General features: G+C 38.9%; 3 protein-coding genes across 3 annotated transcripts in view; all 3 read right to left on the minus strand.

The window, feature by feature from the left end:
• Nucleotides 1–11,555: 11,555 nt before the first annotated feature.
• Nucleotides 11,556–58,537, minus strand: LOC145768492 (uncharacterized). Its single transcript, XM_082579999.1, has 8 exons — nt 58,524–58,537; nt 58,314–58,405; nt 50,969–51,109; nt 32,514–32,570; nt 28,339–28,458; nt 16,257–16,353; nt 12,154–12,366; nt 11,556–11,790 (listed from the first exon to the last, which is right to left on the minus strand). The coding sequence occupies exons 2-7, from the start codon at nt 58,401–58,403 to the stop codon at nt 12,155–12,157; spliced, it is 717 nt and encodes a 238-aa protein (XP_082436125.1). The 5' UTR covers nt 58,404–58,405; nt 58,524–58,537; the 3' UTR covers nt 11,556–11,790; nt 12,154.
• Nucleotides 58,538–69,544: 11,007 nt separating this feature from the next.
• Nucleotides 69,545–71,709, minus strand: LOC145776124 (uncharacterized). The gene is made up of 3 exons (XM_082587528.1): nt 70,048–71,709; nt 69,794–69,867; nt 69,545–69,693 (listed from the first exon to the last, which is right to left on the minus strand). The coding sequence occupies exon 1, from the start codon at nt 71,691–71,693 to the stop codon at nt 70,755–70,757; it is 939 nt and encodes a 312-aa protein (XP_082443654.1). The 5' UTR covers nt 71,694–71,709; the 3' UTR covers nt 69,545–69,693; nt 69,794–69,867; nt 70,048–70,754.
• Nucleotides 71,710–71,854: 145 nt separating this feature from the next.
• Nucleotides 71,855–72,089, minus strand: part of LOC145764942 (uncharacterized) — a 4,786-nt gene continuing 4,551 nt past the window's right edge. Inside the window, exons 1-2 of the mRNA XM_082576652.1 lie at nt 71,946–72,089; nt 71,855–71,863 (exon numbers count right to left, since the gene is read on the minus strand). The exon at nt 71,946–72,089 is cut by the window's right edge and continues 4,551 nt beyond it. Of these exons, the coding sequence (XP_082432778.1) occupies nt 71,855–71,863; nt 71,946–72,089 (153 nt within the window). The remainder of the gene's footprint in view (nt 71,864–71,945) is intronic.

The following is a 72,089-nucleotide window of genomic DNA, read 5'->3' on the forward strand; positions in this document are numbered from 1 at the left end:
CAGCCTGTTTCTTTTGGTCAAAATGGCTTCTTTTCAGCCAAATTTCCTTCTCAGACCCTTTCAACCTCCCAATCTGTTTTATTTGACAATGACAGCTCCTTTTCTGGTAATGTTGCTTCTCAGACCTATCCAGCCTCCCAATGTGTTTCATTTGATAATGATGGCTCCTTTTCTGGAAATTTTGCTCCTCACCCCCAATCTGGGTCTCAGTACCTTACTGTTCCTCAAGTGCAACCAGTTTCGATTAGTCGTGATGGATTCCCTTCGACGGATGAAATGGCATCTGCTTCAAGGTAATGATTATTGCATTTCAGTTGTCTGCTGAGCCTTTGACGTCTCTCGTACTGGCGTTATTTCCAAATAATCGCAAGATACATTTTGACTGTGATATTTGATATGAACATTCTATCAGCTTCCATTTGCAGTTTGCTCAATTCCAAAGAATAGCTTTAAAAATTCAAACATGCTGATATTTCACTCACACACAAGTCTGGCCAGTTCGCATGGCAACAGCTGCTACTGAACAAAGTAAACTTTTTGCTTTTTCCAAACTTTTCTGAGACAATCACAAAATAAGGCTAGTTTTGCTTCCGAAAGTTATTAACTACACGGGTGGGTCATTCCACGTCAAAAAAAAAATGTTTGAAAAAGCTTCCACCCGACAAATTTTGATTTGGCTATAACTATGTCTAAACGTCAAAAAGATTTAAACGTTGTTTGAGGTAAATGATGAATAATAGTTTGAACATTTTTGCATTTGGTTGCAATTTTTTTTTTTTTTACTTTTTTGACTTACAAAGCTACCGTAAATCAATATCCGGCCCACCACCCTGCAATGTATGATTAAACACCTTAACCTCACCTCTTTTTGCCTCATGCTTTAATACGCAGATCATTGTTGCCTCACATAATAACAATATATCTTTCAAGCATTGTCAAACCTATATTACTCAGATCTAACAAACAGTGAACGACATGTGTCTAGGTTGTGTAACTTGCAAGAGCTGTTTAAGTCAGACTTAAACTAAACAATAGGCAGACTAAAAAAAAGTTAACTGACCTCCTACGTGGTCGACTCCTGGGAAGTCAGCACGACTTCCACTGACAGATAGGTGGCTAGCACAGCCACCAACACTGTAGCCAAGCAAACACTCAACATGCAAGCTATATGGCTCAGAGCTGGGTACAGAGCTGGATTTCTGGCTTCATAGCTTTCATCAATATTACTCAACCTTGCTGGGGTTGGTCTAATAACCGAGGTTATAAATGACCAAAACGTTGTCAGATTTTTTTTTTTGCGAACAAATGTAACATCGGTGGACTCTTGTACTACAGTCAGCAACCATATAAATTGCCATTTGCAATACAATCTTCCATTCCCGTGTGACCACGGCAACAAACAAAGTTAATTGACGTCCTACGTGGTCGACTCTTGGGAAGTCGGCACATAATCTCGGTTATAAGACCAACCCCAGCAAGGTTGAGTGCTGTTGATGAAAGCTATAAAGCCGAAAATAGGTAGACTGTTTGACCTCATCGGAAATTGTGCTTGGCTTGCCATTTCAAGGCCAAAATACTTTTACGCATTGAAACAGAAACGAGCTGACAACTTTTCAAGTTTAAACAAAAACGTCCATTTTCACATATTCCAATTGAAAAACCTGTAATTTTCTATGTTTCATAGATTGTTGATGAGCTGTATACATACATAATGTTGTATTAATACCTGATTTATATTTCAGTGAAAAATTGCTCTATCTTGCGTCCGAATATCAACCTGGTGCATCAAAACGTGGAGCTGCTGCTTCTTCAGAAAGTGAGTTAATGTTGTCTTAAGAATTACAAATGTTGAAATCAATTTTAGCCACGCAAAGTTATTCTATCGTATAACATTTTATAAATGTCTTACAGATGCAATGGAAAGACTGCTGTTCACTGCAGTTGAGGACATGAGAGAGGAGCGGAAAACTGTGAGGAGGACACAGTCCACCATTTTGTTTCTTTTAAAGAAACAAGTTGATTGTGCGCCCTCAGATCCCATTCTCCCAGAAAGCATTGTTTTGCCTTTGGCAAACAAACGCTCACTTTATAATCTGAAAAAAAAGTTAGAAGATGCGGATGTTTTGGCAGCTATTGTAAGTAACTGTACTCATTTGTTATACGCTTTTAAGCCACAAGCTACATGTTTGGTATTCCGACATGGCTACACCAGCCTTATGTCATGCAACAACCGATCAGTTTAATTCTAACATGACGTGTTGACAAAACATTTGTTGTTGCACCTATAGTTTAAACCAAGTGTTGTCATATTAGTTGCATGTTTTTTTTTTTCGCTTTGCAGGTGGTAACTACAGTAAATCATACTAAAAAAAGATTAGAACCTTCTAATTCAGTGGTTCCCAAACTGAGGGTCGCGACCCCCAAGAGGGTCGCAGAGCATTTTATAAGGGGTCGCGAAGCTGTTGCTCATGCAACAACAAAAGTGAATGTAGGACGAGGTACCGGTCCGCTAGCCATTTCATTCGGATTGCTTGTAGCGCATTATTGCATCAGTATGCGTCCACTGTGATGTAATAAGCGTGACTGTATAGGTCCTACAGTCACGTTTATTACATCACAGTTGACGCATACTGTGTTGGACTATTTGCTGTAAAAGTGTAAATTGAAACTCTATTAACGAAGTAGCCTTGTATATTAGCCAACAGAGATCAGTCAATACTCGAGATTGCTAAAAAATAGTTAAAGGGAGCATCATTCCATGGAGAAAATACGTTGAAGAGTACATTAACCTTGGCTTTACTTCTATTGACCAATGGTGTTGAGAAGCTCCAGTGTGTTCTCTGCAACGTTGTTCTTAGCGCAGAATCATTGAAACCATCAAAATTGAAACGCCATTTAGAAACCAAACACCCTCAACATGCTAAAAAGGATGCAGCATTCTTTAAACGCCACGAAGCTGGTCTCAAGCGGCAACGACTTGACGCTACTGGAAACTTTCATCAGGCAAATGTGGCTGTAATTCAGGCGTCCTATGAAGTCGCACTGGAAATTGCCAAAGGAAAGAAACCTCACACTATTGGGGAAACACTTGTGAGGCCATGCTTGTTAAAAACGGTAAAGCTGGTTCTCGGGGATGCCAGTGCGGCGAAAGTTAAACGTTTTAAGTGCTGCCTCTTGTATTAGGCTATTTGTTAATAGTATACTTGCATTTAGGAAAGAATATAAGTGGGGGTCGCGGTATCTACGAATTTTTTTTAAAGGGGGTCACCAAGACAAAAAGGTTGGGAACCACTGTTCTAATTATTCAACTGCTCAGTTTCAATTTTTAAAACTTTTTTGTTTTTCTAAACGCTTCTACATATATTTTGTGTGCAAAAATCATGTTTATTAAACCAATTTATGATGATTTTTAAAAAATAACCTAACAATTAACCAATAGTTGTTTGGTTTGAGTTCACGATTTAGACTTCGCTTGTTACCTTGTTCAGTTTTAAACTGACTATTGATTAACGTGTGGATGTGGATGTTCATTTAACAGCGATGGAAAATAACAACGTTTGGGGGAAATGATTGTGCGGAAGCTGTGTGGAGAGTTATGCGACTTTTAATGAATGACGATCTGGCCTTCAGTTTAATTGGACTGAAAAAAACGAAAAACTGCCTTTCTTGATCTGAAAATAAAAAAAGTGTTATTTGGTAAGTTAGTATTTATATAATTGTATATTTAAGCAGTTTTACGAGCTGCCGTCAGTAATAAGTGCTGCCAATGCCAACACCATGCATACTACAGTGCGATGGTGGAAAATGCCAGGCCTCTTTGTTTTTATGAATGTAAGTTAAATATAAATTAAATCAATTGAGGAGTGGACAAAGTGGAAGTTTTCTCAAGGAATGGAATATTTTTCTGTAATATAAACGTTAAAATGTGACAACGTCCTGTAATAGATCAGTTTCTACTATTTAGCCATGCCTTTCCAATATCACATGCGTGGTTGTTGTTGCCGGATAAAACACGGATTTCAGCAGCACCTTATCACAAAAAAAATGTTTCAATAATGCTGAGTATTATCACTGATGATTCATCAGCCGCCTCTTACGACACACTTTATGGGCGGCTTCACTATTCTGTCCCGGTAAAGCACGGGGTGGTGGCCAATTCGTCCCACTATAAAAAAATTGGATCCCAAACACCAAAGGTGGCCACCATTGCGGGGATTCAAGCAGTTGTCTCTTACGACACGTTTGCAAAAAGTGTGTACACTGTACAGTAAGGGAACGTTCAAATACTATGTAACGCTTTTTTTCCGAATTTTTGACTCCCTCCCCCATGTAACGCCCCCACGTAACGCTTTTTTGACGTAGTTTTTTTATAGGCTATTACTACCCGTCTTGCTACGTCATTGGGGGATTTATACAGTACATTTAATTGTAGTGAACCCCGCTCATGTCCTCATGCAGGTTAAGGACACTTGCCATCGGTTCGATCCCTAATAATGAGTTAGTAGTGTAATTAAGTTGTTGTTGTGAGCGAAATAGTTTTCACAAAGAGCTGATTTTGTATACAGATGTGATTCGAAGGCAAGCCAAGGCGATGGACAAAGATATCGAATCTGCAGTGAAGCAGTATTTGAAGGCGGCTGGTGACAGAAACGAAAAAAAAGAACCGGGCAGACAAAACTTCCGGCGCAGATAAAAATTCCGACAATACAATACTATCCGACAATACCGACAACACTATCTGTTTTTTGTGGTGTTTGTTGACCTGTTAGTGTTCTCTTTTAACATCTTGCTGCAAATTATTGTGCTTGCGTGCCTCTTAATTCGGTTTGCTTCCTTTGTAGTTGCATTTGGGGACAATTTTATTCCGACAAGCTATGGCCAAACACTGTTGTGCCGTCTATTCTCTAATATTGATTCTTGTAGTAAAGTGGAGTTTACTGTTATTAATCATTTAATTAATAGGCCTATGTTTAATGTTGTTATTCAAACATGTTTTCGGAGGGGTGTTTTGCTGCCAGTCCTAATCCCTAACATTACCCCGAACCCAAGCTCTTTGGCGTCAAAACGACTTGTTCCCAGTTTTTTATTTTTTTTATTTACCTAAAGGATGTCGGAACGCAATAATCACTCATGATTGTTGGTATACTGCATGTATCCTACATGGATTTACGTTTTTTTTCATGCAATGGTATGCTATGAGGGTTTGAAGGTTGCCAGCATGACAGCCACAACAAATGTGCAAACGAAACTGCGTTGTGGTCGTTGGTCGGGCGGCCCTTCCCTATAATCTATGCATGGTGATATTATAAACAGTCTGCATAGTGATATTATAGACAGTATGATATCACTATGCATAGACAGTCATTAATTTTGTATTCATTGATTAGTTAATTGTTTTATTGTTATTTGCCTGCGTAATTGTTTTAGAGCATCCATAAATTTTGTCAATTTCTTGAATATCGAATGTACAGTGTAGAAACTTATTAGTTATCTTTTACTTCATTTCATAAAAGTTGTAGACTCTTTTGGTTTTCATGCTATTTAATTTTACATGTTACGTTTCTTCATTAGTAATTACGTAGTAATAGATCATATAATTTGTTTCATTGTTTCCATGGTGGCGCAACATGCATTGTTACGTCATAATATCTAAACTTTTAACCTTTGAAGAACTTTTTATTATTATTTTGCTCTTGACAATATCAAACTGAAGATGCTTTAAAAGCGAAATCGATATTTGATTACAAAAACGAGGCTGGTACACTGTTGTGTTGAGCAACATGACGAGCTTCAAGTGGACAGTTTGCTGGGTGGTTCACTAAAAACAGAAAAGTTTTATTAGTCAATAAGTAAAAATATTCCTCTTTCTGCTGTAAAATTTCAATACTGTGACAAAAAATGGCGTTGTTTCGACCGACGGCATGGTTTAAGATAATAAGTAAGATCATTTTTTGGATTCAGCACATCATTTCGCTTAAATAGAACTCGGCTCTCTAAAATTTTCAGATTTGCCCTATCCTACTTTTATATGATTTGTGTAGTGTTTTGCAGGAACCTAGTTTGAAAACTGATTAGTAATGGAAGCAATCAAACAAAACCTATCAACAACTTTACCCGATTTATCTCCGGAAGTTCTTGGTGTGTTGCTTGACAAGCTAAAGCAGGTTGGTGTTCAGTCGGTGGCTGATCTTATATTTGTTGAAAATGATGACCTAAAAGATGTGCTACTTCCCATACAAGCCAGAAAGCTGCTAAAAGCTTGGAAACGAAGTAAGTTGTACAGTAATAACAAGCACTGGTTGTTATCTCACAATAGTCTGCTGTGGAAAGTTTGTGTAATGTTTTGGTGTATGCTATATGGTATTTTAAGCTTTTTAGATGTGTGAGCACAAGATCACTAAAAAATGAAGGCTGACGCAAACACAGATATCAGATTCAAAATCAGCACCCCAAAATTAGCCAAGGGGCTCACTTTCAGCTTTGTTTCAAAAAAATTGTTTAGACCAGTTTAATTTTGTGACTGACCGAACTTGGCTTCGGTGCCAATCACAGAAACATCAAACTAACTTTGATCCAGTATGAAGCCTAATTACAGAAACCCGAACTGTTGTTTTTCTTATTTTATATGCTTATTATTATTGCTAGTTTTTGTTTAGGTGAAACAACCCTGGAAAATCTATCAAGAAGGTCATCTGGGAGTGGATCTTCTAATACAGAACTTGTCACTTCGGACACGGACTCCAGTTCTCAATCATCTCCCACTAGTAGGGTTGAATGGCTGCTTCAGTTCGACATACCTTGGACTCATTTCCCCAAAGGTGTAACAGTGGCATGTAAGGAAGGAAAGCAACCAGATCCACTGCTTCAGAACGAAATGAAGCGGGTCTTGGTGGACGAGATACTTCAAGTGGCAAAACATACACCAACCAAGAGAGAAATGGAGTCCATAGCCTTTAAAATGGTTTCAAAATATCTTAAATCTTTTCAGGATTCAGTTGGGGGACAACATCTCGGCAGAGGGTATGAATCCTTGGCTAATGTACTTTACAACAGATCAAACTAGTAGTGGTGTTTGGAAACCCACTTCTGAGTTTTACAATATTGGCGTTTTGTGCTGAGAGTGTTTGCTGAGATCGCTTATACAGATACCAGAAGAGTATTTCTGAGTGACCACTACCACGATCAATGTGAATAGTTCAAAAAGATTGTATCAAGTCTTTTTATGAAGCACGTGTAGTGTCACCTTGGTCTGTTCCAGCTGTTTGCAACAATGGTCACAGCATATTGGAAGGGCTTGCATCACGTTTTTTCAATTGTATGTGCAAAAATTTTATTACAAGTTTCCATAAAAAATCGAACAAAAGCAGTTCAAAAAATTCAAAAGCTTTCAGGCAAGAAAAATAATCTGCGTTCGCTTTTCAGCTCAGCAAAGTTACGAAGTGTCATATGATTTTTATTTCCTAAGATTGCAAAAGTATTGTGTGTGCTGGAATTAAACTGAGTTCACTGTTTTTATTAAAAACGGAATGACACATATCTTTCTGTAATTGCATTGTTTGCGTTTATTTGCTTTCTACCTGCAGTTTGCACTTAAAACGCCTGAAGTATGAACATGCAGTTTTGCCATGAACCTTATTGAATTTGATGCAAACCTATCTTTTGGGAAATATCTATGTGCAGCCTATTTCCCAAACCTATTTGAAGTACGTATTTGTATCAGTCAAACACTTTTATGTCATCCAAAACTTGTTGAAAGAACAGAGCAATACTACGTATTTTTTTTCCCACAACCTGAGACATCCTTCAAAAATTTTGTTTGTATTGCATTTACCGTAAATTTGTATGAGTAAGGTTACGTTCGATAAGCACAAGCTAGGTTGATAGGAGTATTCAACATGTTGTGAGTGAGTCTTTGCTTCCACGATTACTGAAACAGGTTATACATTTTCAAAAGTTAACTTTATGCATTATTAGCTCTGAAGATGCACATTATCATTGTGTGCAAAACGTTAGTAAAGTAATGGTGTGTTGTATTTTTCTGCTTGCACTTTGAACATCATTCGTAAAAAATATAATAATCTTCATATGAAACAAAAGTTTTGCTACGATTGGAACCACAACCAATGAAACAGTAATCACATACCGTATGTTCTGTTGTATAATTAAGTGTGTCAGTAGGACTACAGTTATTACTTTTTTGTTACATTGGGGCAGTGGTTTTATCATGTAGCAATTGTAATTCACCAAGCTGTCTTTATTAATTGGAAGAGATTTTGAAATTAAACAATTAGACAAATGTGCCAAAAATAGTCTTGCCTTTACTTGGGCACCTACAAGATTTTGCTTCCAGGCCATCTGTATAAACCAGTCTATGATCTGGCCGTTTTTTTTTTTTAAATAAAACCCGTTTTATAAAAAAAACAACCCACCCGGGCAGTTACTCGGGTACCTACCACTAAAATCCTGGTTGTTTATACAGTTGTTTTTGCAGTAATTGTTTGGCTACCATATTAGTGTTGCATGTCTGTTCATTCTACTACAATAAAAGGTTGCGAGCACCCAAGATCCATATCAGATAACCTTTATTGCTATGAAATGCATACGCACAATAATTAATGCTGTTGACGTAGACAATTTGCAAAGGAAGTTCACAACATCACTAATAAAATAATTTCAGAATTTTTCGCGAACTTTAGTTACACGAATAGCGTTTCTGCCCATGTGAGCCAGTGAAAGCAATTGATGTGGTGATTTATTAGATTTAACTAATTTGAACAAGCAAAGTGCCAATAAAAATCACATATTCGATTGCCAAACATGTTCAAATAACAAACCATCCTTGGAGTCGTTTAGAACTATGCGTAAATGTTCCACCAAATTCGACACTAAAATCCACGAGGCTTTGCTAATAAAATCATACAATCCTCGCCTCAATACACAATTGTTTGCCTCAGGCGATTCTTATTTACTCAACATCTTTTCTTGATGCGTCAAATGATGCGTCTTTGTCTCGCGTAATTTAAACGCCATGTGATGTGCCTTTCTCCTATGCTCTGCCGTTTCATTTTGCATTTCGTTTTTCAATTTCAGTGTAGATTAGTTATTCATTTTCATTGTAGATATGATAAGCAGTTATTTTTTTGTTGCTTGATATGGGCTAACGACTAACGTGTGTATCGCCAAAAACGTTTGTAGGAATTGTAGCTTATAGTTTATGTTCAATTTTAATGGATTATGTTAAACGCCGTGTAGTTGCTTGGTTGTATATGTCTGTGGTTGAAGAAAGTGACCTCTTTACCAAAATTGTATTATTTAGTAACAGCAGCAATAAATGCTTCGTACAAATGGGGGAGTTTTTATTCATTTCGATTTGAAAAGCATTTTGAACGTAGAATTTGTGAAGCAATGTAGATAGATTTGGCTTGTGCATTGGCAACAGCTACCAAGACGCTGTTAAATTTCCTGAAACCTAATCAAAAAAATTGTACAATGTACACTTTTCTATTTTTTTCTAGTCACTCTAACATAGCCTGTCACGTTAAGATATAAAATGAGATGATAAAGTGCTTAGCTTACACCTGACTGTGTTTCAACAGCAGTACTCCTTTTAGGCCTAATCCCAACAAGATATAGTGATATACAGTAGTGATGCAAGCCGCGCCGCGTACGCGGCCGCTTTTGACTTTTTCGCCGCGTGCCGCGCCGCGTGGAAGGTTGAAATGACAAAGCCGCGTGCCGCGCCGCTTGCCGCATAAACTGTCAAGAAATTAAACTTTCGTAAAAGTAAACTTTCAAGAGATTAAACTTTCATAAACGTAAACTTTCAACTTTTCAAGAAAATCGGTTATGAAACTTTAAATTTAAATTGGAAACACGGATCCGTTTTTTTTCTTTCGGAAACCCTAAGCTGGACAGCTATGCAAATTGCAAATGGCTTGCAGTTGACAGGGTTTTGGGGCTGGCTTGTCAGGGAAGCTGTACGAATGTTTTGGGTTAATAGCCTAGCTGATAAGCTCAGTTACCAGGCTATAGGCCTAGCGCAACTACCGCATTAGTTACTATAACAGTTAGCCCAGTGAGTTCAGGCTATAAGTTTTACTCTTGTGTGTGTAGTTCATATAGCCACTGACATTAAAATTGCATTATTGCTTATAAAAAGTGTTTAAAAGTCCTGATACTGGATCCAGGAACATTCTATTTGTCTTGGTTTGTATTATTATATGTCTTAGAACTTAGATGCATTGCTGATAAGAGAATATGATCTGGTTAGCCTAGCCAATTAGTGCACAACTGTACTGGTACGGTAGGTTACCAGTTATATGCCAAGAGTGCTTTTTGCTATAATTGACTTTCTAAACAATAACGCGTTAAAATATTTTTTAAAATTTTTGTAATTTGCGGTGCGGTGCAGTGTCAAAGTTCCAGATAAATTGCGGCGTGCGGATTGATGAGTCAGTTGCGGTGTGCGGATAAAAATTTTGGGTTCGCTACATCTCTAATATACAGTATCTAAAACAAGATCAATGGACCCCAACCTCATTCAAAGAAACAAACTCTGATGAAGGAAAAGCGTTAGACTTAAAATTTATCACAATCACATGCCTAAATTTTCTTCAAAACCAACATAAACATCTTAAAAATAGATCAAAAATCTAGTTGCCGTATTTTGGTATTATTTATGCATAAACACTGAACCGTCCCAGAAGGCTACTCAATACCTAGGGATTTAGGGAAAAGTAGGGTAATGGAGAACTCTCAAATTTTATGTATCCAATTTTAAAGTCAAAAAAGATTTCAATATCACATATGATATAGCATGGTTAAAACTACCGAATCACCATAAAAAGCCCGTATAAGCAAAAGTTCAATATGTTTTACTTCGTATTGCATTACTCAGAAAGATCCACATTCCACAATATATATATTATATATTTATATAAGTGCTAATTGCACTTGAGTTGCATACTTGCAAAGCATATTTGAGTGGCTGTGTACAAACTTTTTGGGAAACATTATGTCACATTTGTTTAAGGAAGAAGTTGAAAACTTGCTTGAAGCTTACAAAGAGATGGGTGCTCGTATGTCTTTCAAGATACATGGTAAATTTGTTCATGCTAATATTGGGGAAAACTCGAACATTTACATTTCTGCATAATTCTTAACGATGTATCAAATATCCTATTAAAATTTTGTAAAGATGCACGAGATTGACCTATCTGAAACATCGTTGTACAATGTACATCGACCAATGATACCTTACAAATAGATCAACGTTTTAGTTACAAGCTTTTTAGTCCCAATGTTTTAGTTAGTTACAGCATTATCAATACTCCAGTATTTTTACCATACAAGGTTCGTATTTTACAGACTTTCCCCTGTGTATTTGTTAAATTGTGCCCAACTAAATTTCACTATCCACAATTGGAGGAACAGAGTGTAAGGGCTTGACATTCATGTGCAATGTGTATATGATTTTGCAAACAGTTATATGCCAATGACAAGTGGCTACTATTGCATGAAAAAAAAAACGAGAAAAGTTTCATAATCATGGCAAGCAAAAAATAAAGTTTGTAGGTTAAACAATGCAATATTATGTAACTTTTCCTCCAGCAAGTACAATCATCATATTTTTTAACAGATGCTATGTTAATGTAGTCATTTCTGAAAAAGAATGATATTTAAAACAACGCTAAAGATCAACACCATAAGGCTTAGCTGTGGATGGCAGAGCAAGAAGAGTTGGAGACATCAATCAGCTGTTATATGGTCGGGATATTTCTTGAACAAAAACTGGAACAAAAAGTTTACTCGTATAAAACCTGCTTAATCCAAAAGACAACATGGGATGATTTTAGTTACATTAGGGTTCACCAAACTTTATCGAAAAAGGACCAAAAGATGACTGAGAAGGAATGATTGAATCTAGATTGATGTATCAACTAGAAAGTTAAACCTTTATCAAATTCTCAACCTAACATAAATCAAAACGTAAATATAAGAGACACTTTGGATTGGTTTGTGAACAACAGGACACTTTTCAAGCTTAAAACATACCAATCAAGGTAACTAAACACTATTGTAAAATAACAAAGAATACAGCACCTTCATGTTGCATCACATAAAAAAATAATATGTCATTCACCAATCACCAACCTTAAACTACATTCTGACTTGCTGCAGTTGTTTGCTCTTGGTTGGAAATAGTTTGTTGGGAAGAGGAGGTGAATTGAGTGGGCTGAGATGGAAAGTTACTGTTGTGGTACTGGGCTGGGACAAACTGATTTATTGGCATCAATACAAGGGGTTGCATCTCTCCTTTGGCAGTTTCTTCATATCCTTGAGGCGGTGTGGTGTAGTAAGTTTGTCCTTTTTGAAGTTAAAGAATGTAGAAAACACAATTAGTTTAGTAATATGCAGTGTGCACCGGAATACAGTGCAGTCAATCTTCGATTTAACGAAAAAATGCGGACAAGCAGCAATCTTGTTCCAAAATACCATAAGCTCTTAGCCTACCCTTTCGCACAGTTATGTTATGTACTGTAGTAGTAGTAGGCAGTTGTAATTTTTCAAATATATACAGTACTGTTGCTGCCAACTTAAGCTATATCAGTCACCGACACGCTAATAACACAACATCTTTGATGATTATAATTTTGTGTATTAAACGGCATTGGTCATTGGTCATACCATGCCACCACGCTGCAACACATCTTTGAGCCGTGGCGGCGACTCAGTCTAGTTCAGGGGTGCTTAAAGTTTTTTTAGCCATGGACCACATTATCCTATTTGTGAGTCTTGGCGTTACATTTTTCACTCATTTTTGTCCTTAAAGTCCGGCCTTAGCTTCAAGACTGTATATTGTAGGGAAGGCAGTCATGAAACGTTTTCACTTATACAATCAACCTCGCTTAATTGGCCACGTTTATTCGGACTACCTGCTTAATTGGACCATTTTTTGCTGGTCACGAATCTAAATTGATTTTTCCGTGCAATTTTCCTCACTTAATCGGACTATTACTTTACTTAAACAGATCACCCCCCCACTAAAAGTAGGCTTTGTAGTTAACGTGTTTTCTTTTCTACGTGTTTGGTGAGATTACATTTCAAAATTGTCATTTGAAATTGTCTATACAGTCACTTGCTAATTTTCATTTCTTGGGTGCAAGCATTTCTGTTGACTCGCGGTAAAAGATTTTCTTTGCTTAATTTTGTTTAGTCGCGGTAACAGTAGCGAGGCACTGTTTCTATGGCTGGCTCTATCTAGTGCTGAAACTGAGACGTGCAACAGAATTGAGCTCAAGCTTCTTGTGCGAGCCATATTCAATTATATTTTCAAAATTTGCCGTGGGCAAATAAAAACTGGACCGCAGGCCAAGGTTGACTCGTAGTTGGGTCATTCCATGGCTACTGGTACAGTCGTGGAACCATACGTCGTAGATTTTTATAAAATTTAATATGTACAATCTCCGTGCAATTTTAAGAAGAGGGATACCAATTTTACCGAAATCGGCCCAGTACTTTTTGAGATATTGGCGATTGAAAATTGGCCGTTTTCAGGCATTTTCATGATCACTCATGCGTAAAAATTAACTGCAAATTTTGATTGACCTATTATGAAGCTGTTTCAAATGGTAACTTGAAAATTCCAATGCATATAAGTTATCCAAAGTAAGGAGATTCTGAAAAGATATATTGTTTGTTTGTTTTATATCACTACAGGCCACCAAGTGGCTAGTTTCACACATGACTATTTGTGATCAGTCATGCATGACGAAACTTTGATCGCTTATAGCAAAAAACACTCTACTTCGATTTTTCTGCAACTTGGCTTAAATGAAAGGTAATTTTCTTGGCTTTCTAGCTTCCAAATATGAAGTGGGATATTTGAGTAGAAATGAGGTAGTTTGCTGTAGGTTCATTCCATGGCTACTGGTACAGTCGTGGAACCATATGTCGTAGATTTTTATGAAATTTAATATGTACAATCTCCTTGCAATTCTAAGAAAAGTGATACCAATTTTACCGAAATCAGCCCAGTACTTTTTGAGATAATGACGATTGAAAATTGGCCCTCATTTCTACTCAAATATCCCACTTCATATTTGGAAGCTAGAAAGCCAAGAAAATTACCTTTCATTTAAGCCAAATTGCAGAAAAATCGAAGTAGAGTGTTTTTTGCTATAAGCGATCAAAGTTTCGTCATGCATGACTGATCACAAATAGTCATGTGTGAAACTAGCCACTTGGTGGCCTGTAGTGATATAAAACAAACAAACAATATATATTTTCAGAATATCCTTACTTTGGATAACTCATATGCATTGGAATTTTCAAGTTACCATTTGAAACACCTTCATAATAGGTCAATCAAAATTTGCAGTTAATCTTTACGCATGAGCGATCACGAAAATGCCTGAAAACGGCCAATTTTCAATCGCCGATATCTCAAAAAGTACTGGGTCGATTTCGGTAAAATTGGTATCACTTTTCTTAAAATTGCACGGAGATTGTACAGATGAAATTTCATAAAAATCTATGACATATGGTTCCACGACTGTACCAGTAGCCATGGAATGACCCAGTTTGTACACCACTGGTCCAGATGTTTGGCAAATGTCGAGCAACCACTGAATTGATTTGTCATCCAGTTCACGCAGACCAAGTACACCATTTGTGTACCAATAGCATTGGACCCGACCAGAACCGACAGCCTTTCTATGCTTGACTTCTTTCTCTTGGAGTTTTCCTCAGCTCGACGAACTTGGGTATTCTTAGGAATAGAATGCCAAAACCAAGCCTTAAAGCAGCCGGCGGCCATGGTCGCTAAGTAGTGCTTGAATGACCGCCGGTGCTACCTCCTCATCGGCCAAGTTTGGCCGCCGTTTTTTTTTAGCCAATTATTTAATTTTGCAATAGAATGAGCGTGGATTAACTGTCGAAAATATGTAGTATTGTAGTAGCAAAGAGTGACGCAGAATTAGGTCAGCGCGTCATAATCACCAGTCCACTGTTGTAAAGCGCGGGAACATTTTCTGTTGTATATATAGAATATATCCAGCTGCGATAACCAGCTGTACCGCGCATTCGCAAATGCGTGAGCACATTAGGCCTATGCGCAACGCGCATTCATCCATTGTGCGCGAGTAATAACATTAATTACCGTGATGCGAAACCACAAGTCACAGGCTTGCGATTTTTTGCACGATTATAGAGCAGTACTAGACGAACATAATTGAACAAAAACAAGACGAATTTTCCGCTTATTAAATGATCTAGAATAAAAAATTAAAAAAACCTTTGCGCATTTGCCTGTTTGTAATTCCCGACGTATATTTTAACAAAGTGTTAATCCGAAGTGATAATTTACACCGGCGGGCAATATTGCCGTTTTTATGTCGATGCAATGTTGTCGGACATTGAATCATTGTTGAAAAAGAGAACTAGGTAACTAGGTTAGTTGACATCCAACGGGAAAACACGTGTCTTCATAGTTGAGAAATGTTCCCGCTGTGGGTTAGTGACTTCACACCCTCAATGGTGATGTCATAACGGTATAAATGGTCAGATTTTATGAAAAGGCGGTATTCGGTAATGCAGTTGAAACAATTTAGTGTCTTTAGATGGTCCCGCATTACAAAAAGCAAAAATACGACATGTTGCAAACAAAACTGTCATCTTAAAGAACCAACAACTTACACAATTAATAATATTAAATAAACTCATATCATTAAACTTACACATCATTAGGTAAGATCTGATCACCCAATTAGGCTTCATATCTCAAAATAATGCATTTACCTAATAGGCCACGTCATGCTAATTGTAGAACTACGCTTGAATATGGTCATACATTATGGTTTGATGCAGAAAACTTGAAAATAACAAAATAAATCTTGAGCAAATGGTCCAAGACTGTAATTGTAGATTGTTGATTTGGATTGAGAAAGAACTTTCGAAAGCTTAAACCAACCACTCAGCAGTTTCGTCTCCTTGCAGAGACTTTTAACTACTAACTTAGGTCCAGCCACCAATGTTAACATTTGGTTTAGTCACCACCAAATATTGCATGTGAGCTATTACATCCACATCCACTGTATGCTCATGCAAGAAAATCTCTCCTGATTTGCAGTCATCAGTGCGTTTCTTTATTAATAAAAAAACAAACAAAAAACAAGACTTGAGCTATCAAGTAAACTTTGATAGCCTATAGGAGTACAGTATGGAAGTATGATACATAGATTACCATTGATTTCTACCTGGATTCGTATACGGCATTTGGGGTGATATCTGCATTGGTTGAGGATAATTTGTCGAAGGAGTGCGCACAGGCTCATATATATTGACCCGAAGATACTGCAATTACACAAATATGGAAAGGCTGGATGAATTTAACACTGAAAAGAAGCATATAAATAACAAAACTGAATCAACTGTATTTTTTGCAATAAATCGATATTTCATCATCATCAACCAATTTTGATTATACACTATACAGGCCATGAATTAATCCTCATGTCGAGGGTGTGGCCTGTCTGTCTGTCGAGAACGAAGTCTTCCCCTCCACACCTCGCGATTTATTAGGTTGGCAGAGTCCATGTTCAGGGCTACAAGGTCACGTTTTACAAGTTCTTCTCAAGAAAATGTTGGTCTACCTAGACCCGCTGTGCTGCGATGTTGACACATCTGACCTGTGAGATCCAGCTTGAGCTGCGCTCAACGTGACCAAGCCATCTCAGTCTGCCTAATTGGAGGACTTCACCGATGTCTTTTAATTTAAGCTTTGATAGCAGAGTCTTAACCCTTAGAAGGTTGGGCTTTCTGGAGTCTTGCTCAGTTTGGGGGTGGGCTGTCGATTCTTCTTATGCTTTAGGAGTGATATCTCTGTTATTTTTTTAAAGCACGGTTTCAAAACTTGGGATTCACTTTGTAAAATTATTCACGCTGAGCATATCCGAAAATTAAAACTATGTGAGTTTTAGAACTGCTCATATACGTTGAAATGTTGAGGTGACTTATGACGTTTGGGTTATTTGGTATTTTTTGATAGAGTAATGAAAAACATGCATTGCAATGTTGTGATTAAATTTTTTTTACATAATCTCAATTTGAATCATTTGATTAACGAATCATTTGATTAACGAGGCCAAATTAATTACTTTCATCCAGTTGGTGGGAAAATTTTGATCAATAGAATATGAAATATTTCAGAGGATGTGCTGAGAAATGCCTTATATCTCTCAATTTATAACTTTTATTCGCTCAAAATTTCAGCTCAATAAAGGTGAATAAAAGTTAGGAAAAGTCAAGAAGTCTCATAGTCGCAGCCTCAGTGGTTTTAGAGATACAAATGTTGATACAAAAAAGTTGAATTGACAGCCCCCCCCCAACCTTCAAAGGGTTAAACTGGATGTTGTATTTCAATTAATATAAAGCCTACTGTTAATTGAATAGGCTACCACAAGGCATTCTAAACTTTTTTGTTCATGACCCTTATTAATCTTCTGAAACTTTCCAGGACCCCTCACTCATGGTTAAAATGATAAACAGTGCGAAATATATAGATTTGTGATATTTTTTGAAAGGCCGAATTCGAACAAAAAGTAAAAACAAGCTACCGCCTACTACTTACAACTACAAAGCCTACTTCTTACTTCGCCAGCACTTTGACACGTGCCCAGCTGGGAGAATTGAATCTTTTATAGAAATATCACCATATTATTTGCATTGATTTAACGCCAGTATACGTCAAATTATTGTAAGCATCTACTCCTTATAGCGCCTCGCTTTCCGTAACTCGTCCAGCTGATACAGCATAATGATGATACCGATTCTGACTAGTTCTTTATCAAACAGACTTTGTGTTGCTAGCAGTGTCCTAATTGTGTCGAAATTATGTTAGCTTATACGTAAACCGAGGCAATCTTCTCGCAGGGACCTATTAATTTGTTACCGGTACCTGGTTGAGCAATTAACGTTGATTTATGATAATTCAACATCTCTAGATGTCGAATTAATGTAAAACAAACGTAATTTTCTTATTGGGCATTGTTGTTATGCAATATAACCCGTGGGGAAAATTAAATCGATTTGTGCTGACTCAAATGTTGAATCAACCTAAAATTAACTTATCCCCCCCCCTGAGTTATTCTTCTTTTTTTGTATGAGAGGTTGTTTTTTTGGACTACATTTCATTGGGGTCAAATGTCCGGGCATTCTTTGAGCAGCCACTTGATTGTTGAGTCCTCCAGCGTTGACAGGACAACTGCCCTTGGAGGAGTAAATGTCGGGCAGTGGTAGAGGATGTGATCTGCTGTCTGTTCCTCTGCACCACAGCTGCATGCCGCAGATGTTGATAGGCCTCATTTGTGCATCAAAGAAGCAAAGCGCCCAACACCCGTGGGGAGACGATTCAACTGTACCCAGGCAGGTCGTCTGAGCTCCTTTCCTGGTGGCATGGGTCCAGCGTCGGGGACAAACGTGTGGAGTCTGGAGGTGTTGTTTGTCCACTCCTCTTGCCAGGTATTGGTGATCCAGGATGAGGCACTGGTATTGTGGGCCAGGAAGGATTGTGCTTGAGCGACAAAGGGGGTTCTCGATTTAAGGAGTTTCTATATTACCGATCTGGTGATATAGCTGTGAAGCGCGTGGTGTGGCTCCAGTCGAGCTAGGGAGAGTGTGGCAGCTCTGCGGCAAAGCTCAGCAGGAGCGATGCCTGAAATAACGGTAAGAACCCAGTAGTCAGTAGGTGCAGGTTTCAGCTATCTCGATACAATACGCAAGGCATTGTTGATGGATTTGTCTAGCAAGTGAGTATGAGGACTACGACACCATACATAGGCGCAGTATTCCGCGGTGGAATGGACAAAAGCCAGGGTAGTGGTTCGCAGAGTTGTTGCTGTCGCACCCCAACTCTTACCTGCCAGTCGACGAATAAGGGCAACGCGTGATGTTACTTTCTTGTGAAGTGATTCCAAGTGGTGTCGGTACGTGAGAGTCCTGTCCAAACTAACACCAAGATAGACTGGTGTGGGGTTAAAGGGCAGAATGTTTCCATCGATGTTGATGGCCAGCTCACGCTTTGCTTCCTTGTTGTTTAGATGGAAAGTGGTCGACATTGTTTTAGATTTACTGAGCTTGAGTCTCCACTTGTGGAGGTAGTCTGACATCTTAGCCATATCTTGAGTTAGGGTCCTTTTCAGTGGAGACCATTCCAAAGCATTATGCACCATCGCCAGGTCGTTGGCATAGGCATACAGCTTAGATGTTGTTGGAAGGTCATGGATGTAAACATTAAAAAGGAGTGGAGCCAGGACAGATCCATGGGGAACACCGTTCTTGAGGCGTTTGGCCTGCTTCTTTGTCCGCGTTCGGTGGTGAGGATAAAACTGCGGTTGTAGACAAGCTCCATAATCATTCTGATTATGTGCCGGTCGGGAAGAAGGTGAAGAAGTTTGCAGGCGAGGCCGCGGTGCCACACTGTGTCATATGGTGCAGTGAGATCAATGAATACAGCACCAGCTCAGATGGGATGGGATGATGACAGGGATATCTAGAACAACGGGATTGCTGACTCTGTTTTGAAGTGGACAATAGGAAGGTTACTGCATCATTACTGCACCAACTAAAATGTGGATTTCTCAACATACAACCCATTTCTTGTTTTTAAAATGATTCACTTGAAGATGAAATAATTTAAAAAAAGCAAAAAAAAAATTGAAAATGTGGCCGTTTTTTCCCAAACCGCCACCAAGTGGTGAAAAATACACAAATTTTAAACACAAATATTTTTAATACCACTCACTGGATTTGAATCAAATTTTAACAGAATGTTTATAAGTATCAAGACTGAAGCTCTATGGAAGGAAATGAAGATATTTTGAGAAAATAATTCGAATTGTTGCATTTTTTCAAAAATTTTTGATCCTCGGACATGAAACAAATGGGTGCCGACAGCATCATGGACAAAATTTCCAAAATTCTTTGACCAGAAGCTTGCATGTTTACTCTGTCAGATGTGATAAAAATTTGAAAGCGATTGGCAAATAAATGAAAGAGATATTTGGGATTAAAATTTGGTACTTGGTCAAAAATCACATTTTACGAAAAACAACAATAAACATTTCCAACACCTTAAAGCCTCCTTTATCATAAGTAGACCCTTTTTTGCCTCTGCTTGGGTTTGTAATTTTTTCTTAAGTGCTTTTAATGTTTTCTCCTGGCCTTGGATGTGTCAAAGCTTCTTTTTCTTGATTTGTCAAGTCAAAACTTGTCGAGTATTTGGCAGATTTCTGAATATGCAGAGATTTTGCTACTGCCTTGTTTTCCTAATTTTTTTTGCTGAAGTAGGAGGTTGGCAAAAAGGGCTTTGATCTTCTGTTGTTGGATGACTTTCTGGTGTTACAGGAAAGGTTACACTTGTGTTACAGTAACAGTTCATCAAGTCTACCACCATTGTTAGACTTACAACCAACCTTCTCCAACTTTCTTTGTTTAGCAATACCCACGAAATTGAATTTTCTTACTTCTTTTCATGTTTTTTTTATTTCCTATTTTTGATGACTAAAACTTGCCCAAAAGTGATGCAATAATCAATTAAATATGAAAACTAAAGCTGTGTGCAATACTTAATAGTCTTGGATGACTAACAGCAAAAGTTTGCTTTAAAATGATGATCTTAAGTTATAGACAAGGCCAGCCATTAGTTGTTGCTATGGGCGTTGCTAGGGAAGATGCCTAGGAGTGCCCACTTTCAAGACCTTATTTTAGCTTCACAGCATGGATATCTAGAAAAGGCGACTCCTCAACAGCGTAATTGACACGCGCTTTCGCCTTTTTCATTTTCGGGCGTTAACAGCGCTGACCCTTCTAGTGTCCATCGCTTTATCGAAATTTGCAAAGTCAGCAATCCGTTGTTCTAGATATACCTGGATGATTAGCACCTTTACGTGGTCCCTCCTGTGAGTAGCCGAGTTCAACTACAAATGAAAAGGCGAAACGTAGCTCATCAAAAAGTCAGAGAAAAAGCCTACTACGTGAGTTATTTAACGTGAATTACCGTAACAGCGTGTGTATCACGTTGCTCGCTTTATCGCTACTTTTGGTATTATTACATCACAACAAATTAAACAATGCGGTCGTGATAGACTATAGTATATTTTTTGCTTCTCGTTTTACATGTTTTGATACAATCTTTTCTTAATAAATGTTCACAACAATTAACGAGGCAATTTCAACTTTTGCCGTTTGGCCTTGGCAACGTTTTTGCTGAAGTAAAAATATGCTAATTTCGAAGACTGAGGATACGTTCTCTTTTTGGTATGACTAGCCTCGGTTTGCTTATTGCATTGCTGCATCAACAACATCTGCATTGCATTGCTGCAGTAGACAATAGACATAGTTATCACCAGTATATATGATCGGTATCGTTAGATTTTTTTTTAAACCGGAGTGACAAAACAAAAAGTTTCGCATCCAGCTGTGCCAGGTGATTCGAATAAAAAGACGTTTATCCGCTATTAATTAATGAAGTCTTACTATTAAGGCTAGGTCTATTTACGGAGAATCTATAGCTCAGTTAAGAATAATGCACCAGTTTTAACAACTGCGTTTCGAATTAAATGTCTGAAAAGTAGAACATGTGGTACTTTGTGTAAAATTGCTATACTCTCTGCGACCCTGAAGTTCGTTACATGACCCCTTGTGGGATCGTGAACCCCAGTTTGAGAAGCCCTGGCTACCATATACTGTACAACAAAAAACAGCACCACTCCTTTCAAAATTGCACAAAATTTCTTAGAAATATCCACATTTCATGCACAGCTAATCGTTGCCAATGAAACAATTTCCTAAAAATAAATCTGTACGATAAGTCTGAAAAAGCACAATCTCTAACTAGCTGTACAGTGACTGTACAGTGTACAATTGTACATAAATTAGTTTTTTACTGGTTTTTTCAGTCAGATATCTTTGGCCGAGTATTTATATATTTTCCCCAAAAAAATGAAAAGGCGATTAAGGACTTCAGGGGTTTTCAACCCTTTTTTACCTAAAGTGTCAAGTTTTGAAACAATTAGCTCAAACTCCTGTAAGCTGACACCATATGAACTGACAATTAGGGGTGTTCAATTTCGATTTTCGATTTCGATTAAGGTGATATTCGAAATTCGTTTTTCGTATCGGACATATTCGAAATTATAGCCGCCCTTTCGGCTGAACACGGTTGAAAGTAACGCGAGTGGCGGGAAATCTGTCTTGTCGCATTTTGCAAGCGAAAAAAGACTTCGACGCATGCGCATCGTCGATCACGTGACTATCACACGCTCTCGCGGGTCCAACGGCCGGTCCTGCACCAGGGATGCCAGGTTGGTATTTTTAATGCCAAATTTCACAAATTTCTCTCAAGGATGAAGATAACTAGGTTGTGCAATAGCAGAAAGTGTAGGCTGAGCTTTGTCGCATTTTTATCCATTTTTTACCGAATTTATACGCGCCTAAGCCGTGGGGGCAGGGCTGTAGCCATACCGCAGAGCAAGGGGGGGGGCAACTTTTTTTAGGGGGTGGGGGCAAAAAAATTTAAATGGGCAAAATCATTATAATTGTAGCTGTTGCTCGAGAATGTTGAGATTTTGCCAAGGGGAGGGGCAAAATTTTGTTCAGGGGGGCGAGGCCCCCGGCTGGCTATGGGCCTGCGACCTGCGTGGGGGCCAGGCCTCCACGCATATTTCTGTGTAGGGGCAACTTTTTATGCTGTAATGATACATAAAACAATAGATGAACTAGCGATCGGCAGCAGGAAAACACTTTTTGAATGCAAACCGCAACAGCTTCGCGATAAATAATCACGAGAACGAGTTGCGATGCTACAATCCAACACCAGACAACAAAATCTGTCATTTTTACATTGATTTAATGTCTGCAGATGTTGAATATAACAAATAATAAAGTTAATGACTTTATATAGCAAGATCACGAATTATAACTAGCACTGAATAACAGTATTTATTTTAGCTGTACGTAGGCTACTGAACTTTAGTGTGAAGGCATGTTTGTTGCAAATAAGTTTCTCAACGAGTGGTATTAGGATAAGTCATGCTCCACATCAACATTTTTGTTTTGTGTTTAATGAACAGGACATCTGATACGGAAAGAAGTGTGATACAATCAATTCAACACCGGCTATTTTAATTCAGTCTATTTCAGACCACTGAGGCAATAAATAGTAAGAGTCTAATGAAAAGTAAGTGTCAAAAAGCGAACTTTGACAATATCATGACAACATGACTCGCACCACCTAGAAACTTAAATAACATCGTACTGTAAGCGATAGCTCTAAACAGCGCAACCTCAACCACAGACACAAGAAATAACCAAGTCGCGAGTTCGGGTCTTGCCGTATCACATCATTCAGACGGTGTCATAACGACGTGTACCAGTGACTTTTCTAAGACCATACGTGCAGTCGTGCACCATAATTAAACCATGACATTCAGTATTTTTCATGCTTTTTTACTAAACAAAAGCAAGCAAAAGTATTTATTTTGAACAAAAGCCTAAGTATTTCTATTTTTACATTTCTACTCAAAAATAGCAACATGGCATAAAATTTCTGAAAATATATACTTGTGCTCAAGCTATTATTACTTTATAATTGAATGAGGTCTAGCGATGTATGCAATGTTGCAATACATTGGGTTCAATCACTAAATAATCAATATTTTATACTTACATTAGGTTGAGATTGACAGCAAGTGGCAAAAGATAAATACACGACCGTAGTGCAGAGAATAATCACCATAAAGAATCCCAATAATGTCAACAACAAGTTGAAAAGAAATGGTACTATAGGAATCTAACAAAACATCAATGTAATCACAACACACGATTTGTTCTGATGTGATAGAAAATATTTGAAACCAATAAATGGATGGCGAAACTACATTACGCTTTTATAGCCTAAATATAGAAAACGATCGAAGTAATTGAAAACAGCAAATATATGCCAGTACTGGTACATAGACGTTGATGACGCAGGGGCGAGGGTGGCACCCTTTCAGGTCTGAGACAGAGGGGGAGCGAGTTATGCCTGGCCACCTCATTTTTTTGTTAATATTGTTTAAAAAGGCATAAACAACTTTGTCAGAAAACTGCCGGTTTTGCGGTGTGTTGCACAAAATCTACCTTTGTTCAAATCCAAAATGTCGGCAGGCTTCGCCATTTATTTTTTAGACCGTGCTTTGGTAATTTTAGTTGTCTGTTTAACGTTGAGGCACGAGCTTGTGTGGAATGTCTGTTTCAACTTTTGGCAATATGTAGTCTAACAGTATATAGCGAACTTGAGTTGCAACTGTGGCCACATACTTTTTATGCTTCACAATAACACACAATAAATAAAAGTACAAAAGTAAAAAAGTATTTAAAGATTGATAAAAAAAAAAGTGCGCCACTATTGCTCATTAGGTTAAGCGACCGATTGTGAAGAAAAGGCAAAATTAAACAAAAGAAAAGAAAAGGCAAAAACATGTTTCAACTTTCTGTTTGTGCGTTTGAACAATGAATGCCGCGGACGTCTGTGCGTTCAGCAGATCCAAGTGGGTGGAATAAAAAACAGACAACAACACCTCAACAGGGCTGCAATTTTTGCCTTTTTCGGTGACGAGGTCACTCGACACGCGCCATCACTATTCGACAAACGCCCTGTCTTACAAAAAAAAAAAAGGAAAATAAAAAGGAAAAAAAAATTGAGAGAAGACTAAACGTCGTCAGGTCGAGGAACAATCGGGGGGGGGGGAGCATCACGTGATGCAATCATAAGAGTGCTGACTTACGTAAACTTTCTTGCACCAGGTACTTCAAAGCAAGGTCTAAAAGCGACGCTTCACACGAGAAACTCCCAAGGCGTCAACGCCGCCATTTTGAACACTGCGGGAGAATGCTTTGATCGAAGTTCCAACGCCTGGCATCAAACATTTCACCACACACGTTTTGTGCTATTCGACACAACGGGTTTCTTTTATAGATAAAATAACCGAAGTAGGCTACTTTAATTGTCAACGTGTTTGTAAGTTTGGATTTATGTCTGACTTATGCACTTGTTGTTCCAAGATTGCAGAAATGTTTTGCAATGTGAATAAAGAATAGTAGACAGATAAACACGGTTGCAACTTGACTTCCATCCACTAAAAGGGTTTCTGTGATTACGTAATGGGCGATTTTGCATTTGCATTCACAAAAGCACACAACCCAGCTGGCAAAACCCGTCGTTTTTACATTGATTCAACGTCTGCAGACGTTGAATTGAAAAAACGAGAAGCGAAAAATATACTAGAGTAGTCTATCACGAGTCACGACCGCACTGTTTGATTTGTAGTTGATGTAACAGGCCTCGAAATTCGTTTTTGTTGACGGCGGACAAACGTGTCCGGTCTGAGCAGCTATCTCGGCGGACAAATTAAGTAACACGGCGGACACACCAGTTTTAGCGTCGATCGTCACGCTTAATCACTTTATCTTGATAATTCTTCGCCATTTGAGAACTATAGCTACGGTTGAGAAGTCTTTTTAAAATTTCAGCGAAGTCACTTTGAAAGGCTTTCATCAGACCAACGACGTGCGCTTGAAGAGTCAAAGCGCCGCGTAGCTGCTTAATACGCCACATAACTAATTAACTTCCACCGAACGAGGTCGTGTGGCTTCTTGCGTCACAATGCTCTGGACACGAGTTGAAAAACTTCTACACTAACGCTACTATTTTCTGTTGTGCAAAGTTTCACTAGGCTTTTTTCTTTAGGTTTATTTTTGCGAGTCATATGAGTGAAAGTGAATTTTCCCTGGGCCTTTTCTTTCTTACTGTAATACCAAAACTAAACAAATTTTGCTGCATCTTGCTGTAATAGCCTACTCGTATAATCTAATTTTGTAACCAACCTTGCCTTATCAATATTACTCGGAGATCAAGGCCAGACATTGTAACGTAAAACTTGAACTAAGTTGCGCGTGATTAGTGTGAAAGTACCGGTACTCCCATCGGTTCTTAGCGAATAATTCACCTTTGTTACGCTGATTCAATGTCACCAATCGTTGAAGCAACGTAAAAATCGAAAGTTTTCCTGCTTGAATGAAAGCTAAAGGATACAGTATTAACATTTTCTAGATGCGCGCTAGAGTACGCGGGAAATTATATATTCGCAACAATTGTTCGTGCTATGCAATGACGATTTCTACCGCTATTTCTCGGCGGACAAATATGACCGATCTAGATGGTACTTCCCGCGGACATCACATGCTGTGACGGCGGACATGACCGCCGTGTCCGCCGTGAATTTCGAGGCCTGATGTAATAATACCAAAAGTAGCGATACGCACGCTGTTACGTTAAATCACGTTAAATAACTCAGGGGGAAAAGTAAGTTAATTTTGGGTTGATTCAACGTTCGAGTCAGCACAAATCTATTTAATTTTCCTGGCGAGTTACATTGCGTAACCAGACAGCAAAAATCATCATTTTTACATTGATTCAACGTCTACAGACGTGAAGTCAATGCAAAAATAACGAAATTTTGCTGCCTGCGTAACAATGCCCAAGAAGAAATTTACGTTTGTTTTACATTAATTCGACATCTAGCGAACTTTGAATTATCATAAAATAACGTTAATAACCACGTACCGGTAACAAATTAATATCTCACTGCGAGAAGATTGCCTCGATTTACGTTTACGCTAACATAATTTCGGCACAATTGAGATACTGCGAGCAAACACGAGTCTGTTTGATAAAGAACTGGCTGTCAGAATAGGAATCATAAGACGCTGTATGGGAGGATGAAGCTGTCGCATCGTCACTGGAATACTTGAAGACGCAAAACTGCCCATTCATGAACGCGCAATGCCATATGATCAGAAGCATTATTTTTCTTTTCTGCTGAAGAACCGTTTTGTACTTATCCAATTTTGTACTACTTTTTTAACTTGACCCCGTAGCTTTTCTAATTCCGATTTGTTTCCGTCATAAAATTCTTTAGAAATTTTGCAAAACACCACACTAACTTTTCCTTCTGTTTGATAAAATCTATAGCAGGTAAATTCCACTTTTTAACTGTATCTTCTTTTACGATGATTTATATTCGCAACGACACCGGTAAACAATAAGCATTCGATGAAAGAATAACTTTTGCGTAACAATAAGCCGGTATTTATAAGGTTGCAAACTTTTTACAGTTCACAAGAGCATTGTCAGTGCTGCGTGATGCTCTGGGCGACCGCCGTGTGACACGCGATGAAGAAGCGCATAAAATTTCGTTTGATTAAACATTAAAGCATACGGCAATTGTCGCAGCAATCCGAGGTGTGTTGATTTGGCGACGGCAATGTTTTTGCCGTCGTAGATGGAATCACTCAACCAGCGTTCGATTAAAAACTTAAAGTAAGTGACTCTGATACCACACAACTTGTGCGGTAACTCGCCGCCAAACGCTTATAATCTGACTCTTGTGACGTCATATTACTATTCGACAAACAAGCGTAGAATTTTTGGTCGTTCGACAAGAAAGAAAAAATCGCAGCCCTGCACCTCAAGAACAAGTGGAAACGATGGTTGAACTCTTTGGGTGTGCGGCTGTACCGTGGAACGACGCAGTTCAAAGACAGAAGTCAAATTTGTCTCAAGTCAAGTCAAAGTCAAACTAAAATGAAACCGAGAATAGGAGTGAAAGCAAAAAATCGGCCACTTCCACTAGTGGGGACAAAACCGTTTTTGGATGAAAATGATGTTGAACTACTCAAACTAGCCTATAACTTGTACTAGCGCTTTTGGTTCTTTTTGGCTACTGATACGACAATTATTAGCTAGTTGTTTTTAACACATTTGTGTAACAATGGAAAACAGTGCTGAAATACCTTGATGGATTATGTACTGGTTCGGTTTCTTATCGATCTAATACTGCATACATTTATTTTTAGACTGAGTGAACATTATAAGTGAAATATATATAACTTAATTTAATCAAATATAGTTATTACTATCTGAATCCTTAACAGCATGTTTCACCTACACGGATCATCAGAAGGTTCTTATTCAAATAGAAAATTCAAATGATGATCCGTGTACGACAGGTGAAACAGGCTGTTAAGGATTCAGATAGTAATAACTATAGTTGATTTAATTCGCTCTGCTTTGCTCTTTTGCTTAGCATTGAGCACTGTTTGTAGTGTTAATAGTTTTCATTGTTTTATTACTTCATTTATGTGGTTTCGTTTATGAAGTATAAATACTAATTTTAGTACACATGAAACATAAAAACTTATTTGTATGTGAAGCAAAAAACAAACAAAAAGTAAGCTTACAGAATCCTCGTGATAACGATTGTCTTGATGTCTGTCTCCTATCATGGCACATATGCTGATTGTCATTTGTAAAACAGCAAATAAAAAGGTAGACATTGCGAGTGCCATTAAGGCAACAATCTAAAAAAGTAAATAATTATGACATGAACAAAAAGGATGTTACTTATAACACTGTTGTCAATTACATTAGATATTGAAAATAAAAACTACAATAAAAGCAAAAACGAATGTATGATAATGATAAAACACACATACGTACAATAAACAAAAACACAATGTGTCTTTTTAACAAAAAAAGTTTTACTATATTGAAATAAGTGTTTTAAATTCCATGAGCGGTGGTTCTTAAAATGGGAGGTGCGCTCCCCTGGGGGGCGTGAAGATTCTCTAAGGGGGCAAGAACGTGGTATGCTGTTGTACTAGTACTGATGATGATGATGTTCGCCCTTATGTACTAGTACTAGTGTGCTACTGTATTGTACAAGTTGTGAACAGAAATGCTGGTAACACCTTACTTTGTCACGATTATTGACTGGTAAGTGAAAATGTTACCTGATTTTAACTTTAGTTCTCAGCGCCTATTCTAGCTCATTTGTTTAGTCCATTTTTCGGTAGAATCAGTAACAATGGCTGTTTGTGACGTTATTTTGTGTGGCTTTCCTGCACTTGGACCCAGGGTTGCCATATTGGCTTATGTGAAGCCAAATATCCCATTTTTGGCTTGCAAATTTTTGTTTGGCTTTTTTTTGGCAAACTGTTATATATACTTGTATCGTTTACTCTTCTGGATCGGTTGATTTCCGTGGTAGTGGTTGATACTACTTGACTTCATTTCATGGGGTTTGGCAAAGCCTTGGGTTTGGATAGCTGGTAAACCTGGTTTGCAGGCAAGCCTTTTCATATTTTCAAGATATTCCACTCGCACCATGTTATTGGTGAGTCAACACACATTCCTTGATCGTTTAGACTGGATCACTGCATGAATGGAAAGGGTTGTTGGGACAGCTGTAAGAGACAGCTAGGTCACAGACAGTGTATCAAAATGAATCTTCTATTCTTCTATCAATACAATAATGCAAGTGCATGGGTAAAACTGAAGTGTTTCATTTTGTGGAATTGTTAGTTTTGCTTTGTTTGTGACTTGTTGCAACTGATTTTTTTCTTGTATACTACTGTGTATGGATGCTCTGTGATTCAACAAGATATACTGCAAGCCAGGGTCTGCTACTCTTCGGCGAGTCTGATTCGGTGAGTTCCCTATTCGGCGAGAGCCTTTTTCGGCGAGTTCTCTATTCGGCAATTTTTTGAAAATCCAACGACGCCTTCTGCAAATCCAACGATTGAATATTATTCAATATTCGAAACAATGTAAACACCAACTGTTAGGCTAATTAGGTTCTTTGAATTTTAAGTCACGATGTTAAAACGATGTAAAAACAGCAATTTCTGCTGGTCAAGTTAACTAGGCTATGGTACCTGATAATTTCCTTTCAATCCAAGCTGTAGGCCACACATTTGGTCAGCCTTTTCATTCTATTACCAAAATGTAAAAATGAACTGTGAAGGTTAACTGGGTTCTTGGAACAAATTTTTGCTGGTCAGGATAACTAGGCTACGGTACCCGATAGTAGGCCACACATTTATTGATCCAACTAATCATTTTAACTATTCAAAAGTACTAACTTATAGACATAAACATGACGAATTTTAATTTAATAGTTCAAACACTTTATTTTTTTCTGCACGATTTCAACGTTTAGCGACGTTAAAACGATGTAAAAACGGCAATGATAATTAGGCTACGGTACCCGATAATTTCCTTTCAAAAATTTCAAAAAGTCGCCGAATAGGGAACTCGCCAAATCGGACTAGTCAAATCGGACTCGCCGAAACGGGCCATTCCGGCAAGCCAAACCATGATTGTTATTAATTGTTCTTTGTTATTCATGTCATTGTTTTGAAGAAAAACTTGGCTTGGTAGTGTTTTAAAAAAATTGGCTTTTTCGTTAGTTGGGTTGTTTTGGTTTTGGCTGTCTGGTAACCCTGCTTGCACGTGTGAAGACACAAGCTCGGAACAAACTACACTGTGAACTTGACATGTAATTGTGTATAGTCTTCAAATAAGTCACAAATTAAACTGCTGGCTTCAAAAAAGCAGCTATATCCTTCTCATTAATAGTAATACGAAGAAAAGTACATTGTGTTCCACATAATCTTTTGATTGATGTATGATGGACAATAGAAATAAACTTGGTTTTAAAATCTTAAACAAGTAAAACTTATGTAATTCGACTTTGACTTATCAATGGGATAGACGACAAGTGGCTCCTCGTGCCCCATCCTGTAAATAACATCTGCAGTCTGCACCCAAGCAGATGCCAAACGAAACTTGTGAACCAAGAGCCTCCACCCGGACGGCACAGCTGCAAGGGGCAATGGACATTGGACAAGTTCAGACGCCCCACCATTCTGCAGCTCAACATAGAAGGCTACACAACAAGCAAGATCAAAGTTGTGGAGCAGCTTGCCCATACCAACCGGGCACTCGTCATCCTCCTCCAAGAGACCCACTGCATAACTGCAGATAGGCTAGCTATTCCCAACTACACGCTAGCCGAGTCTACCTTGAGCAGGAAGCACGGCATTGCCACGTTTGTGCATGAGAGCCTGAAGTGGACCTTTGTCGACCAATCTCTAATTGACGATGAGATTGAGTGGGTGTGCATTTGTATCTTAGACTACAACATCGTCAACATCTACAAGCCCCCACCCTCGCGAATGTTGCCACCATCCCTTCCAACGTTCCCCTCCCCCAGTCTCTACGCTGGCGATTTCAACTACCAGCACATCGACTGGGGCTACAACAATACAAGCAGCGACGGAGAATTGCTGGCTGACTGGGCCTCTACAAACCATCTTGCCCTCCTATTCAACCCAAAGAAACCAGCCAGTTTCCACTCCGGCCGCCGGGGAACAGGGACAAACCCTGACTTGGCCTTCGCGAGTGTCGACAGCTCTCTTCCAGACAGACGTGTGCTTGAGAAGTTCCCGCGATCCCAACACCGGCCGTCCCTCATCATCGCCCCAAAACTTGTGGCTCCTGTCCCGAGTTCACCGGTGAAGCGATGGTCTGCTGCAAAGTTACCATCACCTGAAACATGCAACGCAGACGAGGCATACCAGGACTTCTGCAATGCCATAATAACTGCAGCAAAGGCTACAATACCACAGGGCCATCGAACCAGCTATACACCATGCTGGGACTCTGAGTGTGAAGCTCTCTATCGCTCCTACCTAAGCACCACAAGTGGTGCTGCTTCTAACACCGCCGCCACCAGATTACTTGAGCGGCTAGACACAAAGAAGCTTGAGCGATGGAAAGAAGCTGTCCAAACCATCGACTTCTCACACTCAAGCCGCAAAGCATGGGGCATCATCAACAACCTCACTGTGTGCTCAGCAAACTCCCCTCGTCAGTGCCGTTCCTGCTAATGCCATCGCTTCCCAGCTAGTGCAGAACGGGGTCTACAAGACAAAGGACCGCAAGGCATCCCGCCTTGTTGCCAAGGAAGTATCTGCCCTTTGGCAGGAAACAATCTCTGGAGACTTCACCCCAGAAGAATTTGCCACCGCCCTCCGCCTACTGAAACCACACAAGTCTCCAGAGCCGGATAAGATCTGCCCTGAGCTTGTGCTCCATGCTGGCCATGCCCTAAAGTCCTGGTTACGTAGATTCCTCTCTTCCTGCCTGCACCACCTCACAATCCCAAAAATCTGGAGAAGAGCTTTAGTAGTTGCGATCACTAAGCCTCACAAGCCACCAGAGGACCCAAGGAGTTATCGTCCGATATCCCTCTGTGTTCCTTTCAAGATCCTCGAAAGACTGATCTACGTACGCGTCAACCCAATCATCGACCCGCTCCTTCTAAAAGAGCAAGCTGGGTTTCGGCGCGGAAAATCCACCGAATTGCAGACATTGTTGTATTTTAATTAGCATTAATTGGATTTTAATCATGAAATGCTGGCTGTATAACAGTGCGTCTGCACTGAATTGGTCGTCCAAGAATCTGCTGCACCACATCAGGCTATTCCACCAAAAAGGTGCTTTCTTGCATGAACCATACAAAAGTTTTCAAACGCATTTATTTAACTTTTCTGATAACAATTTAACTTACAAAGCAAGTTGACTTTCTTCTTACAGTTTCGATACCAAAATATCCAGCTCCGATAAACTGAAAAATATAGCAAACATTAACACATGTTATTGTTACAAGTACAATTGGAAATACCGATCCAACAAGAACTGGTGGACATTAAAGCAGATTATACAAATTTCAAAGTTGTATATTGTCGTGTAATTTGCGTTGTATGCTACAGTAGAAACTCCTGCCGTGTTCCACACATAATGCCTTCGCCCAACGCAACTGTTCAGTTGGTGCTCCCACTCTGCTTACTTGCTTGTTATGTTGAGGTGCGGTTCAGGTTGATAATCTTATTGTCTGAAGTACTAAGCTTACTTCATTTGTTTATATTTATTTAGATGATCCATTTAGTTTGTTAAAGCTAATATAAGCTTGCGTAATAAAGTATGTATTAGTTCAATTTAACAAACTAATTGAAGATGGATAGCAAGTTTATAAAGCCCAGTTTGTTCAGCGTTGATCTCAACTCTAGTCAAGCTAGTAAAGAGTGGAAACATTGGCATCGAACATTCGCGAATTTTCTTGCAGCATTTCCAGCTGAACCAGAAATCAGTGATGACAATAAACTGCGATGTTTGATCGCCCACGTTGATAAGGATGTTTACGATTATATCAGTGAATGTAATACTTATGAACTTGCAATAAGAACTTTAGAAAGATTATATGTGAAACCAAATAATCTCATATTTGCCAGACATTTGCTAATGATGTGCAAACAACAGGCAGAACAGTCACTAGATGATGACGTATTAAACTTGAAGCGGTTATCTCAAGATTGCAATTATAATAAAGCCGTAACCACAGAAGTTTGCCGCAATGAAGCAATTTGCGACACTTTTATATCAGGGATATTGTCTGCATCAATACGTCAAAGACTCTTGGAAAATATTAGAGAAGAGACCATAACCCTCGATACTATTTTTAATCAAGCTTGCTCATTAGATATTGCTCAGAAAAATTCTGATGCCTTTCTAGTTTTAAATCAACAGCAAACCTACTGCCAAGAAAACACATCAACATTTGCCAACGCGATACAGTGTTCTCAGAGAGAATAGGCTGAACAAGAGATTTCCTTGCGTGAAAGACTTCTGTTAAATGAAAGTTGTGCTGTAACTGACTTGAAGAAAAAATGCTCTCACTGTGGCTGTCCTGACAATCATGGAAGAGAAATTTGCCCTGCGAAGAACAGTAAGTGCTATAAGTGTGGTTATCTTGGTTACTATGTAAGAGAGTGTCATTCTCGTAGAAAACGAATTTCACAAAATCCGTCTAGTGCTTCTTTATTCTCCTTACATTCTGCTCCAAATAAAGTTAACTACACTGTGCGTATTTATTAATGGTGTTACTGCAAGAGCACTTGTGAACACGGGTTCTACCCTAAGTCATGTGAGCAAACATTTTGCTTTAAAGAATGCAATTCCTATCGAACCAGAGTTTAATGAAATTGGTGTGGCCGTGAATAAAAAAAATTTCACAAGAAGCGATGAATTTTCTACTGTTAAAGTTTGCTTTCAAAGACGTGAATACGATAAAGTGAAACTTATCAGGCTTGATAATTTGCTAACCGACGTTATTCTGGGGCAAGACTTCTTGGCTCAGCATAAGCGCGTACCGGTAAACATTAACTTTGGAGGTAGCGAAGCTCCTTTGTATCTAGGAGCACTAAAATGCGAGAAAACGGATATTTGTCCAAGATTGTTTCAACATTTATCGCCCAACTGTAAGCCAATTGTGACTAAGTCCAGAAAGCAGTCTGCTGCTAATGAAAGGTTTATAACTGAAACTATACAAAATGATCTTCAGCAAGGTGTAATTGAGCCAAGCACTGCACCATGGCGAGCTCAAGTCCTTGTGGTATCTGGAGAAAATCACAGGAAAAAAAATGTGCATTGATTACAGTCAAACTATCAATAAGTTTACGTTGTTAGACAGATATTCATTGCCTAACATGCAAAATTTGGTCAACAAGATTGCTCACTATTCTTTTTTTAGCACATTGGATCTGAAAAGTGCATACCATCAAGTTGAAATTCCTGTGGAAGATCGGCCTTATACAGCTTTTGAAGCCAATGGTAGATTGTATCAAAGCAAAAGACTATCGTTTGGATTAACAAATGCTGTACCTTGATTTCAAAGAATTGTTGACAACGGAATGGCCCGTTTCGGCGAGTCCGATTCGGCTAGTCCTATTCGGCTAGTTCCCTATTTGGCGAGAGCCTTATTCGGCGAGTGCCCTATTCGGCAAGTTTTTGAAAGGGAATTATCGGGTACCGTAGCCTAACTGTTTTTACATCGTTTTAACGTCGCTGAACGTGCAGAAAGGAATAAAAATAAAATGTTTGAACTATTAAATTAAAATTTGTCATGTCAGTTCAGTTGTTTTTATTTCTGACCATCATATCAAAAACAATACACGTCAACATAGCAAAAGTAGAAGCGACAAAACGCGAACGCTAAAACGTGCTTGAATTTGTCATGTCCGTTCAGTTGTTTTTAAGGTAGAAGCGACAAAACGCAAACGTTAAAACGTGCTTGTGACCGAAGTAAGTTATTGTGTTGAAAGAAATTTGGCACGGTCGCAACACCTTCAGAAAAATTTAAGATGTGAAGGGAAAATAAAAAAAAGGAAATGTTACAAAAAAAATCATGTTTATATCTATAAGTTAGTACTTTTGATTTTGAATAGTTAAAATGATTAGTTTGGATAAACAAACGTGTGGCCTACAGCTTGGATTGAAAGGAAATTATCGAGTACCGTAACCTAGTTATCCCTACCAGCAAAAATTTGTTCCAAGAACCCAGTTAGCCTAACAGTTCATTTTTACATTGTAGTAACAGAATGAAAAGGCTAACCAAATGTGTGGCCTATCGTTTTTTAACGTCGCTAAACGTTGAAATCGTGTAGAAAAGAGAACTTTGATGACTAGGATACGTTGCAAGCCTTAAAGCAGCCGGAGGCCATCATGGCAATGTCCGCTAAGTAGTGCTTGAATGACCGGACCACCTGTGCTACATCTTCCGTCGGCCAAGTTTGGCCGCCAGTTTCTTCTAGCCAATTATTTAATTTCGCAATAGAATGATCGTGGATTAAATGTCAAAAACATGTAGTATCAAAGAGTGACGCAGAATTAGGTCAGCGCATCATAGTTACTACTGTTGTATTGAATATATCCAGCTGCGATCACCAGCGCTGTAAGTCTTGTTTGCAATTCCCGATGTTTATTTTAACAAAGTGTTAATCCGAAGTGCTAATTTACATCGGCTGGTAATATTGTCGTTTTTATATCGATTCAATGTTGTCTGACATTGAACCATTGTTAAAAAGGAGAACTAGGTTAGTTGGCATTCGAGGGGAAAACATTTTTTGATCATATTTTGCAAAAATTATGCTTCTTTTAATGTCCTAATGTCCTTCACATCATTGAAATACTTATTTAGTTGACATCCGTGGGTAAAACACGCCTCTTCATAGTTGAGAACGCTGTGGGTTAGTGACTTCACACCCTCAATGGCGACATCATAACGGAATAAATGGTCAGGTTTTATGAAAGGTGGCATGCAGTTGAAACAATTTACTGAGCTGCGAGCAGTTAAAACAATTTAGGGTCGTTAGATAGTCCTGCAATGCCGGATTACAATCCCGATAAAGCATTTAATGCGTGGTACAACAATTCTATTGCAGGACGTCGCCCAGACTTCAACAACGCTAAGTGATCATTTTAACATTGTTGCAAGTTTAATGCTATTTACTTGTGCTATCGTTAATGTATTTTGGCCTCCAAGCACACAGATTTGGCCGCCGAGAAGGAGCTCTTGGTAGGCCACGATGGCTGCCGGAAAAAAACACGAGTTTTAAGGCCTGCGTTGAAACTGAGAAACTTTCACAAAAGCCCTTCGATACGTTGCATTTTTAAGATAATGTATTCAGACGTTGAATCAATGTACAAATGAACTGTTAGGCTAAATGGGTTCTTGGAACAAATCGAAGGGCTTCTGTGAATGTTTCCCAGTTTCAACGTATCCTAGTCAGCAAAGTTCTCTTTTCTACGCGCTTTCAACGTTTAGCGACGTTAAAACGATGTAAAAACGGCAATTTCTGCTGGTCGGGATAACTAGGCTACAGTACCCAATAATTTCCTTTCAATCCAAGCTGTAGGCCACACATTTGTTGATCCAAACTAATCATTTTAACTATTCAAAAGTACTAACTTACAGACATTAAACATGATTTAAACATGATTACAGACATTAAACATTTCTTAAACTTTTCTGAAGGTGTTGCAACCGTGCCAAATTTCTTTCAACTCAATAACTTACTTCGGTCACAAGCACGTTTTAACGTTCACGTTTTGTTGCTTCTACCTTTTTCTACACCTTTGCTATGTTGACGTGAATTGTTTTTGATATCATGATCAAAAATAAAAACAACTGAACTGCCATGACGAATTGAAGCACGTTTTAACGTTCGCGTTTTGTCGCTTCTACCTTTGCTATGTTGACGTGTATTGTTTTTGATATGATGGTCAGAAATAAAAACAACTCAACTGAACTGACATAACGAATTTTAATTTAATAGTTCAAACATTTTATTTTTATTCCTTTCTGCACGATTTCAATGTTTAACGATGTAAAAACGGCAATTATAATTAGGCTACGGTACCCGATAATTCCCTTTCAAAAACTCGCCGAATAGGGCACTCGCCGAATAGGGAACTCGCCGAATCGGATTAGCCGAATAGTAGCAGACCCTGTTGACAATATCATCGAGAGCAATGATTGTAAAGGCACATTCACTTGTTTGGACAATATTACCATGTGCAGTAAGACAAAGGAAGAACATGATGAAAACCTTCAGCATTTCCTAACAGTTGCAAACAAGTGCAATCTCACCTTCAATAATGACAAGTGCACCTACTCCACAGACAAGACCAACTTATTGGGGTATGAAATGAGTAATGGCAGTTTAAGCCCTGATCGCGATAGAGTGAAGTCGTTACTAGAAATGCCGGTTCCAACCTCAGCCAAAGAGCTACGACGAGTTATTGGTCTTATGGCATATTATGCTCGATGGATACCGCAATATTCGGACAAATAAAAACCACTTATTGATAGTAATAGGTTTCCCCTGAGTGATCAAGCTATCTCGTGTTTTAACGAACTTCGGCAAGTCTTGGCAGAAGCCACTTTGAAGGTAATAAATGAAAACTTGTCCTTTTCAGTCGAAACTGATGCCTCAGATATTGCGTTGTCCGCAATATTACATCAGGCGGGGAGTAGAGTGCATCAGTTGCCCCGATGTTGGAATTTTTGATCGGCCCTTGGTAATTTTGTTCCAAATAATGAAAAAACACAGGATGTGAAATATTTTGTCAATCGGAGTTGGTTAAGGGGGTCAACATCCAAGTCAAAGTTTGATGTTTAAAGCTATATTGTGAATATCCGTCGGTCACGTTGTGGAATTTCCCTGCAATCTGGCCATTGTACGTCACAATGGTTTATTGTCTTTGAACAATCAACAAACTAGTCGTTGTATAATATGCAGTTGAAATAACCGTTGTTTGATAATTTGATTCGTTTGCTGTTTAGTTAGAGTTATGCTTGCTTAATGGTTTGTCGAAGCTAGCTAGATAGAAGATAGATAGAAGCTTGAAGATAGATAACAGCAACGTAAATTAACTTTTATAAGACAGTCTTAACTTTTACATCGATTCAGTTGAGAGAAGTGACCATAGTAGCACAAATTCAACGTTTGACAATGTTGAATCGTTGTATAAATGATAAATTTGGTATATAACTACGTTGGTGTGAACTTTTAAGTTTGCTTTGAAATATGTGCATGTCTGAGCTTAGTTAACGACTTTACTAAAACTTAATTTGGTCTATGTAACGAGTTCACAGGCCTGGAGCATAGTCAGTAGTCAAGTGCTTCACTGACGTCCAATTCTCTAATTTTAATGACATCATTTCAACATTTCCACCTCTTATATTTTGTTTTATGTACACACTGATTTACGATTTAAACAGCCTGAGAAGCTGTTCTTACACATAACCATAATATGGAAGTTACAGTGTAACTGTGTATTTATTCCACTTTTCTTTCCTTACCTTGCTGTACATACTGTGATAACGGATGCGTTAATTTTCCAAAATTTTGAGTTCACTGTTGACCCCCTTAATGAAGTTCAAATTCAATAAAATTTTGGCTATGACGTTTTTTGGTGAATAGGAACAAAACTACCAAGGGCCGAGTTGAATTTCCATTTTTTTAAAAATAAAGTGGCAACTGATGCACTCTAGCGGGGAGGCCTGTGGCGTTTTTTTCTCGGACCTTGAAAAGCGATATTCCAGTATCGAAAAAGAAGCTACTGCCATAATAGAAGCAGTTCGAAAGTGGTCACATTTCCTTTTAGGCAGACATTTTACTTTGATCACTGATCAAATTCAGTTGCTTTTACGTTCGACCACAGAAGAAGAGGAAAAGTAAAAAACAACAAGATAATGCGTTGGCGAGTCGAATTGGCACAGTATCATATTTGTATGATATCGTGTATCACAAAGGCAAACTTAACGTGGCATCTGATGCTTTATCTCGTGCGTATTGTGCCAGTACGACTAGGAACACATTGAAAGAAATTCATGAAAATTTGTGTCATCCAGGAGTTGTGACAATCATAGAATGCAACATTTTGTAAGAACAATGAATTTGCCATACTCGATAGATGATGTGAAAAGATTGGTCACAAATTGCAAAGTTCGTTGCGAAGTGAAGCCAAGGTTTTACAAACTTCCAAAAGCTACATTGATTAAGGCAACGCAACCATTTGAACGGTTGAGTATTGAGTATTGACTTTAAAGGACCATTGCCGTCAAATGCTAAAAATCATTTCTTTTTAACTGTTGTTGATGAATTTCGCGTTTTCCCTTTGTTTATCCTTGTAGTAACACTACTTCTCATACTGTATGTATTACTTGTTTAAAATCTTTGTTCAACATGTTTAGTATGCCAGCCGTAGTGCATAGTGATAACGCAAATGAAACACCTCACAAAAGACGTTTCAATTTTCCACGACGCTCAACTTTTGGAATATGTGTACCTTTGTGGTTGACTGAAGAAGACAAGATACTGGTGAAACGTTTTGTACGTAACAAGTACGATCCACTAGTGGACGAGGTTCAACTTGTGAATGCAAATCCAAACTATGCTGTGGTAAAGTTCCCAAACGGAAGGGAAGCAACTGTATCTGGCAGAGACTTGGCAGCGCCAGGACGAGACTTTGAAGACCCCGTCAACTCTGCTGAATTGGAGAAATCGAATGAAGTGAACTCCAGAATTAGAAATGTTTCTAATGACGTCAAACGAGAAATTACCTGTGAGAGGAGCTCTGCAGACGATGGTGCGGTTAATAACACTCAACCATTGAACCTAATGTTGAATTGCAAACACAAAAAAACTGGCGTTCTGTTCGTATAATGCCTTTGGCCAACGCAACTGTTTAGTTGGCGCTCCCACTCTGTTTACTTGCTTGTTATGTTGAGGTGCGGTTCAGGTTGATAATCTTATTGTCTGAAGTACGGTAGGCTACTAAGCTTAATTCATTTGTATATATTTATTTAGATGTTCCATTTAGTTTGTTAAAGCTAATATAAGCTTGCGTAATAAAGTATGTATTAGTTCACAACATATATTCAGAATATTGATATATTAGAAAAACAAACAAGGTAGATACGGTAAAACCTTAAGGGAGATCACTGTAGTGTACACTAGGGTGCATCAGCTGCCCCATATTTTTGAAAAATATTAACATTGCATTTCTTCTACTGCCTAAACTGTTAGACTGGGTGAGAAAATCAGTGTGTGAAAATGCTATAAAGTTTCGTGAACATTTAGGTATGCCACATGGCCCTAATGTTATTGAACGGTAACTCTTGTGCAATTTAACCTCTTTTAACTCAAAAAGTCACGTTCTAGTTAACAACTCTGAATTTAGTGCCACTATAGTATGCGTGTACGAAACAATATTTTATACTAATTGATATTTAGAATATCATAATGATTGGGTTCCGTCCTGTATAGCAGGGTAGGATGCAAAATCATGCAATGCACAAACATTCACGGTCTTGGGTAGCTAAATTAGGCTCTAAATAATCTAGTGTTCCAGTAAGCTTAGTTTAAGAATATATATGATCTTGGCCATCCAACGTGCCTTTAAAGCACCCGGCCTCATGAAATTGACTAGTTGATTTGGATCAAGGTAGCCCAAGTACAAATGAATAAATTCTTTATACATAGTCACTGGCGCCGACTTACGGGGTTACGGGGTGGCCACGCCACCCCGTAACCGCTGTGGCGGGGTGGCAGCCACCCCGTTTAGGTTACATTACTTGCTGCAAATAAATGTAATTTAAACGGACGTTTAAATCTTTTTTTGATCATTGGTTTTCGCTTCAAGTCAACGTAAAGCAAGAGGTGAACCAATACAGTATAGTATTGCGAAGAAAATGATTGTTTTTTACGCAACACGTGGCTACGAGTTTTTTCCTTGTTGTTGCGATCGTTTTATTTGTTACTTGTCATAAGTCATTGTTACATTTGTTAGGTTTACAATGGGATTTATTAATCAATAAAATACGATCTTTCCATTGCGTCCTTCAAAAATATTTTTTGAAAATTTTTAAACTGCTCATAATATCGCTATAAATTATGCCAGCTATAAAATACTTGGAAATAAAATTATCTCGATGATTGATAGCTTCACCCCCTAATTGAATATCTATTTTCAAATTTCATTAAAAATGTGCAATTTTCGAAACTTTTTAAGTTTTATTTAAAACGTGCACTTAGTAAAGTAGCAGTTTTAACGTTCTGCAAATTTACACGTTTATATGATTCTATTCGAGGAAAGCTACACCCCCTGCCAATTCCCAATAATAAAAGCAACCTTTTTCAATTGCTCAAGATTTTGCATTTTGAATTATTTTCCGATTTCAATTATTATTGGACTGTACTGTCATCTACTTCATGCTTTAATTTCTACTTTGTTATCTACTTCATGCAGTAATATTACGTGTCAATGCGTGACAAACTGTGAGGCAGGAATTTATTGGTCTGACATAGGAGTTGCTTGTTACATCATAAAAAAAATTACGAAAAGTCGTCCTGTAAAAGTCTGAGGCGGGAATTTATTGGTCTGACATAGGAGTTGCTTGTTGCATCATAAAAAAAATTACGAAAAGTCGTCCAGTAAAAGTATTCTGCTTAAAGATGCCACCGAAAAAGCGTTCAAAATTGCAGCCCTCCATTGAGTCATTTTTTGTTGCGTCTAGTCAGGATTTCAGCCAGCATGAAAGTGATCAAACGCCTGAACGAAACGAAAGTGTGCCACTGCCAAAAGGCGTTAGCACGAGCAGGATAATCGCTGTTGAAGGGAGAAGCTATCAAAAATCGTGGGGAGCGAATTCCCGTGGCTACATTACGATAGATGCAAAGGTAGAGCATTCTGTCTGATTTGCAACTGCTTGATCTATTTGAAAGCAATGAAACAATTTCATTAATGCTTCCAAACGTGGTCTGCATTGTGAAAATATACTTATCGTTGCCTTCCACCACCTGCAAGGCGGAGCGATCGTTTAGTGCACTCAGGTGCATAAAAACTACTTGCGATCTACCATGACAACTTGACCAGTTGATTAACAGTTAGATTGACAGAGCTGCTGTTCGCAAAAATACTTTTGCCAAATGTTAATTGTCAGAGCAGCAACGCAACAATAAAATTCACGACATACCTCCTGTGCTTTGTTTTAAAGTTGCTTTGTAAATTATCGAGCTACAAATCAGGTGTGAAAAGACAATTGCATCTACGAAACACGCTTAGTAAAAATCAAACAAAAACATGCAGTTTGAAAGTGTTTAGGTTGCCATATTGTGCTATCCGCCACCCCGTGCAAAAATAAAAGTCGGCGCCTATGTACAATTGTACATAGTTATCACGTTTAAACTTCTCCTGCGCTCTGCATAACCTGAGAACATCTTCTTTCAGCTGTAATACTTTCGCTTCTTCATCAAAACTAGATATGTCCAATCTAGCTAGTTTTTCAGCCGAGCAACGTGGAATCATTCCCCAGTTTTTGCGTAGTCTTACAAACAACATCACATGAGGGGATTTTGATGTCTCTATTTTTAGCTCATTGAAAACATGAGTGATCACCACTTCACCTATGTGGTGCCTGCATCCAGACCATAAAATCGGTCGATCCAACTGCTGCTGCAGGCTGATACATGCTGCCAATACATGTCCAGTGTTACTTGAAGTGGTATCAAACACTAAATTTACAACACACTTCGAACAGTTCCATTGTTTAATCAAATCAGCTGAAACTTTTGCAACTATTTCACCCGTTTTACGGTCTGTTCCAGGTTCATAACTAGGGATGCTCAGAATTTTCATTTCCTTTGTAGTGCCAGCTGCTATAACTACTCGCTCCTTTTTCTTATTTATATAAGTTAGTTTGTATTGCAGCTTCGAATCCCAATGGAGGGATACGGAATGGCCCGATTCGGTGAGTCCGATTCGGTGAGTTCCCTATTCGGTGAGAGCCTTTTTCGGTGAGAGCCCTATTTGGTGAGTTTTTTTTTTTAATTATTGCGCGCCGTAGCCTAATTATCATTGCCGTTATGGGGGTTAGGGGATAGAGGTTAGGGTTTGGGGTTTGGGTTTTTGGTGGTTTGGGGTTTTGGGTTTTTTTGGGGGTTTTGGGTTTTTTGGGAGTTTTTTTTTTTTGGGAGTTTGGGGTTTGGGTTTTTGGGTTTGAGGTTAGGGGGTTAGGGGTTTTAATTAGGTTACAGTACCCGATAATTTTCAAAAAAATCACCGAAAAAGGCTCTCACCGAATCGGACTCACCGAATAGTAGCAGACCCGGAGGGATAACAGTTTTGGTGGATTCCATTTTTCTTTCACAGAACTTGCTATTTCTTTTTCCACCTTTCGTCTGGTGCGATCCGCTGAAAAATATGATGTCACTACCTTCGATGTGTCACCTCCAACTTCTTCTATAAAAACTTCATATGCAACCAGCTGAGCTGGGATCATTTTCATGCGTGTCGCAAGAGGTACTAGCTTTTGGGACTGTAAAATATAATGAGGTATAAATGCCTGTGTACCTGCTACCTTTGTGGCTTCGCCTAGCCTTTGCTTGATCGGACGAGGTACATGTATTTTCACTTTCACTATCGTCTAAGACTGCTGTGCTGGTGTTTGCACTCATATCAGAAAGTGGTTTTTCATGACGTCGAGTCTCTCTCAGCCTCCTTGCGTGCTTGGCAGCGCTGAACCAAATAAGCTTGTTTCTGATTACACGACCCAAAAGTGGCTACTCTTATTGCAATCAAAAAGATTAATGATTTTGTTACAGGCATAAAGTTCGGTGACCATTGGAAAGTTGGCTTTATATTAAAATGGAAAGATTTTTGATAGAACAATTTTAGAAGCCTGAAATTTAGTTCGATTGGTTTTGGCTCCATCTTCAATGTGATACAGCATGCAACGTAATACTTGCATGCCATAGACGATGGCAGTTTGCTTCAGCTGTAATTTCTGCATCATTAAGTTCAGACAGTCCTTCACCTACACCAAAAATGTTTGAACATTGTCGAGTTTTTGGTGTTTGGGTGGGTGATTTCACACCTGTTCCACTTGTCTTCAACAGAGTTAGTGGTGAAATTGACTCATCCAAAGACATATTTATATATTAAATTTACTTCAATCACTGTTAGTTAAAAATTCATCTGATATCACAATAAAAGCAATTTTAAGCAACAGAAAATGCTGAAAGGATGTTGAAACTGGTATCTACCATACCTGAACCTATCCTATTTTGCACTATATCATATAATATAACAACGAAAATCAGCGATATTACCTTAGTACAGTTTATCTGAGCACCTAGCAATTTAATTGCACACAGTTACTGGATCAGGGTTGCCAGATTAGAATTTGATGTTCTGCCAAAGTTTCCAAAAATCTTACAAAATCATCTTTAATCTGCCAAACCAATTATGCTTAGTTTACCTCTAAGATAAACTGAAATGAAACCCAGTAAAATGAACTAATATGCTTTTCATTTTTAGATTTCATAGTTACTTTGTTAAAAGCAAACGATTACAACCGAAACATAACCACCATTTACTTCACAAACAACAAGATAGAACCACAATTTTGTCACAAATTCAATGGAATTCAACAAATCTTATGAGTTTTATAAATCTGCCAAACTTAAAAATTCTGCCAACTCAAAATTTCGCTGCCAAACAGCTTACAAAATTTCTCAAATTTTGCAATAAAATCTGCTAAGTGGCAACCCTGTATGGCCTGTACTGGATCAATGTTTATGTTCTGTGTGGCATACCTAAACGTTGGAAGAATTAAGTAATTTTTTACCACACATTCTAATTCATATAACTATAGCCCATAGGCGCCTAACTATTTTTTTGGCCGTGGGGGCGAAAGCATGTTTCATCAGCAGCAACGTAACTTCAGCGAAATGTCACGCAGATGGATGACGTAATTACAGTATGTCGTCACACTAGGATTGCTTTTATTGCCACACTCGGAGTTATCACTACGTTCGACCTACCGTTAATTATTATAAACAAAACTCGACCAAACCACATGCTATGCGTCTGCGTTGGCTAGCGGTTGATGGACTGCGACTCTTTAAGCTAAGCACAACATAAAGTTTAGCAACGAACTAGATTTATAAGCATGAAACAAGAGACAAAAAGGTTTACTAAAAGGTACACTGTAAATGGAATGAAAATACTAACTTGATCATACGCTTGAAAATATACCTGTTGAAAGCAAAATCATTCATGTTTACATCAATTCAACAGCACGTCACCTTGAATAAATTTAAAAGTTGCTGACATCCGTAAACAGCGCTTGAAAAATAGTTACGGAGAGACGTTTGATTAAGTTTTCGACTTGACATTGCTCCCTTTTCACTACAATATCGCAACTTATCGCTGACCAGCTGACCTGCTTTCAAGTTTCAATTCGCTGTAATACGCCCGTTTTCGTGTTGAAGATGAAACAAAAGATGCGCTTATTCCCCCGCCTTTGATCGGGTTTCTATGGCAACGGTCGTGTATGCGCCGTGCAGTTTGTGCGAGTCCGTTGTTGTGTTGATTATGCCACGTGTGCGCAATGCGGTTTGTACCAGCCCTTGTTACGTTGGTTAGTGGTTACCTCAGGCCCCGAGACTTCAAGTTCATTTTCACAGCAAGCGATTCACTGCCGCGACAATTCTCTGCAGAGGTTTCGACTTTCGAAAGCGACACCGAGTCTGTTTGCAAACGCATAAAGCTAAACGCACGCTGCGTCAACGTAGCAAATTATGTTGTTTTTGGGTGCATTTAACATCTGATGACATTGAATTGACGCAAAATGGTAGATTTTTGCTATGTCTCAGGCAGCAAAATCAGTCATTTTTACATTGATTCAACGTCTGCAGACGTTAAATCAATGTAAAATGACATATTTTTTGTCTGGGGTGGGATTGTAGCATCGCTACTCATTCTAGTGATTATTTATCGCGAAGCCGTTGCGGTTTGCATTTAAAAATGTTTTCCTGCTGCCGATCGCTAGTTCATCTGTTGTTTTATGTATCAATGCAGCATAAAAAGTTGCTCCCACGCAGAAATATGCGTGGGGGCCTGGCCCCCACGGCTTAGGCGCCTATGCTATAGCCTAACAATTTAAACAATAGAAGAAATAAAAATTGCATGGTCGGGGCTCCTGATGCACCCTAGTGTACACTGTACTGTACATATACGAAATGGCTCGTTTCGGTGAGTCCGATTTGGTGAGTTCTCTATTCGGTGAGAGCCTTTTTCGGAGAGTTCTCTATTCGGTGATTTTTTGAAATTTTTTTTTTAATTATCATTGCCGTTTTAGGGTTAGGGTCTTATTTCAACGTTCAGCGACGTTAAAACGATGTAAAAGCGGCAATGATAATTAGGCTACGGTACCCGATAATTTTTAAAAAAAACTCAAAAAAATCACCGAACAAGAAACTCCCCGAAAAAGGCTCTCACCGAATAGTAGCAGACCCGTACAATCGTACATATACCATACTGCACAACTAGGGATGGGCAATTCAGAATACCGAATCCAGAAGGATTCGGATCCTAAACTATCTGAATCCAAAACAGCAATAAAACCGGGTAATAAGATTCGGTTTTAAAGATATGCATAAGTCTTGTACTGTGCAAGCTGTCAGCTTGAGACAAAGTGTGGTTTACTCACTTTTTTTGCACTGACACCATCCGCAGTTCCGCACTGTCAAAAACATTTTGCACGCGTTGTGCGAGTACGGCGCATGCAACCCTGTGACGTCACTCGCTCGCATGAGCAATAAAAGAAACTAAGCGCACAATTTTCTTCACGCTTTGTACACATGCACAATCGTGCAACGCTTTTTTCAATCCACGTGTGTATGCGACTCTGCGATAGTTTGACTGGTGGTGTAACAACATTGAGCAGATGCCCTGCTAAATGAGGTGGCTCTGAAATATCTCGGCATACCTGCCACTCAGCATCTTCCGAGTGATGCTTTCCCAGTGTGAGCTTGACGACAACTAAGCTGCACTCCAGTTCAGCGTTGCCAGATGGGGAAATAGAATATCAAGTTAAAAGATTCTGGTGAAATTTAGAGGTCTTTATTGCCAAGCTTTTTGACCTTGGAACCAAATAACTCTTTGGTGAAATTTTTCCCACTCAATTTTTTTCAAGAAAGTTTTTTTGATTTTTTTAAACTTTTTAGCAAATAATCTCTGCTTGTATAGAAAACGTTTTGCAAGAGGTTTGCCTATGTGTGATGAGTGTTTTATGTCTTAAAAACTATTTGTATTTTAGGCGAAATTGCTTTATTTAGGGTGTTTTAAATATCTTGTGATAGTTACTTTTTGGTACCAATCGGCTTCTATCATCTGGCAACACTGCTCTCGTTTGGCTGGCAGTCATTTAGAATGCCTTAATGTGTTGCATTGCAACAAACGTTTACTTTGATTGTGTAGCTTTTGTGTCTGAAATTTTTTACTTTTTACATTGCTGGAGCATGGAAGTTAATAGGATTCTGGATTCGGTTTAGTATTCTGGAATAATTCTGGAATAGTGAATTATTCTGAATTGTCCATCCCTGTGCACAACAAATCTGGCAACAAAAATGTTTAAATGATAAAAAGCTGGGTTTAAATTGACACAAACTCTGCTAAAATGATTTATGGTATAAAGTTTAGAAATATAGTAATTCTATTTTAACCATGGCTTACGTAATACAGGCCTTGCCATCGTGCAGGCTGGAGTCCAAGCTGGAGGCGAACAAAAACTCATGTCTATGACTTGCTAAACACACTTTTCAAGGCTTGTTTGCCCATTTTGTTAAATCCTGCTCGATTGATACCATATCAGTAAATAATAATCTTTTTTTTTTTAAATTTAATTGATAAGTTATATGCATTCTATGTTCGATTTACAATGAATGACACATTTAAATAAAGCACATAGTAGAATAAAAGGTGTTAAATGAAACGGTACAAATGCACACAAGAAAACAATATTTCTTGTCAAGCATAATCTGCTATTATTAACGTTGATTTAACGTCAGTATGTATTCTTATAGTTTTTGGGGCAAGGAATTCAAATATGTTATTACATTTGTGAAAAAAGCAACGGAAAACACTTTATTTTATTGTACAAAAGTTTTGGGGTACTCCATTTCAATGCCCCATATCTCAAATCTGCAAAAAGATTTTTTCCCCCAACTAATGCATGTTAAACTGTCAAGAAAAGCTACCTGCTTCATGTAGAAAAGTATGATAAATACATTTTGTTGCAAGCTTCTGCAATTGACATGAATTTTTCATTGCTATATTCATAACGCTTTCAATCAATAGACTCGAAGTGTCATACAATTAAGGCACTAATGATGCTCTACAGTAGTAGAGCGAAATGCATATGCCATAAATAGGGCACTGCTGATTATTGATTTTTTAATAAAAAATACATGATCACACAGCATATGCATCTTGATGTCATAGTAAATGTTCAATTAGATTGGTGACAGATTTTGATTTAAAAGACTTTTATTAATTGCATCAAGTGCACCTTCGTTATTTGTAATTGCAAATTCTGATCTGTCAGTTTCAGATGTACTTAATGATTAGCATGCATCATCACACTCATCCGTGTCAGAAGGGTTGCCCTTGGCTAGAATATCAAGCTCTGTTTTGCTTGTCTTTGGCAAGTGATGCATAATTTCAATCTGGGTGTAATTGCATTGTGGGTTTTTATCAAACTTCTTGCCATGGGTATTTAATGTAATTGATTGGCGTGCTTTGGAAGCTTAACTCCGTAATGGAGTTGTAAGAGATTGCAGCATCTCGTTTGTCTCTTTTCACATCGCGCAATATGTATACTCAATAAGGATAAAGGCATATCTTTGCACTTAGTCGTAAATGCAATCTTCCACTTTGACTCCCGCTCTCCATTATGCAAGTTCTAGTTCATTTCGTTTCAACTATGCAATGGGTAACAATTCTTGTCGTTTGGTATACCACGTTTTATGACATTCATCAGACTCCTTTGATTTTCCAATAAAGCCCTTCTCCAGCTCCATAACTTTGACACATAAATTGTAGCAATAATGTTGTGTATTGTACAGTATGTTCTACAGTAAGTTATTTGCCTATTAAATTCCTAAAAGTCATGATGGTAACACATAATACATTGAGCACTCTGAAAGCATTGATCACTATCATATACAGCAGTAGTCACAGTCTCATTAACGACCAGAATTAAAGCAAATAGCCTTGCCATTTTGTTGTTGATGGTTTAGCTAGCTTTCTGTATTTCTTAATAGGAAGTGGCTATTTTTCCACACTTAATGCCATTGTTACAATCAGGTGTTGCCAGAGTTAGGATTAAAGTTAGGAAGGTTTAAGGTAGGGTTTAAAGTTAGGAATAAGAATAGGGTTTTAATCTTTGCCCAGGACTAAAAAAAATTTCCAAACTACAAGTTTTTGTTTTTAACAGCTTTAATCTTTTCTCAAATTTGGGCAGAATTCCTTATCTGGCAACACTATTGAGGCTATTATTATACTATTGTGTAAATATAACTACAGCCTTCTTAATAACTGAATAACTATTACTAAATTGATTTACCAAATTTAGTCAAGTTTTACAAGTCATTCCGTTTATTGTATGAAAAAACTGATACATTCTTGCAATGAACAATAGACATTCATATCAAGTAACCAACTGCAAAAGTTTACAAGACTACACATTTATCATATCTTTGGCAAGAAACAAGTAATAATTGCAATTCATCACACATTTACGCCCCATTATGAATTAATTGTTATTAAGTTACCTAAATATAACATGCGAGTAGTTAATTACAGTATATGATTTTATTCAATCATAGGCTTACCTTTTAGGTTCCTTATAGCCTATTAACCTATTCCTGATCAGTAACATATAAAAAAACTAAAGTTTTAATCTCTTGCTTTGACCTAGCCCTGCGCAAAGATACTTTTAGGCTCTTGGTAAAATTCTTTATCAAAAACAAACATGCAGAGTAACTTCTACTCTGTAATTTGTTTATTAAAATTTTTATCAAATCTTGATTGCTGAGAACCTGGCTGTATCTATAGTAGAGAAGTCCTCTTTGATATTTTGACTGTTCAAGGTACAGCTATAATGAAAAAACTACACCTATCTAGCAACTTAATGATTGTGAGAAATCTAATGTACAACAGTTAGTTAGTGACTATTCACCAGCTACAACATTAGCTTATAACATTACCAACATTAAGAACTTGTATTAGTAGACTATACTTTGCTGCTGTCAAAAATTCACATCTTCTAGCTTGCAGCATCGATTCCTGCTTTCCCAATCATTATCTTCACAAAGACCGATTCAACATGTGGCATGGTTGTTAAGAACTCGAACAAATGGCTACTTTAATACACGTTTGTACAAATTATGCTTCTAAAAGTTACACATATACAGTAATAAATAAAAAAAATTGTTCAAAATAAAATAAAATCAACACTACATTGCTATTTCATAACCAAAATAAGAAAAACGCCCTCTTCTAGTTAGTTGGCTACTTTCGTAAAATATTTTCTGAATCAATCATTGTGACGATACATACGAGAAATACTACGAGATCGCGGAGGAGCAATTTTTTTTTCTCTTTATTATCTTATCAAATCTGAGAGAACTCTTCACTGCAAACAGTTCAAAAGCAAGCTTCGCCTCCAGCTTGGACTCCAGCTCGCACGATGGCAAGGCCTGTATTACGTAAGCCATGATTTTAACACATGGTGTTACTGGTGTTTAACTGTTTATTTATAAAAAAAATACTTACAATTAAACCACACCACATCCCAGTTCCAAGCATGGAAAAGCGCAGGCTATGCCAACGTCCATTATTTCTAATTAGTGCACCACTGATTTCAACCACAAAACCGAACAGCATTGAAAGAAATCCAATGTAAATTTGTGCAATCTGTAACAAGCAGCACAAAAGTGGGTACTGTGACAGAAAATATGTTATCACAGGGCTGCTCAAACTATTCTATTGTGCGACCACCTTTCAGAAAATAAGTTTCTATGCGACCCCTTGATGAGCATTTTACAATGTTAACTGTCCACTAGCCTCATTTTTAATTTTGTTTACAATTAAGATTTGTGGTCCCATTTGGGGTTGCATTGCAACTCATACTTTGAGAAGTCCTGTGTTATCATACATACAAAGGGGTGTCGACGATGTCGTCCCCTGCCGATGTCGTACCCCCAATGTCGTCGCCTCGTACATCAGGACGCGCCATCATTTACGCCGCCAGAAAAAGCTTCATATACAGCAGGGCTGTTGAATTTGGGTGCAACCTAATTCGTACCATGGACAATTTGTACCGTCAATTCGTACCTTGAAAAGATCAAGAGAAAAAATTAAAAAAAGCCGAAGTTGCTGATCACAGTTTCTGCAAACATTTTAAAAGGTACCCAAACTGAAAAGATCGAGAGAAAAAAATAGAGCATCGCTGATTGCAGTTTCCGTTTTTCCGCAAACATTTTAAAATTTCCGGTAATGATCCTAAGAGTTTGCCGAAGTCGCTGATCGCAGTTTCCGCAAACATTTTAAAAGGGTTAGGGTTGATCGGAGTTTCTGCAAACATTTTAGAAGGGTTAGGGTGTTTCCGCAAACAAACAAACTGACAAGATCGAGAGAAAAAAATAGAACAAAGCCGAAGTCGCTGATCGCAGTTTCCGTTTTCCGCAGTTTCCGCAAACATTTTAAAATTTCCTGTAATGATACTAAGCATAGGCGCCGACTTTTATTTTTGCACGGGGTGGCGTATAGCACAATATAGCAACCTAAAAACTTTCAAACTACATGTTTTTGTTTGATTTTTACTAAGCGTGTTTTGTAGATGCAATTGTCTTTTCACACCTGATTTGTAGCTCGATAATTTACAAAGCAACTTTAAAACAAAGCACAGAAGGTATGTCGTGAATTTTATTGTTACGTTGCTGCTCTGACACTTAACATTTGGCAAAAGTATTTTTGCAAACAGCAGCTCTGTCAATCCAACTGTTAATCAACTGGTCAAGTTGTAACCGTGAAGCTTCAGCTTGATAAACATTTAAAATTAGGACATGATTCAATCGCTGTTGCGCCATGGTAGATCGCAAGTAGATTTTTATGCACCTGAATGCACTAAACCAGGGCTTCCCCAAGTGGGGGTCGCGACCCCTTGAGGGGTCGCGTAACGAACTTCGAGGGTCGCAGAAAGTATACAAATTTTACAAAAACACTGCATATTAACACAAATATAGTTATTACTATCTGAAGCCTTTACAAATTGTTTCACTTAACGGATCATCAGAAGGTCTTATTCAAATAGAATTTAACATATGTGCAAGATGCTGTGAAAGTTATTAACTTTATTAAGAGTCGTGCACTCAATAGGCTACCCGCATTTTGTAAGTTTATATAGTGAAGTATGGAATAGGAGTTTAAAACCCTCTTAGCTGCATTGTAAACGTGGATTTCAAAACTAACGTCAATGCTTTAAAAAGTTATTAGTGTTAAAAATTAAGTCGTGATTTTTCCAACGGAAAAAAGTTTAGACTCTGTCTGCCGTTTTTGTGAAGACGTTTCAAATTATGCTATTTGTCAGGTTTGCTTGAAAAAAGGTATGAATTTAATTTATCCTTCCAAGAAGAAAACATCTATGCTTTTACATTGAAATCTAAAATTTTCAAAAAGCGTTCATCAAAAAAATTGAACATCTAGAAACAAAAGATTGAAAATGATTCATTTGAAATATTCTCATTTACTGAAAAGTTTTTGGCTAACAACAGCGTGGAATCAAGTGTTATTAAGTCTCTGGTTATCGACACTTGTCAAGCCTGTTGAAAGAGTTCAAAAAGTAGTTTCTTCTAGAATTGGACAATAACAATTTAGATTGGATCCAAAACCCATTTGCAATACAAAAACAAAGTACCGAGCACCTCTGTTTCAAATCTCAGGAAAAACATGCAGATCTATTTTTTGACTTAAGTTGTGGCTTAAATTTTCTGGAATAAAGTTTCACACTTTTTGGCTTAGCCGAACGTTAGAGCGGAATATTCACCATTATATCACTTAGCAGTAACAGCACTCCTGCCATTAATCTCCACGTAGGCTATATGTGCTTGTCAATGTTTTCAACGTGGATAAAATACCGTTCCAGCATAACTGCGTAAGCAACATTGAAACCGCCTATTGACAAACATCGAGCGATGGCTAGACCTGCTTTGTGGCAGAGAGCAGTCGCACCCATCACACTGAATAAACATTTTTACTTTTTGATTTTGTTTCCAGCACGCTACAAGTAGTAAAGTAGTAGGCTTCGAGTACGGATAGTTTGTTTTGCGTTTTCGTTTAAATTAAACCTTTCAATAAATATTACAAACGTATATTTCGCATTGTTTATCCTTTTAACAGTAATGAGTCGCTGAAAATTTTAGGAGATTAAAAGGGGTCGCGAGCAAAAAAGTTTGGGAAGCCCTGCACTAAACAATTGCTCTGCCTCGCAGGTGGTGGAAGGCAACGATAAGTATATTTTCACAATGCAGACCACGTTTGGAAGCATTAATGAAATTATTTCATTGCTTGCAAATAGATCAAGCAGTTGCGACATAGTTGCAAATCGGACAGAATGCTCTATCTTTGCATCTATCGTATGCTAGCCACGGGAATTCGCTCTCCCACGATTTTTGATAGCTTCTCCCTTCAACAGCGATTATCCTGCTCGTGCTCGGTTCTTCCACCTCCTTGATCATGCTAACGCCTTTTGGCAGTGGCACACATTCTTTTCGTTCAGGGCCTTCCGACGTTTGGCCACTTTCATGCTGGCTGAAATCCTGACTAGACGCAACAAAAAATGACTCAATGGAGGGCTGCAATTTTGAACGCTTTTTCGGTGGCATCTTTAAGCTGAATAAAACTGGAATGCCGGCGAAAACTTTTACTGGACAACTTTTCGTAATTTTTTCTATGATGTAACAAGCAACTCCTATGTCAGACCAATAAATTCCCGCCTCACAGTTTGACATGTAATATTACTGCATGAAGTAGATGACAGTACACTCCAATTGAAATCGGAAAATAATTCAAAATGCAAAATCTTGAGTAATTGAAAACGATTGCTTTTATTATTGGGAATTGACAGGGGGTGTAGCTTTCCTCGAATAGAATCATGTAAACGTGTAAATTTGCAGAACGTTAAAACTGCTACTTTACTAAGTGCACTTTCTAAATAAAACTCAAAAAGCTTCAAAAATTACATTTTTTTAATGAAATTTAAAAATAGATATTCATTTAGGGGGTGGAGCTATCAATCATCGAGATAATTTTATTTCCAAGTATTTTATAGAGCCTGGCATAATTTATAGCGATATTATGAGCAGTTTAAAATTTTTCAAAAAAGATTTTTGAGGGAGGCAATGGAAAGATCGTATTTTATTAATTAATAAATCCCATTGTAAACCTAACAAATGTAACAATGACTTATGACAAGTAACAAATAGAACAATCGCAACAACAACAAGGAAAAAACTCGTAGCCACGTGTTGCGTAATCTTCACATAGCTTGCTTGATGTTACGCGAGTATCATGCTTGTGACAAAAACAGTAATTTTCTTCGCAACACTGTATTGGTTCACCTCTTGCTTTACGTTGACTTGAAGCGAAAACCAATGATCAAAAAAAAATTTAAACGTCCGTTCAAATTACATTTATTTGCAGTAAGTAATGTAACCTAAACGGGGTAGCTGCCACCCCGCCACAGCGGTTACGGAGTGGTGTGGCCAACCCGTAACCCCGTAAGTCGGCGCCAGTGATACTAAGAGTTTGCCGAAGTCGCTGATCGCAGTTTCTGCAAACATTTTAAAAGGTTTAGGGTTAAGGTTGATCAGAGTTTCCGCAAACATTTTAAAACGGTTAGGGCTTAGGGTTGATCGGAGTTTCCGCAAACATTTTAAAATTTCTGGTAATGATCCTAAGAGTTTTTGTTTGTTTGTGGAAAAATTTAAAATGTTTGCGGAAACTGCGATCAGCAACTTCGGCTTTATTTAATTTTTTCTCTCGATCTTTTCAAGGACGAACTGACGGTACGAATTGTTCATGGTACGAATTAGGTTACATCCGTTGAATTTCATGTCGAGTGTCAATGCCGATGTTGTTCCGGGGGTGTGATTATAAATAACGCTGCCAAAAAGACTTGATATTCGCTGGGAATACGCTTTTTTGCTAAAGCGTAGGCTACAAAAGCAGAATTGGGAAAGTAGGCTAGGCTGAAAGTAGCCATTTTCAATATTTATTGTGGTGTTTGTTACGTTATTCTTTCTGTTTGGTAGCCTACAACTTGTGGAAATAGTCGATAAACAAACAAAAAAGAATGATCAATTTGGTAGGCTGCCCAGCACCCAGGCCTCGAAACTGAAGGCGGCCATCGCCGCGATAAACCTACAAAATCTGACATTTTGTCCGTCGGATCTCGCCCTTCCGTCAGCCGCATTTGTCCGCTATGAAGTTCCAAAAAATTTTTTACGCAAGCAACCTTGTGAATAAAGTACTTTGCCACTTAATTCACAAAGGATTAGAAACCAGTCAAAGCACCCGATAAATCACAATACACAGTTAATGTAGCAAACTGCTCTTGGCTGATGCTGAGCTGCGTCAGAGTCTGCCTCGCTTTCTGACCTAGTCTTATTCTGAAACGATCCCTGTTCCATATCTAGAAAGCTAAAACCTCAATTGCTAAGGTAACAGGGATCAGTTGTCAGTAGATGTTACAGAAAATATATTTCGCACTTATTCAGTGCATCGTCAGTGTCAGTCCTGTTACCTTAGCAATTGAGATACACAGTTTATGGTAGAATTGTTGACATTATTGATTGAAGCAAGCAGCTGAAAGGGGAAGGCTTACGCTCTGCAGTGGGGTCTGCTACTATTCGAATCGGTGAGTTCGATTCGGTGAGTTCCTAACCTCTAACCGTAACCCCAACCCCCTAACCCTTAAACGGCAATCATAATTAGGTTACGGTACCCGATAATTAAAAAAAAAATCCCCTGTTAAGGGATCGGACTCACCAAATCGAACTCACCGAAACGGGCCATTCCGCTGCAGTGGGCTCTCACAGGCTGAAAATGATGATGATGATGAAGAAGCTGATGTCTGACGATAAGCAGGATGCAAGTGACATCACAATACACTTTATTGATGCGATAAATCATTGTTGATGCATGTGGAAGTTCCGATGGCCGCCATGTGCTTGTGATTGGCCGTCGAACAGCATGCTTCAGTCAAACACGTTTGGCCGCCGGAAGATAAATTGTTTCAAGGCTTGCTACCATTTTTAAAAGTCTCTGATTGCATTCCATCACATTTTAAAAATGAAAACTAATTTCTAGGTTAATTTTTTTTTTCAGATATTTGGTAAAAAAAAAGAAAATGTGAAAAAAATTCCGTTGCAACTTGAAAAAGTTCGTTTAGAAAAGCCCTAATTTTTAGCTACGGTACATTTAAATAGACAAAAAAATTGAACATTGGGCAATACTTCTTTCAAGGGACGACATCGACGTGGGACGACATCGGCATGAGACGACATCGGCATGAGACGACGTGTTCAGGGGACGACATCGGTGGGGATACAACCCAATTCGTACCATGAACAATTTGTACCGTCAGTTCGTACCTTGAAAAGATCGAGTGAAAAAAATAAAAAAAGTCGAAGTCGCTGATCGCAATTTCCGCAAACATTATAAAATTTTCCTCAGACAAACAGAAACTTTTAGGATCATTACCAGAAATTTTAAAGGCTGTGGCTATATTTACACTATATAGTGTAATAATAGCCTGAATAGTGTTGCCAGATAAGGAATTCTGCCCTAATTTGAGAAAAGTTTAAAGCTGATGAAAACAAAAACTTGTATTTTGGAAATTTTTTTTAGTTCTGGGAAAATCAAAACCCTAGCCTAATCTTATTCCTAACTCTAACCCTTACCTTAACCCTTCCTAACTTTAATCCTAACTCTGGCAACACTTGATTGTGGAAAAATAACCACTTCCAGTTTTAAAATGTTTGCGGAAACTCCGATCAACCTTAACCCTTTTAAAATGTTTGCGGAAACTCCGATCAACCCTCACCCTTTTAAAATGTTGCGGAAATTGCGGTCAGCGACTTCAGCAAACTTTTAGGATCATTACTGGAAATTTTAAAATGTTTGCGGAAACTGCGGAAAAACAGAAACTGCGATCAGCGATGTTTTATTTTTTTATCTTTCGATCTTTTCAGTTTGTTTGTTTGCGGAAACACCCTAACCCTTTTAAAATGTTTGCGGAAACTCTGATCAACCCTAAACCTTCTAAAATGTTTGCGGAAACTGCAATCAGTGACTTTGGCAAACTCTTAGATCATTACCAAAAATTTTAAAATGTTTGTGGAAACTGCGGAAAAACGGAAACTGCGATCAGCGATGTTCTATTTTTTTTTCTCGATCTTTCTAGTTTGTTTGTTTGCGGAATGCGGATACGCGATGCTTTGATACCTAACCGATACCCTTCCCTAACCCTTATAAAATGTTTGCGGAAACTGCGATCAGCGACTTCGGCTTTTTTTAATTTTTTCTCTTGATCTTTTTAAGGTACGAACTGACGGTACGAATTGTTCATGGTACGAATTAGGTTGCACCCACATCGGTGGCATCCCATACAAAGTGGATAAAGTAGTTGTTTTTTTAAACCACAAGCAAACGAAACCAAGCGGTGAAAGGTATTTGCAGTTGTATTTAAATGCACTGCTTCTGTTTTAAGCAACTTCAGTCCGTGCTGCACTGTGATATTTGTTGTTGCATTCTGCTAGTGGTTTGTGCTGGATTTAATTATTATCGCAAAGACATCTTACATATCACATCTTTTCAGTGTATTCTTTGCTGCTGTTTCAATCAATAGCACTTAACATACCGTACTCGTTATAACATATTCATTGTTACATCACACCTTTTTTTCCAGTGAGTCACAAGAAAAAAAGTTTTGAGAACCACCGTCCTAAATGACTTGGTAGGCTACGGTATATATTTAGGTATGTAGAATAATGTTTGATGAGTGGTTATTGCTTAAACTGAACAAAAAGTAAATAGCCCATGTTACTTTCCAACTTACACTGAGATTCTTCACCATTTTGTCATTAAATCCCGTTCTCTTTTTCACAGATGTTGCACTTGTATCAATGCTTTGTCTGAACCAATCCATACCTGAAACCGATTTAACAAGATTGCCCAGCTGGTTCAAAAATCTAGTAGGAACTACGGTCTACGAAGTACTAACTGCGATAGCCTATCGCAACTCGTAGTCGTATTTGCAAATACCCACCATAGTTACCTCCGTCTACACTCCGTACAGTCTTCCACAGCTTCGACAGAGTTGCCAGGTTGCTGAAAGAGTTTTTAGCCCAAGACACGAAAAAATTAGCCAGTTCCTATATCGACCCAAATGAAAATCAAAAGTCATATAAAACACACTTCAATGAAAACAACTGACACAATTACAAACTCATACAAACAATGTCACAATCTTGCTCAGCAAGTTTCCCTTTAGCTCAATGGTTACGCGCCGGCTCAAAACCAAGCCGCGCTGGTTTGACTATCAGGGTATGCGCTTGAGCAACGCATTTCAAGACTGCTCTCCATTCAGCGATTCAGCGATAGTGAATGGAATAATTCCCCGGCAACAACACTTCAACAATCGGAAAACTTCACTCTGCCAACCTCGATAACCGGCCCTGCGTCAAGAGCCTCTACTGGCTCTACAAGTATGCGAAACTACCAAGAATAACCAATCAAGGCTTTGTCAGTCCGAGGATAAAGATTCAAAACCAACCAACCATAAATGGTTCTGGTATCTCCCTGTATTTGGTTCTTTGATTGTGTTACGGCCAATCTCTGTACAAATCAAACGTCATATAAAACCGTTCAAGTCTACTGAATATTACGTCATGGAAATTCCTAAAGCATGTGCCAAAATTGCACCATCGTTCATAAGACCTGTTTGGACCTGTTTGGGCCTGTTTAAACAGGAAATATTACATCAGCTTAAACACCTGTTGGAATGACTTCATAATTGTCTTTCATTTATTGCGTCACAGTTACTTTCTACGTGAATTTGAGATATTGATATCTATTCTGGTCATTCGTAAAATGATTGTTTGAAAGTTGGCCGCACATTTAACTGTTGGCTTAGTGCTTGCTAGCTGGACAAAGGTTCCGTCTTTTATCCAAGTAATCTGTTGTGTAGTGACAGTTTAAGTGGTGTAGGCGTTGCACCCCCTCGTTTTCGGTAGCCTCGGGCTAATTTTACAGGAATACACCGTTTGAAAAGAAGTTCAAGTGTGTGTTTCTTCGGTCATTATATACAGACGAACGGATTAGGGAACTTTATGTTAAAATTTTCCCAAGAAGAGATTATGGTTTACCGCTGTGACCATAAAAAATAAAAGACGAGTTCTTGTCAGTTGGTAGGCCAAGAAGCACTAGAAGCATAAAAAAATAAAAGACGATTCTCTGTCTAGTGTTTGGCACAGAAGCACTAGAAGCATAAAAAAATAAAAGACGAGTTCTTGTTAGCTGGTGGGCCAAGAAATTAAAGCATAAAAAAATAAAAGACGTTTTTGTTAGCTGGTAGGCCAAGAAGCATTTGAAGCACATAAAAAATAAAAGACGATTCTCTGTCTAGTGTTTGGCACAGAAGCACTTAGAAGCAAAGAAATTAATAAAAGAAGATCTTATTGGTTGGTAGTCTAAAGAAGCAAAGAAAATTAAAGACATTTCTTCTCGGTAGGCAACTGAAGAACTTTAAGCTAAAAAGTAAAGACATTTCTTCTCAGTTTGGTACAGAAGAAAAATAACTTTGACATTTATTGGCAAGAAAGAAGATTAAAGGCAATCCATCTGTGCTTGAAGATTCAAGTGGAAGAATCCAAGCAAGTTTTGTGGACGTTTGGACTTCACATACTCGTACAGCTACGGTATCGTGCATTTAAATTCTTTTTTGTATTTTTACGGTCTTTGCAGTTAAGTTTTTTATAACTACTGTAATTTTGTGTGTTTGTGTAACTTAAATTTTTAATTGTTAAATTTAGCTCTAACATTTAATATGTCTACACTCGGTGGTGACAGGGACTCGACTGCCGTCGACTCGACTGAGTTTAAGCCTGATGATGTTCTTTGCGGTCGGGCAGGCCATTCTGGGGAGGGACCCATTAACGATGAGGCTAAGTCAGTTCGAGAGGCCCGGCATCTTAGACGGGATATTTTGACTCAAATTGGGAAACTTTCTGTGGCCCTAGGTTCTTTGAGTGATAAGCAGGAACTGTTAATTTTTAGATCTAAGTTATCTACTTTAGAAGAGGAATTACGGCATTTCCATGCTCTTTTGAGTAAAATTGTTAACTCTGCAATCTTGGCAGAACTTCGTGATAGGGTAGATCCCGAATTTAACTCGTTAAAAAATAACTTCGAACAAAAAGAAAGTGAGTTGTCAGATAGGTTGGATGCTGACATACATCCTGAGGATAGCGCCTCAAATGTAAGCACTAGGATGTCTGAGAGCTCGTCACGGATAGTTGCACAAATTAGCCTACAGCTAAGACGAGAGGAGCTCCAGATCCAAGCCGAGGCCGAAGCAAGAGCTGCTGAGGTCGAAGCGAGAGCTGCTGAGGCCGCCGCGAGAGCTGAGACCATACGAGTTGAGGCCGAAGCGAGAGCTGCTGAGGCCGCCGCGAGAGCTGAGGCCGTACGAGCTGAGGCTGCCGCGAAAGCCGAAGCGAGAGCTGCTGAGTTCGCACTCAAAGACGCACAGTTGAGGGCTGAACAACGTAAAGAGGTAGCTTTAGCTGAATATCGTTCTGAGTTGGGCTCCCGGCGTAGCTCTAGGAAGGGCTCTTCTAGGCATTCCAGAAGTGAACATCAATCGCAGTTTAATTTACCTAACCTTTTCCAGACGCCTGTTCAATCTGTAAGTGGACCTGTACAATCCACATGTTTTCCAGCTGTTTCAGGAGGTCTCGGGGCCGCGGCTAAGGGTCTTCCGAAGGCTGTAGAGCCAAGGTCTGCAAATTACAACCGAACTCCTCCCCCAGAGCGTACAGGTCACGGGGCCGCCATTAGCAGTAATGCTTTGCCCCCTTCAAAGTTTTCTGCGCCGCTAGTTGCTGATCGCCCAGCTACACGTAATTTAGGTGGTTGTGAGAGGCGTATCGTGTCTCCTGATTTTAACGTGTTTGAGGATCGTGATCAGGCTGTGCATGTGACTGAGCCCACTCAGCCCCTTAAGGGATATAGCTTGTCTTCTCCCGCTAAATCGAGTTCTCAACAGCAGGATTGCTTTTTTGAATACCAAAATAGTAGGACGTTCTTCGATAAGGCGGCCTTGATTGGTTACCATGGTAATAATATGCCATTTGTCTTCTTTAAAAATCGTGTTATGGCCTTGATGGCAGCTTCGCCCTTTAAGGGAACTCGTTTGACTTTGTTGCAAGCAGCTTGTGTTAGAACAGCTGCACAAACGATTGCTAATTTGGTTTCCGACACTCCTGGCTTGTCAGAGGAAGACAGGATAGAAATGTCGTTATCTCGCTTGTCCCAACGTTTTGGAGTTCGTGGAGGTCTTTTCGCAGAACCAGAAATTAGAAAGTATCGCTATGGTAGCAAATTGACTTCTATCTCTTCTAGTGATTTGAAAGAGTTTAAAGATGAATTGTGGCAGTGTTTGCTTTACGCGAAAGCTTATGGTCAGCGTGATAAATTAGAAGGACGTTTTGTTTTGGATTTGGTTAAACGACTCCCGTTTGACGCTAAGCAGCGTTATCTTGACTTTTTAGGTGATCAGTATGGTAGCACTGAGGAACCTACTTTTCAGAGTTTGTTTGATTTTGTAGTACGGGAGGAAACGCGCAAGTCGACTGATTTTAGCATTATGCTAATGGGCGATTCTGGTGAGTCGCAGCATTTTAAAAAGTTTGGCAAAGGAAAATTGCCTTCATGTCCGGTTAGGCAGACGTCGGTAAAACCCCATGATAATGTGATTTCAGGGAGTTCGCAGTACTCGACTGCTGTTGGCGCACCGCGCGGCGGTGTGGCCAGACATAGTGACATACCGGAGTGTTTTTGTTGTTCGTCACGTGGTCAAGTTGAATATCATTTTTTGTCTAATTGTAAAGAATTTTTGCGCTTGACACCTAAAGATCGGAGAGATGTCATTGTGAAAGCTGGCAAATGCTTGAATTGTTTGCGCCAGCATATGGTTAGAGACTGTAATCATGCAAATAACTGTCGTAAGTGTGGACCTACCAACGATAGGAAACACTATTTTCTTCTGCATGATTTTTATGTGACGTCACGTGATTCTCTGGATTTGGTCGGTAAAGATGAGGCTGGTGCCAGAGTTCCTGTGCGTAATGTTAAGATTGGAAATGTTAAAGCAGCCTTTAACCGCGTTACTGCTGCTCGTGTTTTGAATCCAATGACTGGCAAATCGAAGTTGGTGTATTGTCAGCATGATCCTGGTTCGCAGTTGACCTTTGTTTCGAGTGACTTGGTGTGCGAACTTGGTCTTAAACCGTATGATAAAGCGTCGTTTAAAATGGATACTCTGGCTGGTCAGAAACCTACTTGTGCTGATTGTTAAACTCAACATCCAGTCGTTAGAGACTGATGAACTGTTTTGTGATATAACCTCGGTGGTTAACCCAGCTTGGGCTGACGATGTTAAAACTTTACCCCATAAACAAGATTTAAGTGGTTTCCGTCATTTTCATGACGTGAATATGTTTCATTTGAATGATTGTAGTACTGTAGATGTACTGATTGGCAACGACAACGCTTATTTGATGTGTGCAAAAGAAGAGCGTGTTGGTGACAATCGTAGTGAACCGCATGCTTTGCTCACTCCTCTCGGTTGGTTGGCTTGTGGTGGTAAGTCACCCTTAGTTGAAAGCGTTGCTAAAGTGTGCAGAGTGCAGACGTCTTCAGAGTCGGATGTCATCTCTGGCTTTCAGCGTAAAATTGAGTCTCGCGATATGGAAATAGCAGACCTGAATAAAGTCATTCAGGATTTGACTTTGCAAAATGAAACCTGTGAATTGTCTCGCAATGATAATTTGGCTAGAGAACTTGTTGAACCGAATATTGAGTTGAAAGGTGGTCGATTTGAGATACCTGTACCGTTGAAGGAAGATATTGATTTACCTAACAATTTTGTGTTGGCGTCAGATAGAGCTGCTGCTTTAAGGAAGAAGGCTTTAAAACAATCTGAATTTCGAGGAACTTGTGTAAATGATGTAATGTCTTCTTGCCCTGACTTGTCTGACTTGTTAAACCCTCTGGCAGATGTCTTGGCTAGATTTCGGCTTGAAAGATTTGGTTTCATGGCTGATGTGACCAAATACTTTTTTCACATTTTGGACTCTTCAATACGTAAGCCCAATTTTATTGAACTGCTTACGTACACCAGCAGTGCCGTTCGGATCGTGAACGAACGCCCTTTGGTACCTTTGAGTGACGACCCTAGGGATTTTACTGTCATCACCCCTGCCTCACTTTTGACCCCATACTTAGACCCATACTGTGCTGTTGGGCAACCACATGATCGTGACCAATTAAGAAGGGATTATCGGTTCAATTTGTCACTTTCTCAGCAGTTTTGGAATAAATGGATCGATTTTTACTTGCCAGGTCTTCAGGGCCGGAAAAAATGGCTAAAAATGGCCGAGAATTTGGAGCCTGGTCAACTTGTAGTGGTAGGTTCTCTCCAAGACATTGGTAAACGTGGGAAGTATCAACTTGGGAGGGTGCATGAGGTAGTTCCACAAATTAGGAAAGGGAAGCCTGTGGTTCGTAGAGCCAAAGTTGCCGTCTGCAACTATGATGAGAGTACGGGGAAAGTGAAAGTAGACTACGTGTTGAGGGATATTTCGTGCCTCGCCCCCGTAAAGAACACCTAAGTGTTAGGGTTTGAGCCTGGTTTTGTCTGCGGTGGCCGATACTTGTCTGAGCCCGGAACAGTCGGTTATTATCGCAACTATTGTATATAGCGTCATTTAGCGTGTACCTATGGTACCAATTTCATGTATCGTCGTGTTTATTCTTATTGCTGTTCATTCTTTGCATGCCCTTTGTATTTGCGTATTAACTTAAACGTGAGTGATTCAAAAAATTTGTGTATCGTGTGTTTTATTCATTGGCTCACGATTGTCCTTCAATTCTTTTTTAGTTATGCCATGTTAGACTGTCATAACTAGGGGCCGCTATGTTACGGCCAATCTCTGTACAAATCAAACGTCATATAAAACCGTTCAAGTCTACTGAATATTACGTCATGGAAATTCCTAAAGCATGTGCCAAAATTGCACCATCGTTCATAAGACCTGTTTGGACCTGTTTGGGCCTGTTTAAACAGGAAATATTACATCAGCTTAAACACCTGTTGGAATGACTTCATAATTGTCTTTCATTTATTGCGTCACAGTTACTTTCTACGTGAATTTGAGATATTGATATCTATTCTGGTCATTCGTAAAATGATTGTTTGAAAGTTGGCCGCACATTTAACTGTTGGCTTAGTGCTTGCTAGCTGGACAAAGGTTCCGTCTTTTATCCAAGTAATCTGTTGTGTAGTGACAGTTTAAGTGGTGTAGGCGTTGCACCCCCTCGTTTTCGGTAGCCTCGGGCTAATTTTACAGGAATACACCGTTTGAAAAGAAGTTCAAGTGTGTGTTTCTTCGGTCATTATATACAGACGAACGGATTAGGGAACTTTATGTTAAAATTTTCCCAAGAAGAGATTATGGTTTACCGCTGTGACCAGATTGTTGATACATATCGTTTGTGAACAGTTTTAGCATTTTGCCTGTTACTTTAAAATCCTTGCAGCAGTTCTGATCTAAAATTAACCGGGACTTAATTCTAAATATGGAATCCAGTGTAGAGAGGTTTAACTTATTTCTTTCTTTGCTATTGACATTGGTGACAAAAGAAAACACCCGTTCCACAAATGCAGTGCTTACAGGAATTGAAAATGCATGAGAATGGCCTGAAAAATTGCACTAAATGTCTGGTACATCATAAAAGCGTTAAAAACTTCCACAGTTCCACTAATACTTTAACTTCTTGTAAATTATCCAAAATTAGCCAAAAGTCAAGTGGCTAAAACTCAATTTTTTTTTCTAGCCAAGCGCACCAGAAATTAGCCACAATGGCTAGTTTTAGCCACATCTGGCAACCTTGAGCTTCGGCTACGTCATATTCTTCCTATCCAGTATGGTCGGTAGGCAATTTAACATTACCCACTCGTCGAAAAGCGTACTCGCGATTCAGCTGATTTCAGTCATGTGACTCGACACGTGATATTCTGATCGAAAAATTTTGATACAAAGAAATTTACTGAATGCTTCGCTACCACCAGCGCTGCCTAATGGTTAGGGCAGAGGAGTAGTAATTTCGATTTCGTGGGTTCGATTCCCCCTCTGCTAATACTATTTTTTCTTCTGCAACTGAACTGAGTGCAAGAAGGATCTTAATGACTGCAATCAATGGAGTTTATAAGGAAAATTGTGACTAAAACACAAAGCAATTTCACATTGAAAAGCAGGCACTCTTCGACGAGTGGGTAATGTTAAAGTGCCTACCAGCAGTGGCGTACGCAGGAGGGCATTGGGCCATGCCCCCCCCTCCCTTTAAAAATGTTTTAGTAGTTAACGACGTAGATTAAGGCATTTAATATGTTTTGCATTGCTCTGTCAAAGCAATTACTGTAACAATGTTGTTTTATAGATTAAGCCAATACGAAATACATGGCCCAATCCACCTACCCCACCCCAGGTATGTCAATGTAGCACAGTGTTCTGTAAGCCTATTATAGTGATTAGTGAGAGAGAAATGGATAAAGTCTAAACTAAAACCATACTGGGATATCATGAATAGACGTCTGGGATATCAATAGCCAGTAGCATAGCTAAGGGGGGGGGGGGGGTGGGCCTTGGGGGTTACAAACCCACCTTGGCACGCGTGTGACGTCACGAGTGTGACGGGAATGATGGTTTCAGTCTAAAAAAAACTTGCCTAATTTTAAACAAAACTGCATTAAAAGAGCGAGTTTTGCCAATACTATAAACATCTCAGCCAGGAATTAACAACAAGAAAACATAGATACTTAGCTTTATTTCCGAAAAATGCCGATGAAAACATGATCTTATCCTTTTGGTATGCCACCTGACAGCACCATTTTACAGGAATATTCATACCCACATTTTTGTTGAAAATGCTCTCAGAATGCACCAAATTCAAAGTAATTTTTCAAAATTTTCTGGGGGAGGACCCCCAGACCCCCGCCGCTGGGTGTGTCGTCGGGCTTCGCCCGCCGGTCGTCAAACCCCCCTTTCAAAATTCTTGCCCACGCTACTCTCAATGCCCCCCCCCCCCCTTGAGAAAATCCTGCGTACGCCACTGCCTACCAGTATGGTCATTTACCACCAAGATTGCCAGATACTCAAGCTATAGTGAAGCCAAATTCATAAAATAAGGCAAAAAAAGGCCAAATTTTTTTATTTACTTCTAAGGCTAAATAAACGCTAACAACTTAACTAAAGTAATTTTTTGAAAATGCCATTTTACAATCAAACATAACAGATAATAATTTAACACTGCCAGAGCATAATGACCGGTTCGTTTGCATAATCTGATTAATGAAATATTACTGTAGTAGCAGAAAAACTAGAAACCATTATTACTTCAATTCATCATCAGTATGCCTTACTGGTGATGATGAACAGTGCTATTCGGAACATCTAGATAAGCATGAATTCGGCTTCTAATTTTTTGAGTATATTTACACACGTATCAGTCTATCAATGACTGTAATACACATAACGTAACACACATAACAGTGTGTTCAGGGACGTGCAGTCAGGGGAGGCAGGTGAGGCACTGCCTCACCTGCCAACATCTGGCAAAGCAAAAGTTATAACAAAGAAATGGTTATCACAGAATAAATATTATTTGTTAAAAAGTAGTAAATATTGCACGTTTTTAGGTGCTTTGATTTGTGTGAATTGCTGTAGTCGTGCCCCCTTTCGCGCAAATTTTACGTTTCTACACCCAAACTGTACTTTAATTTTTTTCTGTTTCTGTAACGCATTCATCGAGCGTTTACGTGGTCAAAATCGTTAAAATACGCGAGGAGAGGCAACGCCAAGCTGTGCCTCACTTCAGATCAGAAAACTTCCATACACTGTGTGGCAGTGGCGGCTCGTCCATAGAAACTGCAAAACTGCAGCACCCCCTGCACATTTCAGTATTTTATTTTTTTTTATTAATTTAACGTTTTTTTTCGTGTTCTCTATAGATCCTACCGACTGGAAGTTTCATAATTTCTGGGTTTTAAAAAATATGATGATTTTTTAAGTTTTGTATTTGGCAGCTCTGAACTGCAAGCCCTGCAGTTGCGATCTTATAAAAGAAGAACAAAGAGAAATTGTGACGTCATATTTTGGCTGAGGTTGCTTCAAATCCCACAATTTCAAACTGCAAATTTTGCAGTTGCTGGTCACGTGGTCAGGCTAGCTACTGTTGCAAATACTGTTGTTTTCAAGCACGATATTAGGTGGCTGCGACTGATGCTGTTACATGGTTAGACTAATCTGCTTTGCTTTCTGCACAAAAAGATAAAGCTTAGACTAGGTTTTCATTAGTGTTGTTAAATTAAATTTAAGAAAAGTTCTACCAATAAATTTTTGTAGTTACCAAACCTGGTGGATTTTTTATAAACTAAATGTAACCTAGGTTCATTGTTAACTTACGATAATAAGTTAAGGCCAAAGGTCACATGCTAAAACAGCCTATTTAAACTTGATGAACATCAGGAAATTAAGTGCTCAAATAGCCTCTAAATACCACTAAAATAAGGTAAAATTTTATGGGGGTCATGTCCCTAGACCCCTTGGCATCGCGCCTTTGGCGCTCGCTCTTTCACGTATAGGCTACTTGCGGTTGCAGCACCCCCTGCTATAAATACCACGAGCCGCCACTGCTGTGTGGTAATATTTATTGATCGCTACAACTGCATTATGCGTGCCTTTTTCTTTCGCAAAGTCGCCCAGAAATCATGAACGATTTAGCTACGATTTGAGGCATGCCTCAAATGTGACGTCACAGCTATGAAACCTTTTTCGTCAAGCTGGAATGCCGCATAGTACGTGATATGTGACTTCTTGCAGTGTAAAGGATTGTTTCTTATAAAATTTAACCAAAATGGAGGAAGATTTAGTATCAAATCTGAGAGATTTTTAAAAACTAAGCTTTCAATCCAAAGTTGAAGCCATAAATAAAGAAAAACCTGTTCCAAATTTATAAGCTTTCATCAGACGACTGAACAAAAAAATATAACTCGCAACTTTCAAAAAGATTGGTACTCAAAAAAGAAGTGGCTGTGTGGCTATGCTTTAAAAATCGCCTTTTCTGCTTTCCCTGTCTCTCGTTTTCAATATCTAGTTCTGTGGTTCCCAACCGGGGTGCCGCGGCACCCTGGGGTGCCAATTGCAATGCTCAAGGGTGCCGCGAGATATTGCAATACTGCGGCCCATACTTTATTTTAACTTTAACCCGTTAAGTGCAGAATTTATTTATTTCTAACCGAGTTTCAGTGCGTATTAACAGTTATTCCCAGCTCCTTTCTGGAGGGTCGCTTACTGGGAAGTCGCTGGCGGTAAGTAGATAATCCGCGGTAAGCCTTTGTTTTCTCGCCCAGGAAAAACAACGTGAAAGAGATTTGGGACTCGTTGCTGTCATGGACTTCTAAATAGTAGCATCTGGACTGAAAACTCAGTGGGCAACATGAGGCCAAACAGTTGGTACAACAGTTGGCCAACAGTCGGCCAACAGGGTTAGTTACTTGGCTGTTGGCCCACTGTTGGCCAACTGTTGTACCAACTGTTTGGCCTATTGTTGCCCACTGAGTTTCCAGTCCAGATGCTACTATTTAGAAGTCCATGTTGCTATTCTTTCCATAAAAACGTTTGAAACGCATCAGTATTTCCAGGTTTCATGGTTTTATTTTGGGAAGAATTCGAGAAATCCAGTTTTATGAACTCTCATATTGTTTTGAATCTTAAAGAAGAATTAATTGACATTCGTAACGATGGAAATTTTAAGCTTGTGCACTATAATGCACAAGCATAGTTACAAGTTATTACATAGTTATAGTTATTAATAATTACAAGGTAGGTGAAACAATTTGTAAAGGCTTCAGATAGTAATAACTATATTTGATTTGATATAATGCACAAGCAGATGCCTCTCCACGACTTCTGAATAAAAATTCAAAATGAATATCCTTGCGTTGGAAAGAAAGCTATTGTGCTTTTGCTGCAGTTTTCCACGTCATAGTGTAACGTACGAACACGCACACAGAGTGACGGTTATTGTATTCAGCTGTCGACGACAACGACAGCTACGACAACGAACAAGCGAAGGTCAAACGAAGAAGAAGGTTTCTGTGACAACACAGCAAAACAACGATTAGCAAACAAAACTTACGAATTAGGCCTAATGCGGAATTACAGATGACGAATTATAGGCCTAATGAATTCTTACCGACTATTTTGTGGCGCACGGAACAGCACAGGGAGAAACCCAACAATTGAAAATTCTACCGTTGTAGATCGAAACTGAACATATAAACGGTAAACAGTAAAATATTATGCTATAAATTTCACATCATAGGTGTGTCCCGTACTTGATTTAAACATCGGGAAATAAGACGAGGTACTTATTACACTTAACCATTGACACTAAAATTCACATTGGCCTAGCCTATCACAAAGGTTGCAGTAGGATGTTAAGCTTACCGTGAACTGTGATAATCACTGATTTGGCCACATAGGCCAACGGCAACGACAGATGAAATTGCTGCACAGAGTTCAACTATGCTTCAACCACACAGTACATTAACGCAGTAGGCTAACTCTTATTCAACTAAAAAACAGCAGCACCGTTAAATAGCTAGAATTAACTACCAGTCGCTAACTATAGTTGCTGTAAACGTTAAGCTGATCTTTACATGTAGCCTACTGCCACTTAACAAAACTCAAAGCACAAAGAAACGTAGTAACGAACGCAAAGGCGCAAATGTAATTATGACGTAACGATCACACCTCGAGGTGAGACAGCAGGGGTTGCCAGGTGCTACTTAGGGAATCCGAATTTAGTTTTTAAACATAGAAAAGGAGGCGGACAAATACGACGTAACACCCCCACACAAAAATAGGAACTGAGTGAACATTTTTTACGATCAAACTAAGTCGTGTTTGGAACGATATGTTTCACAATCCAATCAGCCTTCAAGAGGACCCTCATGAACAAAGGGTTGCAAAATGCAGTCACTTATCACAATTAAAGGCAAATTTCGAAGCAGGTAGTGTGTTTTTCACTATTCTCAACAAGAAATGTTTGTTTTTGGCTTTATTAGCCAACAGAAATTCGTTCAATAGTTCATAATACACATTGATCAATGCCTTTAACCCGGCGACAGGTAAACAGTCCATTTTGTTCTGCATTAAGCAGTTTCCAAAATCAAGCACAGTTTCGAAATTGGTCTCTTGACCACATTGTATCGAGTTTTCACCGAAACTGTGCGTACAGTCCCTTTATTGTCTGGGTATGTGTCAACCACTCGCCCCAACAGCCACTTCGAACGAGGTTGGGAATCGTCGACGAGGAGGACAACATCATCTTTTTCAAAGTTCTTCTCTCTTTGAAACCACTTCTGTCTCTGAATGATGAATGGGAGGAACTCACGGGTCCAGCGCAACCAAAATTGATTGGCTAGGTATTGCACCTGGGCCCAGCGGCGTCGAACATAACAGTCTTTTCTATCAAACAGTCCAGGGGGCAGGTTTGGTGCTTCTCTCAACAGCAATAGGTGATTGGGAGACAACGGCACATCATCTTGTGGGTCAAAGGTGATAGGAACGATGGGTCGCGAATTTATGATTGACTCCACTTCGACCATCAAAGTAACGAGAGCTTCATCTGAAACGGTTTGCTCCTTCATCAGAGCAGTTAGGATCCTTCGAATGGAACGGATCATGCGCTCCCATGCTCCACCGAAGTGAGAGCCGGTTGGCGGATTCCAATGCCAGGTCACATTTTGTTGGCACAGATACTCATTAATCTTCTGTTGGTTCCACAGTTGTAAGGACTCACGCAATATTCTTTCAGCACCGACAAAATTCGATCCGTTGTCGCTATAAATGTCGGTTGGGAGACCTCGACGACCGATGAATCGTCGAAGGGCATCAATAAACGAGTCGGTAGACATGGTGTGGGTAATTTCAATGTGGATAGCTCTTATTGACATGCACGTGAATACGCAGCCATAACGTTTGAGTGAACTGCGGCCTTGCTTCACCATAAAGGGTCCAAAATAGTCGACACCGACATGAGAAAACGGAGGCTTATCGGGTTGGAGTCTTCCAGATGGCAAATCAGCCATAAATTGTTTGCCAACTTGTGCATTCCTTTTTTTACAGAGCAAGCACTTCCCGAGGACACGCCTAACGGCGACGCCTCCCTTCAGAATCCAGTATGTTTGTCGAAGAGATGCCCATGTATGGGTCATGCCAGAATGGCCCACTTGAGCATGGTGACTTGTAATCACAAGATCTGTAAGGTGAGAGTCAAAAGGTAACACGATCGGGTGCTTGGCGTCTTCTTCGATTGGTGCTCGCTCCAAACGGCCGCCAACCCGAATGACCCCATCAACCAATATAGGGTTCAATTTAACCATGGATCGTGAGAATGTCCTTTTAGTTAGCATGGCACCTCCAGATAATACGTTTAGCACCTGTCCAAAGCGACTTCTTTGCACATATTTAATCAGTTCCACTTC

Source organism: Aplidium turbinatum, chromosome 1 (genome assembly GCF_918807975.1).
Source record: "Aplidium turbinatum chromosome 1, kaAplTurb1.1, whole genome shotgun sequence".
Taxonomy (NCBI): Eukaryota; Metazoa; Chordata; class Ascidiacea; order Aplousobranchia; family Polyclinidae; genus Aplidium; species Aplidium turbinatum.

What these genes read in the sequence shown, in the direction of transcription:
- LOC145768492 (XM_082579999.1), bottom strand. Translation starts at nt 58,403, where the DNA reads ATGGATTGGTTCAGACAAAGCATTGATACAAGTGCAACATCTGTGAAA. An exon ending in AAATGGTGAAGAATCTCAGT is followed by an intron (nt 51,110 to 58,313) that starts GTAAGTTGGAAA and finishes TGCTTGTTACAG; the next exon opens with ATTGCACAAATTTACATTGG. An exon ending in GAAGAAAGTCAACTTGCTTT is followed by an intron (nt 28,459 to 32,513) that starts GTAAGTTAAATT and finishes TTACTTTTTTAG; the next exon opens with ATTGTTGCCTTAATGGCACT.
- LOC145776124 (XM_082587528.1), bottom strand. Translation starts at nt 71,693, where the DNA reads ATGGCTGATTTGCCATCTGGAAGACTCCAACCCGATAAGCCTCCGTTT.